This window comes from Ornithodoros turicata, unplaced genomic scaffold (genome assembly GCF_037126465.1).
Source record: "Ornithodoros turicata isolate Travis unplaced genomic scaffold, ASM3712646v1 ctg00000917.1, whole genome shotgun sequence".
Lineage (NCBI taxonomy): Eukaryota > Metazoa > Arthropoda > Arachnida > Ixodida > Argasidae > Ornithodoros > Ornithodoros turicata.
Window position 1 is genome coordinate 229,241 of NW_026999419.1, and position 71,654 is coordinate 300,894.

At 49.1% G+C, this 71,654-nt stretch overlaps 1 protein-coding gene, 3 long non-coding RNA genes and 1 pseudogene across 4 annotated transcripts; 2 read left to right on the forward strand and 3 right to left on the reverse strand.

Moving 5' to 3' along the window:
- The first annotated feature begins 11,311 nt into the window (after positions 1–11,311).
- On the forward strand, positions 11,312–11,655 carry LOC135375711 (uncharacterized). The gene is made up of 4 exons (XR_010417353.1): positions 11,312–11,359; positions 11,424–11,465; positions 11,538–11,567; positions 11,637–11,655. It is a non-coding gene; the product is annotated as an uncharacterized LOC135375711 (long non-coding RNA).
- Positions 11,656–11,751: 96 nt separating this feature from the next.
- Positions 11,752–12,261, forward strand: LOC135375743 (uncharacterized). Its single transcript, XR_010417368.1, has 5 exons — positions 11,752–11,838; positions 11,901–11,951; positions 12,052–12,084; positions 12,156–12,188; positions 12,250–12,261. It is a non-coding gene; the product is annotated as an uncharacterized LOC135375743 (long non-coding RNA).
- A 7,118-nt stretch (positions 12,262–19,379) lies between these two features.
- On the reverse strand, positions 19,380–20,241 carry LOC135375731 (putative nuclease HARBI1; annotated as a pseudogene).
- A 7,370-nt stretch (positions 20,242–27,611) lies between these two features.
- On the reverse strand, positions 27,612–39,034 carry LOC135375740 (uncharacterized). The gene is made up of 9 exons (XM_064608395.1): positions 38,941–39,034; positions 38,525–38,534; positions 33,623–33,652; positions 33,448–33,563; positions 31,351–31,380; positions 31,256–31,297; positions 28,068–28,100; positions 27,985–28,011; positions 27,612–27,765 (listed from the first exon to the last, which is right to left on the reverse strand). The coding sequence occupies exons 1-9, from the start codon at positions 38,972–38,974 to the stop codon at positions 27,692–27,694; spliced, it is 396 nt and encodes a 131-aa protein (XP_064464465.1). The 5' UTR covers positions 38,975–39,034; the 3' UTR covers positions 27,612–27,691.
- A 7,671-nt stretch (positions 39,035–46,705) lies between these two features.
- On the reverse strand, positions 46,706–53,415 carry LOC135375741 (uncharacterized). Its single transcript, XR_010417367.1, has 2 exons — positions 52,495–53,415; positions 46,706–47,530 (listed from the first exon to the last, which is right to left on the reverse strand). It is a non-coding gene; the product is annotated as an uncharacterized LOC135375741 (long non-coding RNA).
- Between the last annotated feature and the right edge of the window lie 18,239 nt (positions 53,416–71,654).

Consider the following 71,654-nt stretch of genomic DNA (forward strand, 5'->3'; position numbering starts at 1 on the left):
CTCTCAGGATTTTATCGAGCGTTCTGTACCAGGTCCGTCCGGCTTGTTTTAGCCCATATATTGCCTTTTTCAGCTTACAAACGTGGGACGTGGTGTTTGGGCTTCCTGGTGGTTGTTCCATATATACTTCCTCCTCGAGAATTCCATGCAGATACGCAGTTTTGACATCCAGCTGTCTCATGGTCATGCCTTCTTCATTTGCTAAGGCAAGCAGTGTGCGAAGGCTCGTGAGTTTTACAACTGGCGAAAAAGTTTCGTAGTAGTCGAGTCCATAGACCTGAGAACAGCCGACCGCTACGACCCTTGTCTTGAACTTGTCAATTTTGCCGGTAGGCCCTCGTTTGATCCGATACACCCACTTCGACTTTACAACTTTCATTCCTGGTTTCCTCGGTACAAGGCTCCATGTTTCCATTTCACGATGTGATTGAAGTTCGTCCTCCATAGCCGTGGTCCATTCCAACTTTTGGGGCGAGCTTGTAGCTTCGTTATAGCTATGTGGCTCCTTCAGTTCCACTTCTGCCATATCAGAGTAACTTGGTTTGGCTGGGTCCACCTGGAGGCGTTGAGGAGGGCGAGAGATCCGCGTTGACCTTCGAGGTATGGGTGGCTCACGAATCTCTTGTTCGTTCCCGTTGTCGTCCCCCTCGTCACTAGTGTTGCTCTCTGCAGCGGTTGGCCCGTGTTCGAGGGCCGTTTCGTGCTCGTGAATTTCTTCCCGGTCTGTCTGGTTACCCTGCTGGTTATCGTTAGGGCTTGTGTCCCGCAAAACGATGTATTGAACTTCATCGTGTCGTGGTGTCTGAACGAGAGACTCTTGTAATAAGTATGATCCTCTCTTCTGTTCGACAAACGTGACGTCCCGATTCACAATTACACGCTTCTCTTGAGGGTCGTAGAAACGGTAACCTTTCCTGTCGATGCAGTAGCCGAGGAATATGACAGGCTTGCTTCGATTGTCCAGCTTCGTCCTGTACCGATCGGGAATAGATATGTAGGCAAGACATCCGAAGGTTTTGAAGTTCTTCACCGTCTGAGGTCTCTTTGTATACACTTCTTCGGGGACTTTTCCATTCAGAACTGTTTTACTGCATCTATTCCGGACATACGCAGCAGTGTTCATGGCCTCAGCCCAAAATTGGGGCGGGAGCTTGGACTCTGCCAACATTGATCTTGCAGTTTCTACTAGGGTGAGATTCATCCGTTCCGCGATTCCGTTTTGAGCTGGTGAATGCGGAACAGTCTTCTCATGAATGACTCCTTTGTTCCCCAAAAAACGCTCGAGTTGTTGACCGAGAAATTCCCCTCCGTTGTCTGTTCGCAACCTCTTGACTTTTCTTCCTGTTTGTACTTCTGCTTGACGTACAAAATGTATGATTTTATCCCCTGCTTCATCCTTGTATTTGAGGAAGTAGACGAAGACTTTTCTACTATGGTCATCCACAATGATGAGGGCGTATTTACTTCCGCCAATCGATAATACTGGAAACGGACCACAAAGGTCGGCATGCAGCAATTCCAGTACGTAATCCCTTGGTTTAGCGTTTATGGACTTGAACGAAGTCCTTGGCTGCTTCGCTGTAAGGCAGTCTTCACATTGGGGATGTTCGCGTTGGATGGTGGGTAAACCCCTGATAACGTGTCGTTGACCCATCTGTATCAATGTGTCGAAGTTCAAATGACACATACGCCGGTGCCACACCATACTGTCATTCTTTTTCACGCTTCTCGCAACCTCTGGAGGATGACGTCACTTCCCCATTCAGTCTGTAAATTCCTGCTTCTTTGGCCCCTGAGAAAACGAACCGGTTTCCTTTGAAAGCAGTACATTCGTCCCCGCTGAATGTGACGATGATACCACTGTCGGTTAGTTTGGAAACGGAGATCAAATTGTCCGCCATTCCGGGTACATACAGGACTTCCTTTGCTGCCAATGTGTTGACAACACTTCCGTTTTTCACTTTGAACATGACTGTTCCAGTTCCGCAGGCGTTCATAACCTTCCCGTCCGCCAAAGTCACCTTTCTTCGCTCATCATCTTTGAAGTTGGTTAAAACTTCCTTTCTGCCTGTCATATGATTGCTGGCACCAGAATCGATAGACCACTCCAGTAGATTTTCTGCCGTCCAACATTCGCCTGCGCCAAAAGCGTAGTGATGATCTTGGCCTTCGTCCTGGTGAAACTCGTGCCTAGAAGAAGACTTGGCCATTCGGGCCCCTTGTCTTGGTCTCTCGGGTCTGGTATCCTGCTGTCCTGATTTCGAAGGATGAGCATCAGATACTTTTCTGTTGTCTTGTCGGGAGTAGCAGTCTCGAGCGAAGTGGCCAGGTTTCCCACAGTGGTAGCACTTTACTTTCTTGCTGTCCCTTGGTCTTCCTGAAGAGATCCTAACCTTGCACGCCGCCTCATCCGTTGACGTAGTTTGACGTCCTTCTTGTAGCAGTGCATATTTCACTTTCTCAGGAGTGATGTTTGCCATTGAACAGGCGTCAAAACTTCTTGCAACACCATAATACGGACGTGGCAACCCCTGAAGCGCTACCGATGCTACCTCCGCGTCGTCGAGAGAGTCTCCCAAGGTGCGTAACTCCTCAGCAACAGATTGTACACGGTGCATGTACTGGGTCGCATTCTCGCCTTTCTCCCATTTCGTTGCGTTGAGTTTCCTCCTCAAGCTAAGCCTCCTCTCTAAAGTGCGTCCCCGACTCACTTCTTCCAGCTTCTTCCACACTCCTCTTGCTGAAGTCTGGTTAATGACATATGCGGTTTGACCACTCGATAGCGTTTGGACGATCACATTGAGTGCCTCCAAATCCTCCTTGTCCCATGTAGTTCTCGCTTCTGGAGTTGTCGGAGGATCTTCATTGATGACTTTCCAGAGTTGCCGCGCCTTCAAGAACGTTGTCATCTTGAAGCTCCACGTCGGGTAATTGGTCCCGTCCAATTTTTCCATGGCGCCGCCCGGTAATGTGACAGAAGCTCCAGCCGATGCCATCTTCAGACTTTCCTGGAATGCCTTCTTGGTTTCCCAGCAAATATCCTAGTACTGTAGTACACTGCAGTCGGTTGGTAAGTTCCCTGGGCCCATAACCTATTGTTGATCCAGGAACATGGAATTGTCGCAGGTGACCTAAGACACGCGCAAGAGGCTGACAACCCAACAACTTCGTCGGCTCGCAGGAACTGAAAAAAACGGCTCCTGCAGTTCGCTTTTATTTAGCCAGCTTACGAAGAAGAGAAAAAACCAAAACTATGTACATGGTTGACAACGTGCAACCAACAGCAACGTGCCAAGGCTATGTCTATCCGCCCATGCCGACCGGTTCACCAGAGCTGGACTTGGTGAGTGAACGTCTGATCTCTCTGCGAATGCAGTTCACGTAGGTCCGGAGCCTCGATCATGCCCTCATCCACGGTGGAGGGCAATACAGCATTAAAACCACATATTTAATGATTTTTTATAACAGTAAAAAAAAAAATTATCCATGCAGTAGTACCACTGGAATAAGAACATTCGAATTTTATCAAAATCTGCGAGGTTTCCAGGCGAGGTTTAACCAAATTTCGGTAAGTATCATATACGATACATTATGCAGTACGTCCCTTTGGTGAAGCAAAAGTGCAAGGTTGCATCCCAGGACCAGGCTGAAACCAAAATACGCAGTAAAATCTGTATTTCCCATTTGTAGATCTGCCCACTACTGCTATGGTGGAAGAAAGTAATACAAGAACCGCAATACTCACAGTACAAAAACATGAAGAAAGAAAAATGAAAATAAATGAGTAAAGAAGATAAGAAGAAGAAAGAAAGGCACAGCCATAGTGGGGATAATCCGGCAAATATACCAGTTCATATTCTGCATAAGAAAATGTTGCACAAAACGTAGAAACACGTCAAAACACACATTAAAAAATCACTCCCATAACTGCATAAAGTACCATCCATGCATAGCGAAAAGTGACAGATAATATCAGAAGGAACAATGCCAAAAATAAAATTGAAGTTTTCGGTATACTCAAAAAGACATGTAAAACAACACAGAAAATTATATAACCTTTAGACATACAAATACAGAAGAAAAAGGTGTTCTTTCAAGTCCAATATCAATTCTTCCGTCTCACGTACTACTTCTTCATCTTCTTGGAATTCCTGGCTTCACAAACGGCGCAACAGATGACTGTATCTTTGCACAGTGTCGTATGACGTTATGAGGAATATGGTGCAGTTGGCGAAATTAGGACATGACACATATAGCTATATAGGGGTGGAAACTGTATGTATCATATATGTGATGTCATGAAATAGAGGGTTAAAGGGATCAGCTTCAGTAACATTCAAGAAGAGATAAGATGCAGGTTAGCTAGATGTACACGATGGAAAGGAATACGAAGACGACGATACCCAAGACAAGGAAGAAACACACACACACACACACACGCAAAATATTATTTTTTTGTATTTAACATTAAATTTGTGTGTGTATTAAAATTGATTGTGTTTCTTACTTGTCTCGGGTATCGTCGTCTTCGCAGTCATGCACCAGCTATATCAGCACCCTTATATCCCTGTCAACGGAAAGGAACTCCGAGGCAAGGAAAAGACGTTGTTGTCCTGTGTACGTCTGTTCCTTGTCTCGGAGTTCCCTTCCAGCAATTAATGACCTTTCTGCAATCATATCACCGACATTTTACAAAGGAATGCAGACCATCATGTGAAGTGTTGGGAAATTTAGTGGCACATGCCAAACGTCTTGTCAGCGTCAGCAAACGTCACTAAGAGCTGCCGCAAAAAATCCCAACACCTTCCGTGATCGTCTGAAAAATTGTGACATTTACGCAGTAATGTTGATTGTCACGAAAAGGCCGTACGTCGCGCGCTTTCCATGTATCATAACGCTATGATCCTGTCATCATTTATAATAACGCTGTCATTCTGTGCAGTGGTTGGCCTTCAGCGTGCTATGCGGTGAAGTTCTGTTTTAAGAATGAATGAACGGACAAACACACGCACGATATTGGTCAGCATTATTGTCATTCTTTATGTTGAATTCATTCATCATATTCACTGGCTTCATTCGACGCCTTCATGGAATGATGCTTGGCTCTGTCCAGGCGAGATGAAGGCGTCGTGACGTCGCCGGTGTCATATCCAGGCTCAAGATGGTCTCATTGCCCGTGGTGGACTCGTTCATGTCAAGTTGAAAGCGTTGGGGCCTGTCAGCCAGGATTTTGTTGGGCGTGGTATTTGTTGAAGCTGATGTGAGTGGTGGCGTAAACAGTGCGCCGCCGCTGAGATAAATGGGAAGGAGCAGACAAAACCAAAAACAGCACCAACATGCGGCAGAGGCAAAACAAATTGCTCCAGCACCCTTACATATCATCGAGATATCATTTGCACGGCTAGGACGTTGCACCGGTATTGCGATGACTGCCGGCTGTGCCGGCATTGGCTGCATAGGGTGAGGTTTTTGCCCCATTGGTCCCGGTTGAGCTACTGGAAACTGTTGTTGCGCTGGTACGTGTGGGGGCAACGCTTGTCCCATTGGACTCTGCTGAACGCCGGCGCCTGGTTGCCCCACTGGAAGCGGCTGTTGCATGGTTTCTTCACACCAAGGATGTCTAACTTATCTGGAGTGACTCTGATGACCCGCTGGTACAGGTTATCTTGTTGGACCAGTTACCGTTTCCAGACCTGTGGATGCGAGATGGTGCATCTGTACTACTGCTTCGCAATCGGTACTTGTTCCGCGGTCGACGCGTCTCGCTATGACATTCGCACCTATAGGGAACCGAACGTTGTAGATATCTCTTCTTCTTCTTCTTCCACCACTAAGCACAGTGGCCACAAGATATCTCGATGAAAACCAAATGGGTGTCCTTCTCTCCTTCTTCTGTTTCTTCTTCCATGGAGAATGGCCATTATCCACAAAGAAGACTGACCAGGGCTAGAAGAACTGGTGTGAGAGCGCCTTATCTAACCCATGGGGAGCGCGGAATCACGACCGTGGACAAGATGTCGGCGAATTGCACGTCGCTCGCAGCGCGCAAAGCGGGAAGGCACATTTCTGTGTGGCTCATAAACGCTCTTCTGTTTCCAGCCGACCACGTGCTTTTTCGACAGCACAAGAAGTTGAGTTGCAGAGCTTGGGACAAAAGTTTACGGAACACGGCACTGTCACATTTCTTAATCGGAGCCTGGCCCTACTGGCTTTCTGGAAGCGATCAGATATAAGAAACGGGTGACCTGCTATTCTCTATAAATCTCTTAGTACGTGTGCCCGCTTCTGTTCGCTGCTATGGTGTCGCTCGAATGGAGAAATGCCCAACTCATCATCATCGAATGTATGTGCGTGTGCGTCCCAATCTGTACAGCCCATCAGCGCCACAGTAGAATAATCCGAATCCCCTGGATGCAGCACAGTCAGATCATTACTGGACCTTCATTTTATTTTAATCGCGATTCTTTAAATCTTTAAATATTGCCCGGAAGGCTAATAAGTATAACTTCATGTTGGCGCATTCATGTCGGCAGCTTTCTTTTTTGGCACTTTTCCGCTAGAATGATTTCCACGCTCTGGACACGTCCTTGATCCAAGAACAACCGCTGTCTCCGGGAAGCTCTACTGGCCCTCCGAATCATCTCAACCAACTGTGTTCCACGATTCCCGCATGAACACCCCATCTCTACAGCCCTCTTCTAGTTCACCCAGACCCTCTAGTTCAACCTCTGCATTGAACTTTGTTCAACTGGCCACTAGTCCCTCACCGCCGCCAGAGGTGCCGCCAGGCTCGGCTGGATTCTCCACCAGGAAAAGACAGAAGCCATCTCACAAGGGTAAACGTGGTCACCACTTTGACTCAACAAGGACTCTGTGCATGCCACCAGTAATTCTTTTCTAAATGCTCGCAGAATATTAGAGAAGAAAATTAAGTTTGTCTCAAATCGTGCATGTCTAGCAGACTGTATATCACATAATGTAAGCCCTAGAGGCATGTCTCATCTTGCCCCACCATACCCTATACATCCCTGCCACCAGTGCAAGCAGCGAACGTAACCTCAGTGCGGGGCCACGTGCTTCAGAGGAGGCGGACGCCTCTTCAAGAAGCCTCAATTGACAACCTCCTATTACTGTACAACAACCTGCCGATCTTTTTTTTTTCTTCTTCTTTCTTTGTTGTGACTAATTTCAATGCCAATGCGCTTTCTGTCTTGTATGTACTGCACATTTGCGTACGTACGCATTCGATACTCGCAGCGCAGAAGGCTCAAATAAATTTTGTATTAACATGTGCATTTGTCAATTATAGAATAATGTATCGGAGCAGATGATAAGCCATTTCTAGTGAAGCTTTGCAATTTTCCCATATATTAACTGCAGCTGTTAACTGCTGCTCAAGAAATCTTCAGCAGCAATTCGAAATCACGGAGAACATCTCTGATAAGAAATCGAACATGCACCCTTCTCACTGTAAAGCACCGTTAGGAAAGTTCAGCGCATTCGAAAAACTAAAAAATAAAAATGGTAGAATACGGTCACACTTGAAATCTTCAGAAAAGCAAGCTGCCAGCAGGATGACCTCTTCACAGGTAGCCGTTAAAATGTTCTGCGTTCCAATTTGCGGACAAGTGGTACAATTTGGTGACAGCAGACATTTCAGCATTGCATTCTGTCAGGAGAACGATCTCAGTAATGGGGGTGCTGTACATGCGCATGCGCATCCACCAACTTTCAGAATTAGGTCGGGTTGTCCCTCGCAAGTCGCAACATCCGACGACTAGGGCCTGGCTGAAGATTCCACAACCGCGTCGGGCTTGCTTCGAGGTAACACCATAGTAACACTATGGGCCTCGGGTTTGGGTCGGGCCGAGCTCAGCTTTCCGAGAACCGGGTCGAGCTGGGGTCGGGTAACATTCCGCTGCCTCGGGTACAAGTCGGGCTAGGCTCAACTTTTGAGTACTCGGACGGCCTCAGGTAGGGGGTCCCTTTGCAGCCACGGGTGCGGGCCCGGGCGGAACGATAAATTTAGGCCCGTGCACTGCTCTCCCCGGTAGACGAAGGAGAAGAAGAAGAATAGCGATTTTGTTTTTACCGTGAGATATATCCACTCGGCCCTCAGGTGCAGAAAGCTAAATGTGAGGTCTGCGAACCAAACAGCCAGTACTACTGGGACAGTGAAGCCCTAGTGTTCAACAGCGGCGAACGGCGCAAGTTGGACCCATCATGCTGCCGCCCTCACCAGCTGCGTAGCTGTTTCCTGGAGGTCGACCGCAAAGTATAATGCAACAACCTAACCCTGCAACGCCATCGGTGCCAGCACAACCAGCAACCGCTGAACAAGTGTCAAAAGATGTTTCTAACTGGCAAACTGACATGTTCATGACATGTATAGGTTGTGTGTTGGCTTGTGTTTTCTGCAGCGGATGGTATTTGTGTTTGTTCTTTATCATCCCTTTTCTCCTCGGTCATGACATAATCGCGGTTAACGACAGCATACGTAACCTCCTACGCGCCGACCCCGAACCAGACCACCAGGCCCGGACTGAGCCAGGATGAACCCTGCAATGTGACAATTTCGTTCCTCCTGCTCAAGAGGGTAGATCGCACAGTTAAAAATTATTCCATGATGACATTGAATGAATTTTACATTGAGCTGGACAACATTCTGTTTGTGTTTTTGTGCTTTGTTATCAGTGTTGTTCTCGCAAAGCATCTGTCGCCATGAGTAGCGTACAGACTCTCGATTTGTCCAGATAATGAAGATAATTCTAGTTTAGAGTGCATAGCTTCGTTGAATGAAATAAAGTATACCGTGGAATTGAAGAACAATGTTTATCACCAATATGGGGATCACCAGACACACAGTCCCAGACCGAGAACATCCAGTGGCGATTTAGCGGTAAATGAAAGAGAAGTGCGTTAGTATTAAGCGCCTTTTCCGGTCCATACTTGACTTCCGGGTATCCACTTCCAAGCCAGCTCGAATTCCGGTGCAACCTGACTTCCGGTTGTCAACTTCCTGTCTATACTTGACTTCCGGTTCGACCCTTTCAATTACTATAAGTTCATTTAGGGCCGTATTCCCAAACCACCCGCAACTTTGCCCTCAGGGCGCCCGTAGCCCAGGGTCCCTTGAGGGCGAACATCCCCTGAGGGCAGCATGCGTTTCTCAAACGTAAATGTGCACGCCCTCAGCGAAGGGCTGGCCGTCGGAGGCTCGAAGGGGATTCGGCCCGATTCCTCGTAGAACGAAGCAGAAGCGCATGCGCAGGACCGCGCCTGATTTCCGCTTCCGATGGCTGTCGTCTGCTACTTTGGTATCTCTCCTGTTCTGTTCGCGTTCGACTTGCAAACTTCATGTATGGTGGGCTACTTCATGTCAGTATTCAGATGTTGTACAACTGTTGGATATTGCGGATATGATATGTACACATCTCACCATCGTCTCCTTGTGTGTGTGTGTGTGTGTTGTATTAAACGGCCAGATTGTAACAATCACTGAATGGGCGGACAAGGGAAGCCAGGATTGTCCGTGCCCCTCCTGATGTTCAGTATAGACTGTAGTGTTCATGTACACGCCCCCCCCCCCAACTTATCTTTCTTTCAATTCATATTCGTCGTACCGCACAAGGTAGTTTTCCCAGTCACGAATTCGTCGAACCGTCACTACGGCAATACCACCGTGAGGGTATAACGCTCGAGTCGCACGACGCGATCCACAAATGCACATGTCATCCATGTTTGTTTCGAGGCGAGCGTCCCTCAGGGAGCGTACAGTGAGCCCGCGAGCTCACTTGGCTGGCGCGTGCCCTTGGGGCGCCCCTTGCAGATACGGGCGCTTTGGGAAACAAAATTCGTCTCCCTCAGGGCTAGAGGTTACATAGGGAGCCCTCAGGGTTGGTTGGGAATACGGGGGTTAATTAAATTATAATTAGTCTCAGTTACTTTTAATTACCCATTAATTACCGAAGGTAACTGCAGGCTACCTGAGGTAACCTTGAATTTCATTTAATTCCCTTTAATTACGTTTGCTTTCTTTAATTACTCTGAATTTTTCTTTAATTGATGGTAACTACATTTAATTACCTCCACACTCTAAAAAAAAGGTAGTCAAAAGAGAGTATTAAGCAATTTTACACCCCGTGCTGCGGATGAACTCTCACAAACACCCTTGAAGCTCCTTGTTTGTGCGTTTCCATGTTTTGATGCTTTAATAACTCCCTTCAACCTGCGCTTTACTCCGTGGCGAGAGTTAAGCGCGACACATCTGCATATTCCTCGACAGTTTTCCTCCTTGTCATTGCGCAGTCTAGCAACACTGATAGCGAGGCCGTTGAGTTTGAGCGTTTGAGCTCTGCGGCGAGGGGTCTCTCTCTGCTTGTCGTGCGGAGACTTGTTAACGGTCTATTGGACCGCTGAATAATATTTCCTTCCAACAGGAACGTTTTTCAGCATGCTGAGGTGTAAGGAATGCGACGACTGCAAGTCATATAGCTGCGTGTCCTACCACTATGTACTCAAGGTAAGTCTGCGTCTCGTGATACGTACATACACGTATACGTCGCTTTGAAAGGAGGATCCGCTTTGGGGACACTATTAACAAAATGTTCCGGTCACCATACACGGCATGCTTAGTGCGGCACATTAAAGTTGTCCCATGAAACAATAGACCCCCCTTCCTGTTGACATCCTACTGGATGAGTGCTAAAAGCGCTGCCAGGTTTCCGGCATCCACTGTAAAAGAAAAGATTTCACTGTATAACCTATCCAGCACCACTATTTTTTTTACAAGCATGATCCTTCCACATTTCTGTGGCTGCGACTGGGAATTCCAAGACAAATAAGTTTCGTCTACTGTTCCCCGAGAAAATGAGCGTCGTTGAACAAACAATAAACAAAATTTTGGGGCTGGGCTACGCTGCCCGTGCTCGTGCTCCCGCGTCATGGTCAACGTCGGCCTCGTCGTCTTCCGGCCACGTGCAGCGGTATATCATTGGGCGCGTTAGGTTCGTGCTCCGGGAACATTCCCTCTTTCAGGGGATCACTTAACACCTCAAAAGTGACTTCCGGTGCACGTTCCCGGGTGCACCCTGCGCGCCCCTACTTCGGAGCCGGAGAACGCTGGGGACGAGCGGGGCCAGTTCCGGAACGTGACGCATGTTCCGGTGTACTGCCGTACTGCCTTTCGAAATGGCGCAACCGTTGCAACCGCCCACGCTGTTTGTGTTTCCCGAGTCATCCGATGTCGGCGATAAATAGTGATACGATTACAGAGAAGTGATATGGTTGTACTAAATTGCCAGAATGGTTTATTTCGTAGGAACATCAGGGTACGCACTAGCGTCTGTTGAGCGCGAAGGTACGTCAAGTGCGAATTGTGGGGGTTCGAGCTTCTGTTGAAGTCCAATTCGTTTTGTTGACAGATGGATCAGTGGTACTGCTCCACAACAGCAGCAGGAGTACGGGTATGTAGAAAATGCAATCGGATGTTTTCTACCTAGTCTTGCGATAACGAAATTACATTACATACACTGCAGGGGCGTCCACACCAGCAGGAACTAGCTTGCGTGAGTAGGAATGTAGGAGTCTTTCTTGTAGAGTAACCAGAGTAACACTTCATTTCTTTCGCGTGGCAGTTCGTCCCATCAGCGAAAGAATGACAGATGTAGGTGAGTGAAATTTCTTGTTGGTACATAGAGGACTCGACCAGCCGTTCCAAGTAAAAAGAAAAAATAGTATTTTTCCATACGTCATTGAACTCTGTTCCTTGACTCTTAGGTCTGCAAAACAGCTTCAGAGCCTCACAATGTGCTGGGCAAACGCTGCCTACAAGTGCATGTAAGTGCTTTGTATTGATCTTTATTTTGCTACGCAGCTACACTGCAGCATTATTGTTTTAGGTTTCTCATCAACGACGGCGTGGAGCCTCTTGGCACAGCCAGAAGCCCAAGGTACGCACTGCACATTGAATTGATTTAAACAGTATAGAATAAATACCATTGCACCATTATGATTTTCATGCATAACAGTCTACATTTATTTCTGTTGCAGTTAGCGCACGTATGGTATACGTGCCTTATTGAAGTAAGCTGAGTCGTGGTCTGACGCATTTAAAGTCACCTTTACCTCACCTTTATGTCATCTTTACTTCACAGCACACGGTGAAGAAGGAGCTAACACTAACCATGGTGAGTGGATTCATTGCTAAATGGAAGAAGCTTTGGGTAATGAGTTTAATTGGTCACATAGAGCATCTATCTGCTGAAGAAGGCCCAGGGTGGACACCGCGAAGTAGAGCCCTGCGCGGATGAGATTTTTGGCATCCGCTTCCGACCCGCATCCGCGCACACGTTATCCGCATCCGATCCGTATCCGCACCAAACACAACAGTTTACATCCGCATCCGATCCGCTGAGCAAAACGCACCATCCGCATCCGATCCGCAAAATCCGCACGTTTCAAAAGATGCGTAAAGACCGCCGGAAGCACGTTGGTATAATTTCGGTTGCGTCCACGCTGTCACGGAAGGACTCAGTCATGACGACAAGCAAAGGTAAACCTTTCAACAAGCGCGATATGGAGGGACTTCTGGAACGCGTGGAACGCTACCTCGTCGGTGCTCGCGCGGTTCGAGACGCCAGAATGCCTCCTCTCCCATCTTGGCGCCGTGCATGGACAAAGGTGAACCCGAGCATGCGCTCCCTGTCGGCTGTCGGCGCGCAATACAAATAAATTGCTGGTGGAAAAATGACAGCACGCGGTATATCCGCATCCGATCCGCTACCGATCCGCTGCCTTCGTATCCGCATCCGATCCGCATCCGACCTCACGCCATCCGCATCCGATCCGCACACCGCAGAAAGTGCTAAATTTTCATCCGAATCCGCAAGTATCTTGCGGATATCCGCGGATATCCGCTTCCATCCGCGGATGGTGCAGGGCTCTACCGCGAAGCACTCTCCTCCTAATCTCACTTTACGGAAAATTTAAAGATGATTTTGATGACAGACGTCAGAAGAAGAAGCATGTTTGGAGAAAGTTGGCTGATGCATTCAAGCAGCACGGCACTACAAAGTCAGCAGAAGAGCTGGAAGAAAAATTCAAAGGTCTAAAACGAACCTACACAAAACATAAATCAAACCGGAGAGCAACAGGAAGAGGGCGAAAGGAGTGGATTTTTTTTCAAGCCATGGACGATATTCTGCGAAATACTGCAGCATACACAGCCCCCGTGGTAGTGTCAGGGGGAACGGAGGCAGTACAACGAGAAGTTGAAACAGAGGAAGAGCCCGCCCAAAGCAGTGATGTGGAACGCCAGCAGTTCATGCCGGAGCCCAGCACATCACAACAAGAGACAGCAGCAGGTGCCTCACAAGTACGGAGACCGCGGCGTAATGCAACACTCCTGAATGACATTTTGAAAAAAATTGATGAGTGGAAGGCAGAGGATAGGGAAAGATACAGGCAACTGCTAAAGTTACAACGCCAGAAGCTTCGCCTTCTCAAAGAACTAGTTCAACATGTTCGTGCTGGTGCCACACAGTGACGTAACCTTAACGTAGGTGTAGTCAACTAGTAAGTTGCAGCAGACTCTCGTTAATACAAACTGATAATTGAAACACTTGGTTAATTGAAGTTAATCTAAATTTTTCTTTTAAATATGGCAGTCGTCCAAAAAAGCCAAACAGTGGCAGGATTTGAACCACGCATGTCTTGACTGCCAATCAAGAGGTGCATGGTTCAAATCCTGCCGCTGTCTGGCTTTTTCGATGACTTCCATATTTGAACTGTTCATGTTCTAAGGCGTTGAGGCTAGTGTTGTGTTTGTCTGTTTGTGTGTTCCAGCCTCAGAACAGTTATTTTCCACTGATTTTTTTATTTGGCCTGCTATACGGGGTGTTGACTTTACCAGGAACAGCATTTTTATTACACAGCTTTGAAAGCTACATAGATGCAGATTTCGCGGGTGGGTTATATAGTCTAGTGGGCAACTCATGAGGGATATTTTGTAATGTAGTAGTAAGTTTTTTGTGACTAATTTGCATAAGTATTCCAGATACAAGAATGAACGTTTTAGTTATGGCTGCTGTCCTTGTTACAGCACTAGTATGCCTCTGTGACATAATTTTCTCTTGTAGCATATCACGGACGAGGACACCAGCAACTTGGTGTCAGGGTACAAGTTGCTTAAACAGTGTTTTCCGCGAGGGATGTTAAATACGGGATGCCGTGTGTTGAGATTTCAGTGCACGTTAAGAACCTCCAGGACGGAAAAATTAATGAACAAACCGACCAAAGTGGCGTCGCTCCGGATCATAGTCGTCTTGCAATGCCCAAAGTCACAAAATATTGAAATCTTCTAACATATATTTGCACGAGTGTTTGAATTAGTGAGAGTCTGCTGCTTAGTTTCCTAGTTGGGACTTTTCGAAAGGGTGTAGAGCGAGAAATGAGGCGACCAGGCTCTACTGAGGTTGATGGGTTTAATGACGGTTAATGGCGATGAACCGAAAACGAAAGCTCGGGTCACGCGCAGTAACCGATGGCGGTGCTGGTGATGATTATGACGCTGCTGCTACAGGGCTCCCCCCCGTGGCGGATGACAAGGCTGGCGAGGAGGGCCGAGGTTGGCGGAAAGGTCGGGCGCCGAGGCCAAGGAGTGCAGGAGCCGGACCCGAGGCGGCGGGCGGCTCGTAGTGTGCGAGCTGCGGCGCCCAATGCACCCGACGTGGAGGGGAAGGAATGCTGGAGACAGGAGCTGAGCACGGACGTAGGTAGGGCGGGTCGGGCGATACCAGAGGTGCAGACTCCAGGAATGCGGGCTTAAGCCTGTCGATGGCCACAGTGTCAGGTCCCCGTGGAAGATCGAGGCGGAAAAACTTCGCGGCTCGCGAGATGACCCTGTAGGGGCCGTCATAGGGAGGCTGCAAGCTGGAGCGCACAGAGTCCCGGCGGACGAAGACGTGGGTGGCTTGATTAAGGTCGGGGCTCACGAACACGCGTGTTGCGGGAGCGGAGCGGGTAGGCGTGGGCTTGAGGTCCCGGAAGAGCTGGCGGAGACGGTCGATGTAGGAGGAAGGGTCGTGCACGAGCGGGGCCGAGGGGGTGAAGAATGATCCGGGAAGGCGGAGCGGGCAGCCGTAGACCATGTGGGCCGCGCTGCAGTCATCCTGGCGGATCGCGGCGCGAAGGCCAAGCAGGACGAAGGGTAGACGCTCGGGCCAGGTTGTGTCGCCGTGGTCAGTGGCGCGGAGGGAAGCCTTGAGCTGCCGATGAAGGCGCTCGACCAGGCCGTTGGCAGCCGGATGGTAGGCCGTGGTTCGGATGTGATGGGTTCCGAGGGCGCTGCACAGGTGACCGAAGAGGGCCGATTCAAACTGGCGTCCTCTGTCCGTGGTTACAGTGGACGGGACGCCGAATCGGGAAACCCAGGAGAAGAGGAATGCGTGGGCCACCGTCTCTGCCGTGATGTCAGGGATCGGCGTTACCTCCGGCCAGCGGGTAAAGCGGTCGATGCACGAGAGCAGGTAGCGGCAGCCTTTGGCCGGAGGAAGCGGGCCGACCAAGTCGATGTGGACCTGGTCGAAACGGGCATCTGGCGGAAGGAACCGCGATGGAGGCGAGATGGTGTGGCGGTAGATTTTGGACCGCTGGCAGGCCAGGCAGGCCCGCGCCCAGTCACGGACATCGGCATTCATGCGAGGCCATATGTAGCGCTCTGCGACGATCTTTTGCGTGCCGCGCACGCCAGGGTGGGACAGCGAGTGGAGGGCGTTGAAAACATGCCGGCGGAAGGCCAGGGGAACGAAAGGGCGCGAGGTACCAGTAGAGGTGTCGCACCATAGACTTGCCGTCGAACCGGGGAGCGAGATCTCCCGAAAAGTGGTGGATGAGGCGGGGGATGAACGAAGGGCGGCGAGCTCTTCATCAGCCTGTTGCGCCTGGGCGATGCCGTCCAAATCGACCGCGGGGGGCGGATGGAGAGCACTGACGTCCGGCCGCGAGAGTGCGTCGGCAGCGGCATTGTCTTCGCCTGCGACGTGTCGCACATCGGTCGTGAACTCCAAGAGGTAGCACATGTGGCGGGTTTCACGAGGCGAGTGGTTGAGGGAGGCCGATCGCAGGGCGAACATGAGAGGCTTGTGGTCGGTGTACAGCACAAACGGGCGGCCCTCGAGAAAATGGCGGTAGTGTCTGCATGCCAGGTAGGCGGCGAGGAGCTCACGCCCGAAGGTGCTGTAGCGTGTTTCGGCTGGCGAGAGGCGTTGGGAAAAGAAACCGAGAGGTTTCCAGTGGCCATCCTGACGCTGCTGCAAGACTGCGCCGACAGCAGCAGTGGAGGCGTCGACGAACAACGCTGTCTCGGCGTCAGGACGAGGATGGTGGAGCAGCACAGCATCTGCCAGGGCCTGCTTGACCTCTTCGAACGCGCGTTCTGCTGCCGGTGTCCACTCCAGAGTGGCAGCACGGGCCTCTTTCGGATGGTCAGCGCCGAGAGCTGCGTAGAGAGGCTGGAGCAAGGCAGCACAGCGAGGCACAAAACGTCGGTAGAAAGTCACGAGGCCGAGGAATGAACGAAGTCCTTTGCGAGAAGTGGGGGCAGGAAAGTCTCGGATTGCCTGGACCTTGGATGCGAGTGGCCGGATGCCTTGCGGGGTGATGGTGTGTCCCAGGAAGGTAAGGGTGGTAACGCCAAACTCGCACTTCGCGGCATTGATGGAGACTCCGTAGTCCTCCAGGCGCGAGAACAGGGCGCGCAGGTGGGCGCGATGAGCCTCCGGAGATGGACTTGCGACGAGGATGTCATCCATGTATGCGAATGCGAAGTCCAGGCCGCGGAGCACTTCGTTGATGAATCGTTGGAATGTCTGCGCAGCATTACGCAGGCCAAAGGGCATCCGCACGTATTCAAAGAGGCCAAAAGGGGTGGTTATAGCAGTCTTCGGGATGTCAGGGGGATGGACGGGAATTTGGTGATAGGCTTTGATGAGGTCTATCTTGGAGAAGATGGTCGCTCCGTCAAGATTCGCGGTGAAGTCCTGAATATGGGGAAGCGGGTATCTGTCCGGTACCGTGACGATGTTGAGTGCACGGTAGTCCCCACATGGGCGCCAATCACCAGGTGTTGCTTTGGGCACCATGTGGAGAGCGGAAGACCACGGGCTGGAGGAAGGCCGAATGATCCCCAGTTCGAGCATGTGCTCAAATTCCCTCTTGGCAATGACGAGGCGCTCCGGAGCCAGCCGTCTGGGGCGAGCGAAGACAGGGGGGCCCCGTGTCACGATGTGGTGAGTGACGCTGTGGCGAGGTGGGCAAGAGGCGTGCGATTGGCGCAGGACAGCGGGGAACTCCGTGACAATGTCGGCGAAAGCAGTGGGCAACGGTAGCCGTATGGTGGGACTAATGGCGGCTATATGCGCTGGGGCTCCATAAACGTGCAAAGAAGTAGTGTTGTCGACGAGGCGCTGGCGTCTAATATCCACAAGAAGGTCGAAATGGTGGAGGAAGTCGGCGCCAAGGATTGCGAAGGGGAGGTCGGCGATGGTAAAAACCCAACGAAATACTCTGCGCAGGCCGAGGTCAAGGGTGACGGAGCGTTGACCGTAAGTTGAGATGGTGGACTTGTTGACGGCCTGCAAAGCCAAGTCTGGTTGTCGGTGTCGTTTTTCTGCGGGGGTTGGTGGAACGACGCTCACGTCAGCCCCGGTATCCACCAGGAAGCGACAGCCGGACACGCGGTCCGTGATCCGGAAGAGCCGGCTGTTGTCGCCCCCAGCCACGCCAGCCGTTAATGGTTGGGGGGAGCGTTTCCCGGCCACGAGCAAGGGGCCTGGCAGTTCCTTGCGGCATCGCCGAATTTTCGATGATACCAGCAGAAGTGGTGCTGAGAGGGCGAAGGAGACCGTTGACGGGATGGCGAGCAGCGACGGCAAAACGGGCGCCGAGGGGAACTTGGTCGCTGCGGGGGAATGGCGTCCACCCGGTTCACCAGGGCCGCCACCGTAGTCTGGAGTTGCTGGAGCGACGTGCTGATGGCATTGATTGCAACGTCCACCGGTGGAGGGGAGGTGCGGGGGGCCAGGGCGGCAACGGCTCCTGGAGATGGAAGGCCAGCAAAATCCATAATACGGTCCGCCATCTTCGCCAAGTCATCCAGGCGGGAATTTTCGCCGGCGGCCAGGATCATGCGGACATTGTGGGGCAAACGTTGTAGGAAGAGTTCGCGTAGTAGTGAGTCGTCCGTGGTAGGGTTGCCCGCGAGGTCGCGCATGCGGCGTAGGAGCTGGGTGGGCCGTCGATCGCCGAGCTCTTCCCTGTTCAGAAGCTGCTGCAATTGCCGCTCCTCCGAAGCAGATGTACGGCGAATTAACTCGTCCCGTAAGGTGTCGTAGGGCAACTCGGGGTGAGGGTGGATTATTAGGTCACGGACTTCCGCCGCAGCTTCGGGAGGAAGGTTTGCGATGGCATAGCCAAACCTTGAGGCTTGAGAAGTGACGCGGCGTCCGTCGAAGAGAACCTCCGCCTGCGCGAACCACAGCTGAGGATCGGAGATGGAGAAAGGCGGCAGGCGGAGCGGTGCCACAGAAGCCTCAAGCGATGGAAGTGGCGGTGGCCGGCTGGGAGGCGAAGAGCTGGTGGAGTGCTGGTCACCGTTCATGATGGTGGAACGTTAAAACATCACGTTCGGGTCACCAGTTGTAGAGCGAGAAATGAGGCGACCAGGCTCTACTGAGGTTGATGGGTTTAATGACGGTTAATGGCGATGAACCGAAAACGAAAGCTCGGGTCACGCGCAGTAACCGATGGCGGTGCTGGTGATGATTATGACGCTGCTGCTACAAGGGCTTTCCTAAAGTGGTTGTTTTGTGACTGACAAAGCGTGTGAGCAACGCAGCATGAACTAGTCAGCATGTGCAAGGATAGCAGTTTATAAATATAATGACTTTATTAACTAGCACAACATGCATACACTGAGGAGAGTTGAAATGTATTCAGTCTTTACACACAGTTGTGTGTTCTCACATTGTCCGTGCTGACTTTTCTACCCATGCTTGCCATTGTTCATTTTTTTCATGTTCATTGTTCATTTTTTTCGTTGCGCTATTTTGTAACATGTTCACAACACTCCTGAGGATGTGCCTGCAGCACGGATAGAAAAGTTATTGGAGTTTTTTTTTAAAGTAAACATAAACTGCCCCATGAGAGTTGCACGTGGTTTGTGGAAGTTCCAAGCTAACGGTTGTGATATAGCTGTGATACATTCATTTAAGTATACCTGCTTTTTCTTATCTATTTTTTTATAGTGCAATGCACGTTCACAGTCACAGTGTGATGTATTTGAGTAATTGTTGGTAGCTCAAACAAAGAAATTTATTTACAGTGCCATGTTTGTCTTGCACTTTGTATTGTGACAGCTAACACCCTATCTTTCTTAACAGATCATGTCCATAATTCGCTGACGTTTTTCCTGGCCACTGCTGTCCTCGTCATTGCTATCTGAGGGGGCCTGGTGCCTGCCCTCTGGCTCATAATCCTGACTATCATTATCACATTCATTAACCAAGATGAAGTTGTGGAGAAAGCATGCTGACATCACAAACTTCAAAATGAGGTCTTGGCGGCTCATGTCCAGATGTTTTAGTACACGAAATTTACCTTTCAACCTGCCAAAAGCACGTTCAATAACGCTGCGTGCCCTGCTTAACTTTCTGTTGAAGGTCTGCTGCCTACTTGAGAGATGCCCGTTGTCTTTGAAAGGTCTCATCAAATATGTTCGCAGTGGGTAAGCAGAATCTCCAAGCACATGCATCTCTCCTGGTAGCTCTTTGAGCAATTCCTCGAGACCAGAGTTGGTGTACACTCTAGCGTCGTGCATCCTCCCAGGGGACCCAATGTACACGTGCGTGAAAATTAGGTTTGCGTCACAGCATCCTTGGAGGATCACCGAATGAAAGTCTTTCCTATTGTAGTATGCACTCTGCTCAACAACAGGGGCCTTAATGGCAATATGGCACCCATCAACGGCACCAATTGTACCGGGAAATCCCCATTTTTGTGAAATTCCGAAGAGACCAGGGCAAGGTTTGTTGGCCACGAAATCCGTTGTGTACCTAGCTTGCTCCACACTGTTACCATTTCTTGAACGATGTAGAACACCAGGCCTCTGTTGCAACCAAAGAGGTTTCCTACTTCCCTATATGACTCTTCATTCCCGAGGATCCACAGCGCCATCAAAATCATAAAATCGTAAGTGGTATTTTGTATGATGATGAGCTTTTCATTTGTGCAGCTGTTTCTTTGGAAAGCATCTGAAAATATGCTACCTTCCTAAACATCTAGTGTAAATACAAGACTTGGGACATTTTATTCCATTCAACACCACTGCTGTTTCTGGTGTAACTGCTGGCTGTTACGTACCTCAACTGTGGCTCTCGTCATACGAAAATGCTGACTGAACTGGTCGCCTGTAAAACGTGGAACTGTCATGGATACGAACGTTTCAACTCCGTTTGTTACTGGCACCTCGTACTCCGTATCCGCCCCGCCTAGAATGTTTGCAGTAACATAGGTGAGATAAATCCAAGACAGGCACGAATGCCAAAACCCCACCCGCTCTTTCACCTTTGGTGAGAATATCCTGGGCATGCTGCACCATGACAGTGAGCATGTCAATTTTTTGACGAGAGTGGCTGAAGTAATCATCGAGATCGTCGTCGTCAAGTAACATTGCAATTGCCGTTTCAATTATCCCGCCCTCCGCCATGTTTACTTAAAAGCAGACGACAGAAGAAAGCTCGATAGGTGGCGCGCGCTCAGTGGCTCTGCCGCTCGGCTTCCGGATAGCCTCACAAACACCATTAAGTAGAGACACCAAGGGTACGTTCCCCTTAAAACCCGGGTTATGGCGCTCGGGAGCCTGCTTAACGCGCCCATTTCCAGCGGTATGGTGGGACTAGAATGACTGGGTGTGTTTATCGGCGATTGCGCGTGGCCACCTCTGATGTTATCGCCGGTAGATGGTGCCAGCTGTACCTTCTCAGGCCCGTGATTGAGGCGCCCCTAAGAGATCCCAGTGGAACTATTCATCACGTGATAGCACTCGTGCTTCTAGACCCAAAGCGCGCATCTTTCTCTTCGTACGCTCGTTCTAGTGGTCATTGCACGGCAGGATGTCGCAATCGAAAGGGCCGCTCGCTGTTTTGGCAAAGCTCGCGCTCTGCACGTGGGCACGGCCGGCCGGTCGAGAAGCTATGTTATTTTTTAGTTTCTTTATTTGTGTGAATCCATATTTCGTGTTGGAGGTTTAGTTAGTTGTAAAAATACAACAAATAAATAAACGAAATTACCCTGGTGATCTACGTGTTTCTTCACAGTGTGCTCTAGTATACTTCACGGCAAGGGCTATCTGCTGTGTTACCTGACAGCCTGACAATATTTGAACGCATAAATTGTATAATGACTTACTAGCTTGCTGACCTCCCATTGGTTGTGGGTTACTCCTATTAGAGATCCTTCTAACTATTACTCGGCATATTGCAAAAAAAAAAGAGAAAGAAGTATTTTTGGCATATGATCCACAATTCTCTCCCGTTTGTGTATTGCCAACATCCAGGAAAACTACCAATGGAGACCAATCAACCTTTTGTTATACATGTTGACAATCGTACAAAGATACTTCAACAACAACTTATTCATATGGCTCAACAACACGTTTTTATGTACATGGTGTCCAGCGTAACTATGGAAATGCTTTGTCAGAAACACAGCTACAAAAGGAAAACTCTTTCCAACACGACTTGTGTTGCAAAGAGATGCTTCATTGTGAGATCTGCCTTCTTTGCAACACAAGTCTCGCGGGAAAGACGTCAGTATTTTTTTAGCTCTGAAATGAAAGGACACTTGTATAGTTATTCTGGACACCCTGTGATATGAACTCATGACTGTACTAGTGAAGTTAGTGCAAAGTAACATTTCGACATTTTTTTTAAGTTGCCGCCGCTTCTCGCGGTCCGGCTTGTTACGGTTCAAGGATTTCACAAAAAAGTGAAGCCGCGTCAGGCAATAAAATTTGACCACGCTCCTAGTCATATCTACACTGTGTTCGTTGCAGCCGACAAGCGGTAGTTGACGGTTTTTTCACGGATGCGATTACGTCAAGAATATATTCCGAATGTAACTCGCTCGTACTGAATGATTTTGTCACGGTATTTTCCAAGTTAAGTATTAAGCTGTACCTTAATTAAGGTAACCTCAATAGGTAGACCTCAATAGGTGACTCAGAAAAAGCATAGACACAAGGACGCACCGTTAAATCGGCGCTCGAGCAGCGCGCGACGGTCTAGCCAAAGCGCGTGCATGCGACCGTCCAACGTAGCACTCAGATATCTTCGGCATGATCTTTGCACACAGTGGCTCGCTCCGCGAACCTGGCCACCATATGTGTCACGTGACCTATACAGCGTGGTGGGTGAAGAATGCGGCAACAAGACTACAAGGAAACATGTCGTGCAAGACTAATGGTTGACATAAATGCAATTGCCAATAATGCATTTTATGAAATAGTTCAGCAGGAGTCCGCGTGGTGCGCTACGAGCGCAGGCCTGAGCGTCACGTGCTTCGTTTCACAGCAGGGCCCGCGCGCGCCCCATGCATTGAATGAGACGATAAACACACCCACCAGCGGTAAGATTGTTGTTGCCTGTGACGACACACTCGATGATAGATGGCAGCACTGCGCTTCCCATTCTGAAGGGACGTACTCCACGGGTGACAATACCTTACAAAAACTCGTGTGCCGAGTCAACGGCTTAACATAGATGAAATGAAAAAATGGCTAGGAAGCAAGCGAGCTGGTGAAGATGATGCATAATGTAAAAAAACCCGAGACTAGGGAACCCGAAGGGACAGACACAAACACGAAGTCTCAATGCTTCAGACTTCAGGCTTGAGACTTCGTGTTTGTGTCTGTCCCTTCGTGTTCCCTAGTCTCGGGGTTTTTTACATTATGCATAGATGAAATCTTTTTGTTGGTACTGGTTCTTGATATGTTTCTCTAGTGCGTGATCGAGCCAGATTTTCGATTTTGGGCGGCTCTATTTTGTAAGCGAGCGGAATCTCGAAATATAGCTTTTCCCAAACCTTTCGACGACGATATAAAAATTTCTGAGTCTAAAACGCAACATCTGCTTCGATCATGCACTAGATCTAAGCATCCTCTTCCATGTAAAAGCAGTTGCACGGAGATTAGCCAAATTTTCGCGGCGCTACGAGAGTTGAAAAATGTATGGGGATTCCCATAGAGCGTCGGTGCTGATGCACCGCCTTAAAAAGCTTCATTCACTGGATAGCCCATCCAATTTAGAGTCGAGCACCGGCTATCGACTGGTTCTTCCAACGGAGAATGGCCATTAGCCACAAAGGAGAGTGGCCAGGGCTATGAGGTTGACTACCTACACTATGTATGACATGACAATGACAACCTGGCCGGAGAATGTGATAGTTGAAGTGATGGAGGTGGTGAATGTGGGCTACTTAAAGGGGCAATAAACAGGTATACGAGGCGCACTTTTTTAAATACATTGTGATACGTTGTCAACGGTGAACGTTTTCAAAAAAATGTTGTCGCAAAAAAGTAAATAATGGCTCCAAACCGACTGAATATTCACGGCACTCTTTCGCCCTCATGCCCCGCCCTGCGATGTCCCTGCGATAACAAACCTCTACCCGAGAAACGTCATCATGACGTTGGTAGACAGAGCGAAACCGAAACAGCTCGGAAGGGGAGAGCTGGGTTCCACGGATTGGCAATTGTTTGCTGTCTCCTATTGAAAGAAAAGTAGGACCGAACGTCGCGTCTCTTTCAGAGACAATCGTAATCCCCTCAAGACCGTGGCTTTCGGGCGCGACCTTGTTCGCCACTAGATTTGAACGTAGTTCAACTCTACCAAACTTGCGGCGCTGTCGAACACTATGACGTCATTTGTTTACAAACAGGTAGAGGTCTATAGCGACACGTCATTTTGACGTCGCGCATCGTCAGCCATTTAGAATGCGGGACGCTTATACATTAATTTTGTTGTAATATCGAGATGTGAGGTCAACTCTAAACACGTTCCCACTTGTCCAATCCAAGGTAGCCAGTTCAAACTGTACCAAAACCCCGCAATATTCTATTTCACATGCGCGCTATGTTTTCTGTGCTGAATTGCTCCGCGAGGTCACCGCGATGTTCCCGCAACCGGTTCCCTCGCGAGCTGCAGCTTGTCTCAGTGGGGTCCGTCATTGGCTAGGAGAGCGAAATCTCCCCACCTCCAGCGCAGTGTTGCTATACGTTCGAATATAGTGACGTGACCCGGCTCCAAGGATAAGGAGAGGCTCGCTCGGATTATGCTCTTTGAATGGCATTGTTTCGTGTTAAAGACGCTCGCTAGAAGCAAAAGAATTTCATATTTGGATATCGTGAGCTACGTTCTTTCATTGGGCATAATAATTGGAGAATGTTCGTTGACCTGTTTTGTGCCCCTTTAAGGTTACGGTCCCACCATTTCCCTTCCCCATCACGTCGAATCAGCCGCTACTACGCGGCGCCACCATCCTTATCTTGTCGGTTAGCGGCCAGCAGGAACCCTGCTTTCTCTAAACAGGTTCCCTAGAAAATCCGTACTCCCAAAATAGCCCTTCGGACCTGGGCTACCCCAAGAGTATACTATCCCTTCACAAAGGCAAGAGTCAAGGGCGTTGGTAGACGGAAGGCACGTTTTACGGAAGTTTTTCCAGATCCTTCAGAGAATACTTCACACTGAGGCAGGATAACAACATATGCCTCATGTAATTTTATCAGTTTCTAAAAAAAAAAGTAAATTTCATCACGATTTGCTATCGCTTGTTTTCTCTCTCTTCCCTTTGTTTTTCTTCTTGCTATAAAAAAGAATTTGTCCGACATACTCCTTTCAATATCAGAAAGCGCGACGGTAACTTCTGAAGAAAAAAAAGGAAAAGAAAGAAGTGAGAGAGACAAATGCGTAATACGGCAAAGCTAGAAAAAACTAACCTGTCCTCTTCATATTTTTTCGATTTTTTTTATTACGTGTTAGCGGCCCGAAGCAACTGGGGCTATGAGCGGCGTTTCTTTTCTCACTGTTGTTTCAGATACCTGTTGTTTTGTTTGCTACCTTGCTTGCTTCAGCATCGAAATAATAGTGATAATTTCCTCGTTTGGCTGCTTGATATAATTTTAAGGCGAACGACAGTTTTTACACGCGCTTTCCCTACACGCGCTTTCTATTTGTGACAAAAAGAAGAGAACATATTGATTCGGCAAGTTTAGAAGTTTAGATATTGAAACCAAATTTCCTTGAAAGATGAAAGTCACTGAAAAGGTTAGCCAGCTGTAGGAGTCGAACCCACATCTTCTGGATCGCCGGTCCAGGGGTCTACCAATTGAGCTAAGCTAACACGCCTTCTCAGCGACTTCCAGGGTGCGTCATCTGAAGGGACAAACCAGCCACTCTCACTCCCTCCTTTCACTCTTGCATTTTTGCTCACTCATACACACATTCATACGACGGGATCGACGGGGGCGGCAACTGTTGAACATGCGATCGATAGATCGCACGCAAAAAAATTCAAAAATATTTCTTTGTTTTGTTTCCCCAAATTCGAGCTCATCTTTGACGCATGAGGCGATAGTTCTTTCATTCATAGGACATATTCATAAGTTAAAAAGTTCTTTCATAGGAGATATTCTTTCACCCTCTCACATTAGGGGTGAACGAAAGACGCACCTCCGAAGACGCGCAATGAACAAAATAAAGTAAAAATGGTGTTCTTCACGAATTTTTTGCGGCGATCTATCGAACGAATTTTTGTTCTGAAAACGGTAACGGTATCAGGTGACCGAAGGGACCAGATGTTCTGATTGGGGCGACCTTGTAGCTTATATAATTATAAAGTTAATCAAAGATTTTTAGCTAATTAGTCATTTGATGGTTTAGCAACAGATGACCAAGAACGTCCGCCGGCCCAGAGATGATAGATGTGAAAACAGGATGTCTAAAGCCCTTATGTAGACACCCTGTATATTCTGAGCTGTATCATTTTAACCGTGGGAAGGGACGATATGTTTCATAACATTTTATGTAATGACTCACAATTTTCTGAGAATTTTAAGTATGCGCACAATTTTCATATAACGTTATTCCGTAGCTTAATGACGACATACCCAGCGCAAAATAGATGGATCTTCAAGTACTGAATGGTGCATTTCTTTTACTGAACAGTTGCGCCGAGACGGAGCAAACTTTATTATAATGTGCCCTTCAAGGGCATCTTGGAAATCTCATTAGCGTATATAATAAATAAGAGCGGCCTGAGCACTGAGCCCTGCGGAACACTATGTAACACAATTAACTTTGAATTAAAAAATTGCCTATTTAATTCAGATATTGACATCTGTTTTCTAAATGACTTCTAAACCAATTATAAATATTTCCTCTTATTTCAACAAAGTATAGCGTACTCACGGAGGTCTATAACTTAAAGTACGGTCTTTTGCCCTTTCTTGTAAATGGGTCTTAGTACTGCTGTCTTTAAGACCTTCAGGTATCTTACCAGATTCGAAAATACCGTTGAACAAGCGGACAATGTAAAACGACATCTATGTTTTCCTTAATATCACGAGGTCTAATGCTATCATAATCGAGATGCTTTATTGTTTTTCATACGTTTCACTATGTGCACAATATCTTCCCGCGTCATATTTCAGGAAAATGTATCGAATTATTAATCGGTGTTCTGTTCGCACCTACACTCTTAAAAATGAACTTCACCGCATAGCACGTTCCTAGCCATCTATAACCTGGAATTATATCGTTATCTGCCCCGATTTGTTGAAAACGGGAGGCGTGCGCCTTTTTTGTGACAATTATGAACAGCATAAGTGTCACAAAAAAGGCGTACGCCTCCCGTTTTCAACAAATCAGGGCAGATAACGATATCATTCGCGGTTAAAGATGCACTAAAAACTCCTGAAATATGCCTGGAAATATGCATTAAAAATCTTCGAAATATGCAGTAAAGAAACTTAACATATGCAATGTGTTTCCTTGTTCTTGGTATGCAAGCAATGCTTTGATTACATAATACAATTACATGACAAAAGTTTCTAGGGGATGACACGATAAAATAAAGCTGCTTCGTTAGGAGCACAAAAGAAGGAAGACTTGCCTAACATATACAGGATATTTTATTCCTTACAGAATTTTTATCTAAAAACTAGCAGAGCAAAATAGATGCCGTTTGAGCAGGTGAGTTATACGGCCAGGCGAACATCCTGTACGACAGCGTTTACAACTACTGGACGACTATAATTAGCTAAAATTCATTAATTAACTTATTACTTAGGTTTTTTCTGAGAAATACGAGATTGCAGAATTTGAGCCAGTCATTATTCAAATCCACCGTCCTCATTAAACACCCTGTGAAGCGAGAAGTATCAGATTTCACTATGCAAATCAGCCTAATTAGGCTGAACTAGACTGGAACTAGAACTAGAACAAGAACAACGACGCGCTATGTGAGGTGTGCGCCTTTACGATAAATCACTCTTCTGATGTGCTTATGAAAGGGTTTATGAGTACGCTTTGTACACATTTGTAACATTATGCTCTGCCAACAACAGTCGAAGGTGACATCATATCACGATCAAGTGCGGAGCGCTGGCGTTCATTGGCGACAGCCCGAAGTAGCTCCAGTTCAAGGGGAAAACTGAAAGTAAAGCGTTAGGTATGACTACGTCAGGGCCCGCCCGCACGAACGTGGACGAAATTCCTCAGTTCCGCCCTCAGTAGTTTTGGCAGTACTCTAAGCACGAGCAGTGTTGAGAACAGAAGCGCGTGCACGAAGCACTACTGAATTAAGCCCACTGAGGAATATCCTCAACGGTTGTGCAAGTGGGCCCCATCAGGCGTAACATCAGTTTCTTACGTTCGAAAGGCCATTGAGCAGTAGTATCTGAAATTGTCACTGCTTATAACACTGCACTGGTGAACGAGGAAAATGGGCCATACTTATGTCCAGATCCGTATCGTTGTGTCTGACAGCTGAAGGATAAACAAGAAACATCTTTTTACAGCAGTTAAATATATAAAATGCAGTGTTATTGGAAAATCAAATAAGCAGAACAGTCCCCCTCATGTCAATCAGTATATACAGGGTGTTTCAGTTAAATCCCCGGGCTAAATAATTCGCGAACCGGTGCACCAATCGAATAACTTTCTTTTTTACAAGTATCTGTCCAATACCGCCTACAAGATGCGCACCGCGTGAATGAGCGGGAGGCGCTCATTATTTAAATAAAAATGCAAATGAGTTTCGTAAAAAAAGCGTAACTTCTAAAGCAGGGCGCTGTCGGTATTAAAATGGGTACTACCCCTTTTGGGACCTTCAGTGGACACCTTTCAGAGAAAAATCTGCCACCGAAGCGGGTCATTTGTTGCAGTAATTAATTGGTTTCGGTTTACGTATTTTTGTCGCGGCTGGTCGCGGCGAAGCGCAAAAAGACGCTCTTTCACTCCCTTATCCATCAATGAATTACGTCCTTACACCAATGAATTACACCAATGAATTACGTCCTTTTGCGCTTCGCCGCGACCAGCCGCGACAAAAATACGTAAACCGAATCCAATTAATTACTGCAACAAATGACCCGCTTCGGTGGCAGATTTTTCTCTGAAAGGTGTCCACTGAAGGTCCCAAAATGGGTAGTACCCATTTTAATACCGACAGCGCCCTGCTTTAGAAGTTACGCTTTTTTACGAAACTCATTTGCATTTTTATTTAAATAATGAGCGCCTCCCGCTCATTCACGCGGTGCGCATCTTGTAGGCGGTATTGGACAGATACTTGTAAAAAAGAAAGTTATTCGATTGGTGCACCGGTTCGCGAATTATTTAGCCCGGGGATTTAACTGAAACACCCTGTATAGAGCGCTAAAATGGCTGACTACGCTCTTAAAAATGAGCTTCACCGCATAGCACGCTCCTAGCCAATCATCATGTCAAATGATATCGTTATCTGCCCCGTTTTTTTTGAAAACGGTAGGTGTACGCCTTTTTGTGACACTTATGCTGTTCATAATTGTCACAAAAAAAGGCGTACGCCTCCCGTTTTCAACAAATCACGGCAGACAACGATATCAGTAAATGTTCTTTCTCCCTCTCCACGATGTGTTCCTTGAGATCGGGACTGGTTTCTAAAAAGGATGTCTGATGAGGTAGATGGCATAAAGAGCAACAAGGTTTAATATGGTACAACATACCGGGTGTTTCAGTTAAATCCCCGGGCTAAATAATTCGCGAACCGGTGCACCAATCGATTAATTTTCTTTTTACAGGTACCTGTCTGATACCGCCTACAAGATGCGCACCGCGTGAATGAGCGTGAGGCGCTCATTATTTAAATAAAAATTCAAATGAGTTTCGTGAAAAAAGCTAACTTCTAAAGCAGGGCTCCTGCGGCATTAAAGTGGGTACTACCCCTTTTGGGACCTTCAGTGGACACCTTCTAGAGAAAGATCTGCTACCGATGCGGGTCATTTGTTGCAGTAATTAATTGGTTTCGGTTTACGTATTTTTGTCGCGGCTGGTCGCGGCGAAGCGCAAAAGGACGTAATTCATTGGTGGACATGGGAGTGAAAGAGCGTCTTTTTGGCTCACAAAAAAGTTAATTAATGAATTTTAGCTAATTATAGTCGTCCGTCGCTGCACAAACATACTACAGTGACTCGTGCAAGTCACTTTGCACCGCGGAAACGCGCTCCTGAGGTTGGGCTAACACAAATTCGCTTTCCTGTCTCCTCCCACCCTGAAATGCACCATATCTTTCCTAACCTTCTCTGATATCGAGTATGAAGCAAAATGCTCGTCTCATAAAGTGCGCCGTTCAAAGTGCTGTTCACGAACGGTGCTATATCTCCTCTGATCATCACTGACCGGTTCTCACGGTGGCAGAGGTTCGTCCCAATCCCAGATGCCGCCGCGTTCACAGTCGCTACTGCCTTTATGCACACCTGGGTCGCCCGTTTTGGCGTCCCCACCACCATAACAATGAACTGAAGTCGTCAGTGTGAATCTGTTCTGTTCGCAGACTTCACGCGTTTGCTCGGTTCCCATCACGCACAAACCGCTACATATCATCCTTCAGCTGATGGTATTGTCGAGCGCCTGCATCGTCATCTGAAGTCTGCTCTGAAAGCCCACTCCCACTCTCCTTGGACGGAGGTCTTACGTATCTTGCTTCTCTCCATACGCACCAACGTAAAGCAAGACCTTCGCTGTTCGTCGGCGGAACTCGTGTACGGTGCCTTCGAATTCCTGATGAGTTCTTCGCCACACCCCACCAGCTGTTGAATTCGACCTGTCTTCATACGTCGACCGTCTACGCGCTCTCATGCAAGACCTGCGCCTTCGTCCTCCACGGTCTTGCACAACCCGCCCTTCATTCATGCACCCCGACATTCACACATCAAGCCATGTTTTCATTTGCGCGACATGACGGTGCGCGCAAGAGTCTGCAGCCGCCATACACCGGGCCCTCTCGCGTCCTTCAGCAGCCGACCAAACACTTCGCCGTAGACACTTTAGGTCGCCCCGACACCATTTCTTTTGACCGGCTCAAGCCTGCCTTTCTCGAAGACCCCCCAGTGCATAAATCTCAAGTTCCTCTCCTGCCATCAGGGTCTCCCGCGCAGCCTTCCTCAACTGCATCACCGCCACCAGCAACATCGTCACTTCGCGTTCATTGGGCTTCCCCAGTCCGGGCAGTCCATCATTGCGACCACTCAGCTGAGCAGGGGGGGGGGGGGGGGGGGCTCTGTAGGATATCTGCTATCAGAATCGTCACTTTTTCACGACACATCCCGCGCCCGTGCCTAACACGATCATTAAAGATTCAGTTGGGCACTTGTCTGTAATCGTCACTTTTTCACAACACACCTCACTCACGCCCGTGCCTAAAACGATCATTAAAGATACAGTTGGGCACATGACTGTCTTCCCAACACCTGTTTGTGTCGTCCATGTTTTAGCCTGCCTCGGCTAATCTCTCGTTCATATATTTTTCCGCTACAATCAAAATGCAAATGACACGTTCACTGAAATTCTTCATGAGATAATTACGTTCAGACGCTTTTGTGCTCGAACCCCTGAGCGTTTCTGTGTGGTCACACAACGAATCTCATATAAGGAAGGAGACTTACTCGTTTCTAACTCGATGTCGGCAACGTCTGTCACATTCTCCTCTGTACATGAATCACAGCATTAGATGGAGGACAAAATCAGAGGACTGCCTTACCTATTGGTTTTACTTTCTTTCCGGTGATACCTATTACAGAGGGAAAGGAAGAAGTCGTTGGAGCTACATCAACTACACCATGTACTGCACAAAAGTCATGATTATAGGTAACATGACAAACCCACGAAAATCGCCTTTCTTCGTTACTTTCCTATATTACATGTCTGCCTTTCTCTGTACACGAGTGGTGCTCTACGTCAGCACTTTTAAATATAGGAGATGCTTCAAATATTTAAAGAAACGGTAATGCTACACAAACATACTACAGTGACCCGTGCAAGTCACTTTGTACCGCGGAAACGCGCTCCTGAGGTTAGGATAACACAAATTCGCTTTCCTGTCTCCCCCCACCCTGAAATGCACCATATCTTTCCTAACCTTCTCTGATATCGAGTATGAAGCAAAATGCTCGTCTCATAAAGTGCGCCGTTCAAAGTGCTGTTCACGAACGGTGCTATATCTCCGTCGGTGGATTTCAGGAGTTGTTCGTCTGAAGTCTACAGAACTTCACTGCATGACATGCACGCTTCAAGCCAAAAACAATACGCTGCGCAAGTTCGTCTCTGCGCAGGGGAGAGGGTAAAGTTTGGAGAGGTGACGTGACGAAGTGTCTGTCCACTCACAAGGCAGCAATAAGGGGGCACTAGTAGACAAGCGTGGGTCAACCGAAGAAGCCACGTGCGCCTCACCTTGAAATGTTACCCCCTTATTTGGGAGAGGTACCAATGAGGTCGCTCACGGGCAATAGGGGAAAGAGGGAAGTGGGGAGCTGCGGAGACAGCTGACCTAGTGGCATAGCGTATGATATTGCTCTGTTTCCTGATTTGCTAAGTACACGCGATAGAGGCACTCTAGTGACACTTATGTTTAGTTCCAATGGCTGATCTGATTGGGTACACTTCCGGAGCATTGTCTGGCTGCTCTGTCTGGAGCAATAGACGATTTCAGAAAATCCCGTAGAGCTTACCGCCGCTTTGAACTATGGGAACTTGCTTATCAGAAAGGAGGAGAAGTCTTCCAAACAGTTTTGAATTCTCCTTCTCTCGGCTGATTTTCCTCGAGGAGTCAATGTCTAGCTAAGACGAAACGTGAAGGTCAGATCTCCCATCCCAATTTCAGTAAACTCCCAGGATGCAACGCGTGCGCAAGGAGCACTCGGATTTTCTGGAATCGTGTATTGCGTTCTGTTGGCAGACTGGGAGCAGAGTCTGAGTCTTCCAATGGCAGTTCTTGGCCTCGGGGACAATGTCGCTCCACGAAGCAACGCCGACTGCTCCGCCAAAATCGGCAGATTTCAGCAGAACTCTCGCGTCACACGGCATGTGCTTCCGCTTCCTGCCACTTCTCTCCCTTCGCCTTGGCTAACATGGCGGAAGTTCCCGCTGTAGGTGCCGTATCCATGCCTGCTGGTATTTCGCCTCGCATGCTAGCTTTTTTTGACGCTTAGATGAAGAGACTGGGTGGCTATTTCTTTGCCTTTTTTACTTTCTGCGGCTGCCTTATCCGGTCACAGCTGCGTCGAGTCGTGGGCGAGCGCCCCTATCACTCCCGGTCGCTCTAATGGGTACACGAGTGTTCCAAACGCAGACACAGATCGTGTGCTGTTGGCCGGAGCGGTGCGCTCCCACGTGGAGCCGGCTAACTGCTCCAAATTTGTCATTGGAATTCAACATTTGTAAAATATAGGCTGTGCGCTTCCCTCTTCAGCAATCAGCTGAGATAACAACAACATCCAGAATGTTGCTCCGCATAGAGCGTGTGGTGCAGTGAAGTTGTTTTACAGTGCACGCACTTGAAACAGTATCAGAGGGCAGAAGCGGCATCAACACTGTTACCTTGCGACGGCATCCGTTTATTCTGCATAGTATCTCATTATTAGAAAGTTGAAATGAGTACTTGCAGTTAAGTGACTGGTATAGTAAGCACACAGATTGGTCGAACGTATTATAGTATGGCGGAAAATTCGTTGCTAGATCACATGCCGCAGAATACACGCTAAATCGTCTATCGACGGCTATAGCAGAATCATTATAACATGAGATGAAATATTTGAAGCGTGTGACGCGCTAACTAAGGGAGTATCTGTTGAGCAGTAACTTCTGACGATGAGGATGACTATGCCCAACACGAAGACTGTGAAGAGGAACGCTAAGCAGAGCAGGCTGAGCGCCAGTCGCAGCACGGGGTTGTGCATCGGTTCCGAGGCATGGCTCCTGCATGTCAGCCAGATTGGAATCCTCCGCACGTAGTCTCCATGGGCAACGTTGCTCACCCACTTTCTTCTCCGGATGACTCATCGGACCTGATAATTATACGAATAAAAAGAAACGATGCCTTCACGAAAAATGGAGGACAACCGTTACCACAGAGAAGCCACGGAAGGCGGCATTAGCATCACTGTAGCAAACTCCGCATTAGGATTTTGATTGTTAAAGCCCGAATATGGATTTTGGCCTCGGGAGGAGAAGAAGGCCTGAATGGCTGCAGTATGGAAGGTAGGACAGGCGGAGATTTGGGCAAGTACATAACTACGTAAAATCAGCGCAGAGACGGGACACGAAGAAGAAACAAGTGCACACACAGAGCGCTGATTTGCAACGGAAGCTTTACTTCCCAAAGGGGGCAAAACGGAAGAGGAGAGAGGAGAACATGAAAGGAGGACAATCAACAACACTTTTGAAGATAACTAATCTCTTTGTACAATAGGTCCACTGACGGCTTGCTGACACATCTTTCACCTCTATTATGAATTTGTGCTCCTTCGTAAATTTCCCTGGCGAGCCTGTACGAATAGCTCCTAAGTACACGTGTGTCTTCCAAACGAGGTCGGCATCCGCAATCGCGACAGTGCATGGCCAGGTTGCTGCCTGTGTGGGTCTGCAGGGAGGATGAGTGTTCGCGCAGCCTGGCATTCAGACACCGTCCTGTCTGCCCCACATATGACTTTCCGCATGTCAGAGGAATGTCATAAATAACATTACACTTGCACTGGACGAAAGGCCTTACATGTTATTTGTTCCATCTGGAAGCAACGGCTTCCTCACTGTTGACGCGCCGACACAACCCGCCTAACTTGTTAGGTGCAGTGAATACAACGCTAACGCCGACACGCTGTGCAACTTTCTTTATGTTGTGGGAAACGGCGTGGATATATGGAATGGCCGCTCTCCTGGATGGGCGATCATGCCTGGGAGCCTCTTCGTGTTTCTTGTGCAACTTCCCGAGGAGAACCTCAGCTAAGGCTCTTATCAGCTGAACGGGAAAGCCCGCGGCCTCAAGCCTCAAAACTTGTGACTGGAGGCTCCGCTGAACTTGATGTGAGCATGAGCGTTACACGGCGTTTTCCATTGCCTATAGTGCAATACTGCGTTTGACCAGCTTGGAGTGGACCGACGAAGACGGCAAAAGGCCCTTCTTAGAGCGTGGGGCGTATGTCCAGCACAGGTGGTCAGTCTCGATGGCGAGTTCAAGGTCTAGGAATCTTAGTCGATGTTCCACTGGTAACTCCCTCGTGAGTGTGAAATGTGAGAGGGTGCGCTGGAAGATGCGAGTTATGTGGCCTGTGCGCTCGTCCACGGGCACGTTCTCAGTGTCAAAGACGATCAAGTAATCGTCAACGAACCGGAAAATCCTGGAGACTCCTATATCGCGGAGGGCACGTTCAAGCCGCCTGTCGTATCTTGCCAGCAGCAAGTTGCTGAGCACGGGGGCAACGCCTGGGGATGAGCCTTCACGGCGCTCTTCCTGAGCAGGGACAGGAATTCCGTCTTGTTGGGCTTTACGGGAGCACAAAACTTGGGCCCTAGCTTGAGAACTCGTCCACATTCTCGAGGCAAGTCTGCCCCGTCAAGCACAACCACCTCTTATCCTGCTGGGGGCTGAACATTCAATTTCTTTGGGAGGTTGGGGAGAATCAGAAACTTGCACGCACGCCCTGTGTTCGTTGTGAAACCGACGTTGCCACATGCCAGGGGGGCATCCCCGGGTGCACGCAGCTAGGAGAAAATCCTTGAGTAGGCGTACCTGCCGACAAGTCTCAGAGTGAAGGATGCGATAAAGTCTTGATGCATGGGACGACGACGGTGGGAAGGGCCCGACCAAGAGGCAGTGGTCCTGAGGCAACACGGAACGCTTGATGCAGTACGATAAGGTCCGAGCTCGACACATGGAGGCGACAAGAAGCTGATTACACGATGTGACATTCAGGAGAGGACATTGAAAAGAAGAACACTGAGAAGAAGAGCCCAATGTACAAGAAATTAACTGAGTTAAGGCGGAGATTTGGGCAAGTTGGGCAAGACGTTTCCGACTTCCTCCAGTGTGTAAAGCCAGGATCGCATAGCGTGTTCTCACTTGATGTCAAGGACCTGTATTATTCCCTGCCTCAAGACGAGCTCGTCGAAGATGTTAGTGAAGGAGTCGAACGTTACGGAACCGTTCGGTTTCAAAATGAAGTTGGAGTTGATGTCTCCACCTTCCTAGCAGTCCTCAGACTGTACCTTCAATCAACTGTGGTCGAGGTTTTGGGAGGAGTGTACTCACAAAGAGCCGGAGTTTGCATTGGGTCATGCGTTGCCCCCGTGCTCAGCAACTTGCTGCTGGCAAGATACGACAGGCGGCTTGAACGTGCCCTCCGCGATATGGGAGTCTCCAGGATTTTCCGGTTCGTTGACGATTACTTGATCGTCTGACACTGAGAACGTGCCCGTGGACGAGCGCACAGGCCACATATCTCGCATCTTCCAGCGCACGCTCTCACCTTTCGCACTCACGAGGGAGTTACCAGTGGAACATCGACTAAGATTCCTAGACCTTGAACTCGCCATCGAGACTGACCACCTGTGCTGGACATACGCTCCACGCTCTAAGAAGGGCCCTTTGCCGTTTTTGTCGTCCCACTCCAAGCTGGTCAAACGCAGTATTGCACTATCGGCAATGGAAAACGCAGTGAAACGCTCACGCTCACATCAAGTTCAGCGGAGCCCCCAGTCACAAGTTTTGAGGCTTGAGGCCGCGGGCTTTCCCGTTCAGCTGATAAGAGGCTTTGCTGAGGTTCTCCTCGGGAAGTTGCACAAGAAACACGAAGAGGCTCCCAGGCATGATCACCCATCCAGGATAGCGGCCATTCCATATATCCACGCCGTTTCCCACAACATAAAGAAAGCGTTGTATTCACTGCACCTAACAAGTTAGGCGGGTTGTGTCGGCGCGTCAACAGTGAGGAAGCCGTTGCTTCCGGATACAACAAAAAGCATGTAAAGCCTTTCGTCCAGTGCAAGTGTAATGTTATTTATGACATTCCTCTGACGTGCGGGAAGTCATATGTGGGGCAGACAGGACGGTGTCTGAATGTCAGGCTTCGCGAACACTCATCCTCCCTGCAGACTCACACAGGCAGCAACCTGGCCATGCACTGTCGCGATTGCGGATGCCGACCTCGATTGGAAGACACACGTGTAACTTAGGAGCTACTCCGACAGGCTCGCCAGGGAAATTTACGAAGGAGCACAAATTCATAATAGAGGTGAAAGATGTGTCAGCAAGCCGTCAGTGGACCTGTACAAAGAGATTAGTACAAAGAGATTAGTTATCTTCAAGAGTGTTCTTGATTGTCCTTTCATGGTCTCCTCTCTCCTTTTCGGTTTTGCCCCCTTCGGGAAGTAAAGCTTCAGTTGCTAGTCAGCGCTCTGTGTGTGCAATTGTTTCTTCTTCGTGTCCCGTCTCTGCGCTGTTTTTACGTAGAAGGTAGGACAATCAGTGACAAAATCAAAACAGAATGGAAATGATGCCACAGCCATCCCACCAAACGACATTACAAGTTCTGGCGTCTGAGAGCTGTTTATGCCACCCAGGTATGAGTAAATACAAAGATATCTGCGGCCATCGAAGAAGATAAATAGACACATAGGTAACTGTAGAGCTCGAAGAAGACGGGCACAGATAGCCCGTTGTACGCTATCTTTCTTGTTGTTTTGCTTTCGTCATTGATTTCCCGCTTCCATAGACCAGCCACTCAGATCTTGAAGACGAAATTCGTTCTAGGGCTTCGAGCGATGCTGTATCAGTTTTGCTCAATAGAATTTTCTTCGCAGCAAAACACTTCATTTCTCTGTGTTGCGAACTGGAAAACAGGACTCACTTTTATTACCCTGAAAAAGCTTTTGTTGGTGAAACAATGGGCTGCGTTCGCGTTCTTCCGTTCGTGTCGTTCTTGTTCGCTTGCACATTAGGGACACTTAACAACTACCCCAGCTTCATACCTTTGTTCAGTTTTATAGCGGTAAATTTTTCGCGAGACACTTTTAGAAATACTATTAAATTCGGTTTTATTAAATACTAATTAGGCAAGAGAGTGAGACTGAGAAGAATATCAAGAAGAAAAAAAACTACCTCATTAATTCCCGTTCTGTTCACATTTGAGGCATTCGGAAACGGAAGGCTGCGGAACTCTTGGGAGACACTGACATTTGTTTGAGGTTCGGTTTTGGTTTGATTTTATCTGTCGTCGGAGCTGTGTAAAAACTCACATAATACTAAAGAGCTTCCTGTGTACACATTCGTGGCTGCCCTGGGTACGAAAAACGCACCACAGGATTGTGTTGTTCTATGGGACTAGTGTTCTACATACAGACGACAGCAGTAAAGCAACTGTACAGAAGCACGCGTAGTGTCGCGATTGGTGTTTCTTCTTTCTTTTTTATGCAGCCTGTATATTCCTTCGGCCATGATATGTTGAGCGGTGCCACTGGAAGCAATTACAGCGGGGATGGCAACAGAGAAAGCGAAGAAAGCTCAGCATTGTATCTTTCATTTTCTATTCTTCCATAGTCGTCACGCTTTGGGAACCTTCCTGCTACGGTAAGGACTTCGCATACACTGCATGAACACTAGACTGGTCGAAAACAAGTGGGTCACCCCCGCAATAGTAGGAACTACACTCCAGAATGGAGGAATGCAAGCGTGTCGGCAGTCATCCATGCTGTTGAACATCCATGTGGCGCCATGAACATTTGAGTATACTGTTCGTCAAAAAGCCACAGATAAATATCGTGCCACGACTGGTGGTTCGTATCAAGTTACTTCCCTGCCGCTGTTCAAGGAGTTTTTCCCGAGGTCACACTAAGAGATCCAATATCACCTAATTTCTTTACCGTATTATGTTGTTCAGACTTACTCTTGTTCGCCTGGAAAAGTACCGCGGCAATGTTACGGCCTAGAAGAAGTGCATTGTATGTGTCAGTCATGGAGGAAGCAATGCTAAGAGCAAGAGCGGGTCCAGGATTTTTCTCAGGAGGGGATCCGGCCATGGACAGCATGCTAAATACGCGATCTAGGATCAATTAAACACTACGTGAAGGCAGAAATAAGTTGCAGGCTGCAACTTATAGTGAAGCAATACCTACTTGAGAAGACAGTCGTGGTACAGCTTCTTCTTAAGCTATGTTGTCTAGAAAATTCACTGACAACTATGCGGGAAGGTTGCAGTAGGCAATAGATTGGCTGGGATTGCAAAGGCCGCAAGTCGAAGGTTCATATCTCTATCCTCTCCTCAGCATTCCTTCCTCAATGACTTAAAGGCAGATTCTTTACCTGCATCACCACCGGAATACGTTGAACTAGCCATCTGTAGGCAGATGAATGTCTTCTGTGCAAGAACGGAATGGCAGACTTCGTAACCGGATGTATGATGATGATGATGATGATTCCACTTTGATGTCGATTACGATGGTGCTGACTGTAACATGCGTCGATCACTCCGAAAACAGCAAAAGGGTGAGTAATAGCACGGTCTCTCAATACTCTCTCTGGCAGGGAACTCCAGTGGAATACAATGGAACAACTTAATTAGGGTCGGGAGGGGTCGCTCAGGGACGCTAATCGGGGGCGCCGCCCTCCGTTAGGAGACGACGGCTCTAAACTTTTCCGATACTTTGCTTCTTTTCCGTACAGGCCCGTTTGCATTGGCATGGGGATGATCCTAGCATGTTTCCAGACGGGGAGGGGGATGTCACCTGATGTCCACACCTCGCTGTAAAGTATTACAGTCGACCCCCGTTTATCCGGACTTCATTTATCCGGATCCCCCGATATCCGGACAAAAAGCATGGGAACGGATTTTCCTCCATGTATTTTGTTCTCGTTTATCCGGACTTCAGCTTCCGGACTCGGACAAGAATTCCAGGGAACGAAAGTCGAAAATTCTTGTAATCCAGCTTCAGTTATCCGGACTACCGTGAGTAAGAGGAGACGCTGACCCCGCTTTGTCACCCTTTTTGTTGTGTTGGGGTTATTCCCGTCACACGTCAGCGACAAACATTTCTGCGAAGGGGAGAGAACCGTGCACGATGACCCCCTTTTCTATTTGTGTGCGTTGGGTCACGTTGACCAGTCGAGTCATTTGGAAATATCTCGAGCAACTGTCCTGTTCTAGAGGGGAGAAAACTGAAACCCGAGGGATGTCGCCTCTTCGCCCGCCCTGTGCGAATCAGCTTCGCTAGCAAGGCAGTGATATGCAAGAGGAAGAAGGACAACCCCCACCTGAAGTTGCCGGACATTCAACAGTGGGCAAAGTCTGAACTTGGTCTCAACATTCCGAAGTCAACGGTGGCGGATATACTCAGCCGTTCGGACAAATGGCTTAGCGCAGACAAAGAAAACGTGAACTCCGTGCGAGACCGTTCTGGACGTGAATGGAATGTGAAGGAAGCCCTTCTAACATGGTTCGGAGATCTTCGTTCTCGTGGGGCACCGGTTAACGACACGATGCTGACTGAGAAAGGAAAGATTTTTTTTTACTACGTTGACGTTGCTAAGGATGATGACACGTGTGCAGCTATGACTGATCACGGTGTGATTGCTGCTGTGGCCTCCGATGATGTGCAGCAAGACGGTGCCAATGACGCCAGTGAGAAAGAAGGCCCCGTTGTGACCGTTGAACATACGAGATCGGCATTAAGGACTGCACTGACATTTTTCGAGAAGCGCAACAACGTGGCTCTAATCTATGCAATTAACAAAAGTTTGCAGGAATTGAGTGTTTACACTACTATGAAACAGCTGTGATTGACGAGCTTTCTGTGTTTTAATTAAACCTTGCTCTGTCGGACGCTTTTATTCGGTCGTTTCATTTATCCGGAAGGCCCGGTATCCGGACGATTTCGCCGGGAACGGCACCGTCCGGATAAACGGGGGTCGACTGTATAACATGCAATAAAAAATTGAGTGTTATTTCATCCTCAGAAAGGTGTGATGTTGTGGCAGTCTTTGATCAGTCTCCTGTGACAACGTAAAAATCCACAACCACATAAGTAAGATATGGAGACAAACCTCGTGCCCCTGGAGGTGGATGTGCATTTTGATGCACTTTGGCATTACACACATTACACACGTCCCTTTAATTGCGAAAAGGGCATAATCATCCGTAGTTCGAACGAATTGCGTCAGCTCCTGGTCGTCGCAGACTGCGGTATACTTGCGGAGCCCTCGCGCGCACAAGACGAAAAAAATCTTCGCTGTAGGATACACGAATCGCGCTCTGTGCCTGTCCCATTGGGGGAGTGGTTACATCCGAGGTCTCCGTTTCCAGCAGGTGCGTCACCTGGCGCAGGTTTTACAAAGCCATAGAATGTCCCCATAGAGATGAATGCGGGTATGAAAATTCGTATCCGCAACCGCACCGGACCCGCGGAACCACGTCCCGCATCCGCAGCAATGTCATTAGTGCAACTCGCATCCGTACCCGCACATCCCAACGGGTACCCGCATACCCGCAGGTGCAGCCGCAGCCCAATGCGCACGCATGTTTCAGTTATGCCACTTGATCGTCACAGCACGAAATGATTTATTGATGCTGGGTACACTGTCCTTTAGTGAGCCACTTTTTCAACAGTCAGACGCTGTGGCGACAGTTGACGTGTTTGCCAGCTTACTAACACGAGGGGAACCAGTCGTCGTGTCAAAAGATAGCCAAAATTAGCAGGGTGTCGAACCGCAAAAAATACGGGTTCGGTTCGGGTTCGGGTTCGCATTGTTTTGATTTCGTTCCGGTTCAGTTCCGGTTCGGCCAGGCCAGAAATCGAACCGGTTCGCAAACCGGTTCGCAGCCCCGAACCGGTTCGCGAACCGGTTCAACGCTTCCGTTATATATGTTTCATAAAACTGCTTTTATCAGGAAATGCGTGGCTAATAGCTTACTGCTGTTGTCTGCATTGACGTCTCTAGCGGTGAGGTAGCCCTTTAGTGAGAGAAATGAGAAATGGATGAACACTTATTGCAACTAGAGTTCACGCTGTTGAAGCGGTGTAGTCCTGCTACTTTCTGTTCCCAAAATATCTTTTTTCACACGCACAGTGCCAGCAAGATACACTTAAAGGAAGCCTAATAAGATGGACAGCGTAACATAGACGACAGTACTTGCCGGCGCACTGCCTTCGCAGCGTGAATCGATTTGAAACCGTACTGAAGCATGTCGAAAATAAGCCTGCAAGCCTTACTCTGTCCGAGCTCACAGCAGTGTACTTGTTCATCCACAACACAACGGCAATGTGTCACGACGACACAACTGCGCTACCAATAAGCAGAACCACATTTACTTTTCAAAGCACGACCAATCAAACAGGCACCGTTCTGCGTACGCTCCTTCTCCACTTCTCATGTTTCTGACTTGTTTAATTTGTGGTGCTCACGTGTAAAGGGAAATCTTGGGCGCTTATTTGATCACATATTCGTCCTGTAGAGCTATATAACTGGCCTACTCCATTCGTGTTTCATTCGTCCGCGTGGCACCTGGTCTCTGAAGAGTAGACGCCGCACCGCGTGCGTGGGGCGCTAGCCGCGGCACTCACAAGGACAACTGCGCTTCAACATGTTAAAAAGACGCTGAAAGTATACTTACTATACGCCGTCGTCTGACTGCTAGGTGAACATTTCTGAAATTTATGATATAGGTGCGTGATGATGATACCAATGTGTCTTTGTTCGGGGATAGAGAGGAACTCTTATGCTGACTTCTTTTATGTCCGAACCGTTTTGTTGCGAACCGGTTACCGCTATTATTTTTTACGGTTCTGCTCCGGTTCGGGTTCAACAGTGTCATGAAAATTTCGGTTCGGGTTCGGGTTCGGTTCCGGCAAAAATAACGGTTCGGGTACGGTTTTCGGTTCGGGTTCGGTTCGACACCCTGAAAATTAGCCCTACATGGCAAACATGACTGACAATAACAACAAGTTTATTTTGAGATGATGAATGGGAAGTCTCAGCCCCAGGGGCGATACCCTGCCCCATTTTTTATTGCCCACACTACCAACCTTCCCGGTCTCATAATCAGCTGGACTCTCGCCCACCCTCCTGCCCTCTCTCTCGCAAAGAGTAAGCATATAGAACGTGGTGCCAGTAAATGACAAAGCTGTCATCTCGCACACCACGGAAGCACTGGATATGGAACGTCTTGGAAAATAGCTTGGGCACAATGTTCGCGGCAAATCGGGTCGTACACCAAAAGCCGATAGGCTTGTTTTGGGCCTGCGGGTATCGCGGGTATACCCGCGTAATCCGCGGAGGCAGTGCGGGTCAACCCGCGATGACACGTAAATGTGTACCCGCAAAGAGCAAACTTGGGCGGATACCCGCGGGTATACCCGCACTGCACTCATCTTTAACCATAAGCTCAGTTTTCTATCTTAGCAAAGGGTCTGGAAAGAAGACCACAACGTGGTTTTTCGAGAAGGCTGTATATTATTGGTCAGTGACGTGGACGCCGGGAGCCTGGTGACTCAACATCCAGGTCGGAGCACCATGTGTGAAGTGTAGAGAGGGTGACCCATTTCAGAATGTCGTCCATACTGAGTCGAAAGGGGAACGACGGGAAAAAAGCAACGAGTAACTTGAGGTAAGGGGGAGTAGTAATGTAACAACCCAAGATTTACACAGAAAATCCACGGCAAGTATTGCACTTTTTACTTTAAATTATTTTGAAATTTTTTAAAAATTCAAATTTTTAAAATTTTTAAATTGGGCAAAATCTGACTCAGTGCAATACTTGTCGTGGATTTTCTATGTAAAACTCGGGTTGTAGGAAATAAAAAACTAGATAGAAAGGAAGCAGACAGTGGGAAATGATTTATTTGAAAATCAACGACGCCATCTTGAAGAAATCACGCCGGTGCGGGCGACTGGAGCACGACGGTTGCAGAGGCAGGTGGCACGCTAGTTCCAAGGCGTCACACCAGATGGCGCCAGCATCGTAGCTCTATACGAGAAACACAGAGAACAAGAAAGTACTAGCAACACATAAAAATGGTAACACTGCTCGACAGGTCTAACCATGCCAGACAGAGGTGGGGAGTAATGCATTACAAAGTAGTGCATTACCGGTAATGCATTACTTTTGAGTAATGAGTAATGGTAATGAATTACATTTTGCCAGCAAGTAATGAGTAATGGTAATGCATTACATTTCGACTGAGTAATGCAGGGTGGCATTACTCATTACTTTTGTCGAATGTTCATTGCGCCACGTGAAGATTGGGAACATCCAGGTTTTTTTCAACCCACCTTTAACAATGAGCACAGGGCAACAAGGAAGGAGAAAGGCGCAGCCTGGGGAATTCTGCAAGAGTTCAACAGTCGGCGGTGTATGTCACAAATGTCTACATGATGATATCACCGATTTTCTCCTGTGCGCATTTGGAGTAAAGGATAATCAATGAAAGAGAAACATAGCCTCTATGAGGGTAACACGTAACAATTGCTGTGGTGATTCGCTGTTTTGGTATGGTACCGTGTTAGTTTCTCTTGTGCTGTCAGAGGTAGTTTTCCTGCCAGGACAGAACTGTAGGCTGGGCTTCATCCGCCGGCTCCATAATGCTAGAAAAGGCATCATCTGCAATAAATCTTATCTATAGTTTTTGCCTATCGGACTCGCTTCTGCGGGGATTTAGTGGCACGGATTTGGGGATACTCGGGTGGCTATTGCATATAGCAAAAAAAGCAAGGAAAAAACTTATGCATAGCATCTTTGAGGCTTATGCCCTAAAACGTAAATGTAATGCCAAAGTAATGACATTACTTCGTTAAAGTAATGGCATTACTAATGCATTACTAACATCCAAAAAGTAATGAGTAATGTAATGCATTAGTTTTTTATACAAGTAATGAGTAATGGTAATGCATTACAAAATAAAAGTAATTTCCCCACCTCTGATGCTAGAGCGCGGGGAAAAGGCCTAACCGCTACTGCTAAACAGCATGGAGAAAACACTACACATCGGGGGAAAAGGCTTAAGGCAATCGACAAGGCCTAACCACAGCGTCACAACACTACGCGGCTAACACATGGCGGGAACCACTAGCCACACGATGGTAAACGTGCATCAACAGGCTTGGACACCGCTAAACAAGTCTAAACATTCGCGTACGGCGAGAAAAGGCTTAACACGAGCACGTTAAAACAACGCGCAAACATCGGTAAATCACTCACCTTTTTCCCCGCTGCGACGGAGCGTCCACTCTCGTCGACAGCCAGGGATCAAGTGACGACGGAGCGTCCGGCCGCACGTCTTCTACCTACGAGAGCCAGAGCTGGACTGACTGAGGCGACGCGCCGCGGCAGCTACGCATGCGCGCGCGCTCCTAGCTCCCTCTGCCCGCGGGTGTTTTCGGTTTCGGCTCTCCGCTGCGCGCGCGCGCGCTCCTAGCGGCGACGGGTGGCTTCTGAGTTTCGGTGTCACTCTCGTTTCTTTGCGCGCGCGTTTATCTGTATAAAGGCAGCGCGCACCGCGCTCGCGTCATCATTCTGTCCGATACGTGGAAAACGCCATGTGTGGTTTATTCTCCTGCGTTTCTCGGCGTCGCAAGGAAAAGACAAAAAACGAAGAACTTCGCGAATTTATACGCGGCATCGTGGAGGAAGCCTTTCAAGTCCACCGCCTGGAATGGTTGCAAGCGCGTCAAGAAATGTGTCAGGACAAGATGAAGACGCTCGACCGCATCTTAGCGGCGGACAGACTGGCGAAAAAGAAGTCCAACTTTAGCCTGGATAATCTGTATTGGGAACGCAGTTCCGATGTAGAGGACGACGACGACAACGTGTAAATAAAAAACGATGCATTTCTCTTTTCGTTTCGAACCTTTTCGTTTCCGTCATCCTTTTCGCTGTATCTTAAGCGGCCCCTCCATGTGCGGCAAATCTACTTTCGTTGCTAACGTGCTGAGGAACCTGAACGACGTGGTGGACAAGCCTCCGTCACAAATATTCTACGTGCAGAAATATGCTTCGCCGAGCATGCAGGACGAATTCGGGGGCTCCGTAAAATTTACCAAGGAGCTACCGCGAGAGTTAGACACGTCGCGCGCTACGCTGATCGTCGTCGACGATCACATGACCGACGCCGGTTCCTTGAAGGAGGTGACCGATCTTTTCATTCGGGGTTCTCACCACGCCAACGCGTCGATCTTCTTACTCGTTCAAAACATCTTTTTCGACAGTAGCCATTTTAGAACAATATCCTACAACGCCAGTTACGTCGTCCTGTGGCGCACCGTGCGCAGCGTGCACCAGATGGAACATTTCGGCCAACAGCTATTTGGCAGGAAAAGATTGGAGCATTTTCTGGACGCATATAAACAAGCGATGTCGTCGCTCCCCGCATATTTACTTGTGGATCTTCACAACTATACGCACGAGGATCACAGGTTGCGTAGCAATATCTTTCCGGGAGAACGTCAATATATCTACGCTCCGAAATGAATCTCTGCCCTCACCTCACTTTACTCAAGGTACTCTCCACTCTACCCCCTCCACGCCGCCGCGACGTCTTGAGACGTTCGTCCTCGTCCAACATGAAACACCTCTCCGAAATTTGCCTCAATGTATTGAACGGAAAGGTGGCTCTAGCTCCAGATACGTTCGCGCGTTTGAAGAAGCACAAACGCTTTTTACGACGGCTCGCCTAAAAAAGATTCACAAGAATCCGCAACGTTTGAAGCGCTATCTGTCTCAGCAGCGAGGACAGGGCGTTCTTTCGTCGGTGGTTCCTCTCCTGCTTTCCGCCGTGTTGAACCTTTTCGCCAATGGCCAAGAGAATTGAAGTGACCACCTCCTCCTCCATCGGAAACATTCTTTCCTCGAAGGAGAGTGACGACGTCAAAGTGAAACTCATACTGCAAGCACTGTATCGCATACTCAAGCAGTACGGATTTGACCCCTACGACAATAAAAACAAGGCGTCCGACGCTACAAATGACTTTGACTATTCGCTCCTCTCTCCAGAGGTTATGGAGTTCCGCCCCCTAAATCCCACTTGGGGTAGAACCCAACCAGTCTTTTGCCCAACCGCTGCACCGGAAGACACGGACAGACGTGAAAAGCACAACTCTTTAATCAATCAACAGGGAAGCGTACACGGGGAAACATTCCTATGAACTTACATGGACTGTCTCCAAGTGAACCGGGCGGGAGCAATCCTTCGAGAACCGCGCTCCACTCAGCCAAAAGAGGCCTCCTGCCTATTCGGTCTCGAGTTAAATAATCTTCGCCGGGAGAGACAGCCAGTTTGCCCTCTCCCGGCGAGATAACGGCGCCGCCGTGTGGCCGCGTTATCCCACACCTTCCCCCACTAAGCGAAGGAGTCAAGTCACAAATCAAATGTCCGGTAGGTCCGGGAGATCAAGGAGATGATCTTCTTGTGTGCGAGGAAGCTGGTGGGAAGGGGCCAAAAGTTCCGGCTGTAGACGACGAATAACAGCTAGAGCTGCCTGGAGGTCATGCAGGTTCACCGGATTAGACGGGGCTGGTGCTCCTTGGGTGCGGCCGAGGTGGAGGGACCCACGGCGATGGGTCTCGGTGTGAATTTGGGGCACCTGGCAGATGGGGCACAGTCTCAGCACTTCCTCCGGGCTGTAGAGTGCTGGTGGTTCGGAGGGGAACCGTTCCTCAAGGGTGAACCCCCTGAAGGGTTCTGGGATCGCAGATGGGGGGTCTCCCCGCAAGGGTCGAGCTTGGTCCCGCCAGCGTCGTCGGGAGACGTAGCTGATGCTGGCTTCTCCTAGGTCATCTAGCGTGGTCCAAGTGGCAACATGGTGGAGCGGCCGGGAGGCGGAGTGGACCAGAGCCGGTTGGGTGGGCCGACTGGACAGTGGAGGTGGAGGGTACCGACGGGGGGTTCGGGACCTCGGGCGGGGCCTGCGACCAAAAAAAAGGAAAACGTCACCTCGGTTGTTTACGTGGGCGAAGGTTATAGCGGGTAATCCCGGGAACCCCGCCCTGGGCAGTAGTCTCTTGGGGGGATGGTTGACCGGCCCTAGGGGGACTTGAGGGAGAGCGGGCTTGCGATGATAGATCGTGGTCCTCCTCCCACCTGCCGCTGTCCGAGATGCGCTGGCTGAAGGTCTTGAGGTCTTGCACGTGGACGGGGCCCGTTTCTTCGTTGTCGCTGCAACGCTCGAGCCTGTAAGTGACCGGAGTTAGCTGTGCGCTTACCCGATAAGGACCGTCCCATCGATCAGCGAGAGAGGCAGCAAAGCCTTTCGCTGCATCGCTAAGGGGATGTGTTCGCCTTAGTACCAGATCTCCAACGCGGTAAATGACCTGGCGCCGACCTTTATTGTACTGGAGAGACTGCTCCAGTCTTGCGACCTCAAGACTCTCTCGTGCCAAACGAATGGCAGTCGAAATCCTATCGCGAAGATCATTAGCATACTTCGCGTACGAACGACTAGGCTGTGCGTGCCGTGTTCGCAACGTGTTTTCGAGGGGGAACACAATTTCCCGTCCGAAATTCAAATAAGCCGGGGTAAATCCTGTCGACCTATTTTCCGTAGTACGAGTGGCAAAGCCAAGCTCCGTAAGACGGGCGTCCCAATCTTTATGCCTTTCGGTAAAAGATACCAACATCATCTTGATGTTGCGATTAACCCGCGCGGTTATGTTCGCCTGAGGGTGATAAGGGGACGTCTTTACGTGACGTATGCTGAACGCAGAGCAACTATCGACAAACACCTTACTTGTAAAGTACGAGGCGTTATCCGTGATGAGCTGGTCCGGGAATCCAAACCGGGAAAAAACGTCCAGCAGTCTGTCCCAGATCCGAGCGGACACCAACTTCCGCAGCGGGTAAAGCTCAACCCACTTCGTGAAGTGATCTGTAACAACTAACAGATACTGGTTACCACGGGGACTTCTGGGATAAGGACCCATTACGTCACATGCGACTATCTGCCAAGGTTTCTGGCTAACAATCGGTTGCAGCAAGCCGGGAGGCTGCCCTCCACGCGGCTTAGACTTCTGACATATCGGACAGCTGCGTGTATACCGCAAAACATCCTGTCTCATGCCCGGCCAAGTCGCGATACGACACAACTTAGAATAAGTCTTGCTGCCGCTACCGTGACCCGACAATGCAGAATCATGGAAGTATTTGAGGAATGACTTACGTAGCTTCCTTGGAACTACGATCCGAAAGGGGCTATCACCAACCTCCTCGTCGTCCGCCTGGGGAATGTACCGGACCAGGAGACCATCCTCGCTCAGCTGGTAGGAGTCGTACCTCTCCTCAGCGTCTTCCGTGCCTTCCAGGTTTGCTGTTTCCAGCCACCTCGACACACGCTGACAAAGGCCGTCGGTCCTCTGCGCTTCCAGGATGTCGTTCCTGCTTACAATCTGTCCCCACGAGAGCTCCTCCTCCGTGACGGTCTGGTTAACCGCGGCCACAAGCTCCTGCGGAATAACGACGTCCTCAAGGGGCAACGGTGCTCGAGATAGCGCGTCTGCCACCTTATTTGAGGTTCCCTTCCGGTATTCCACCGAGAAGTCATATCGCTGCAACGTTAAACTCCAACGTGCGAGCCGTCCGGCTGGGTTTTTCAACCGCTTTAACCAGGACAGTGCCTGATGGTCAGTTTGGATAGTGAATTTCGCACCATCCAAATACATGTCGAACTTATGTAGTGCGAACATGATTGCTAGGCACTCCTTCTCCGTTACGCTATAATTGCGTTCGGGAGGCGTCAGCGTACGGCTTGCAAATGCCACGGGCTGGAGTTCACCGTGATGCTCTTGTAACAAGACTGCACCAAGGCCGTAATCGCTCGCATCTGTTTGAAGTACAAATGGGCGATTGAGGTCCGGGAGATACAAGCGGGTAGTTTCCGCAATCGCTTTAGCGAGAGAGGTAAACACCTGTTCCTGCGCTTGTCCCCACGACCATCGTGCTCCCTTCCGCAAAAGCCAAGTTAGCGATTGCGTTAGGTCTGCGCATCGCGGTATAAACTGTCTATAAAAGCCAATCATACCAAGGAAGCGCTGCAAGCTTTTCACATCCGTCGGGCGGGGATACTCAAGGATAGCTTTTAGCTTGTCCTCGTTCGGCCTGACCGTGCCGGACTCCACCTTGAACCCGAGGAGATCGATGCTGTTGGTAGCCAACTGCATCTTCCGGGGATTGACAGTCAATCCTGCAGCCTGCATGCGTTCTAACACCACTTTCAAATGAGAAAGGTGTTCCTGGAATGTACGTGAAAAAATTACTACGTCATCCATGTACGCCATAGCGAAATTGTAGTTCGCATCGCCAAGCACCTCGTCCATCACTCGCTGAAAACTAGCGGGAGAATTAGACAGTCCAAAAGGCAGTCGGACAAATTCAAATAATCCCCTGTGACAGGTAAATGCTGTTTTCTCAACATCATCCGGTGCTATCGGAATCTGCAGGAATCCTCTACTGCAGTCCAAAGTTGTAAACACGTGGGCGGATCCCAACGAATACATGATCGAGTCTATCGAGGGAAAAGGGTACGAATCTCTTACCGTCACCTCGTTCAGTCGGCGGTAATCCACGCACAACCTTGCGGTTCCATCCTTTTTCGGCGCAAGAACCACCGGAAAAGCCCAAGGGCTGCGAGAAGGTCTCACAGCACCGGTCTCGATCATTTCATCCAGCGCAGCGTCGAGGAGCTTGCGCTTATGCACACTCAAAGGCCGAGGATTACATCGCCAGGGCCTTGCGTCGCCGGTTTCTATCCGGTGCTCCAATGCATGGGTTAGACCTGGTCTCTCTGTGAACATACAGGAGAATGGCCGCAATGCTTTAGCGAGCATGCGTCGCTGGTCTGGGCTTCCTGGAAATCGTTTCAGGACGTCCTCCAAAACAGCGGGTACGACCGTCGCTGTTAGGTGTTCTGCTCCGGAAAATAGCTCAACGGACGTAGATTGTCCAGCTCCGGGATCCTGGGCCTCCTCACCAGTCCGGTTCTGCTCCGTTTCCGGCGTCGTCCACTCCATGAAGGGGTAGAAGGTAGTACCGCTTGCATGCTGGTAGCCTCCGCGACGTAAGTCCAGGACGAGTCCCATCCGGATAATGAAGTCGCGTCCCAGGATCATCAGTCCCGCCAATCCAGGCAGGTAGATGAAGCGTTGTCTGACACGTTGTCCGTCGACGGTCAAAGTGAGACGTACTGCTCCTCCGGCTGGTACCACTGCATCTGATGCGAGCCGTAGGCAGGTCCTGGTCGTCCGTACGGAAATGTTCCGCTCCCGGCACCAATCGTGGATGGTGTCACCTATCAGGGATACAGCCGCTCCAGTGTCCACCAAAGCCGCAACGTCCTTACTCAGAACGCGCGCCACGATAAACGGTCCGATGTTGCATATGTCATCCTGCGCTCGACATGCGAGCGGGACCGAGGCCACTACGTTATCAGACAAGATAGCATGGTTAGAATTCGCTTGCTTCTTATCGACATTTTCAGCAGCCGACGACAGAACTGAGTCATTCCCAATTACCGCCGCCGGCGTCCCGGGTTTCCCTGCGGGGGTTGTCTGGGGGTGGTAGTGGTCTGCTGCGGGCAATTACGACGAAAATGACCGCGTTCACCGCAACCGTAACAACGGGGTTGTGTTCCTGCGTTATTACTTGCTCTAGAGTCGCGCCTGTCCTGCCGCGGTGCATGACGTGCATCACCGACTTCGCGCTCGCGCGGCTCTGCTCGTGCCGACCTCGCTCGGTTCCTTTGCTCATATGCAAAGGGATCCAAAGAACGGTAAACTGGCCCGGCGGACGAACCGCCGTGTGTTCCAACAGTCCCACGGGGGTTTAGTTCCGCGTCTAACGACTGTCTCGGCCCGTTCCATGCGCAGCTAGGCTCCAGCGTTTGTTCCGGCCTAGGCGGTGGGCGGTACTGCAATTCCGCCAACAAATCTGCTTGGATGACACGAGCTTCTTTAGCGAGGTCATCGAGCGAAGAAAAGCTTCGCCCCCGCAAATAAGGCTTAAAACGAGGGTGACATTGGCGAATAGCGCGGGCCACCTTCTCGCTTTCCGTCGCGAGCGGTTCAGCTCTGCGGTACAGCTCTTGGATTGCCCGGGTATATTCCAACAGGCTCTCCTCCGCGTGCTGCGTTCGAGTCATGAGTTCCTCGCGCATACGCATTGCATAATCCGGGGGCAAAAATTCCTCCCGAAACAGCCGCTGAAATTCGGTCATAGACGGAAATGCGGGTTGAGACCGGCGCCACACAGCAGCTGAGCTTACCAATGCAGCGGGTAGTATCCGGCGCAGGACGGCTTCGTCGGTTGCTCCCACGGCTGTCTGGTAAGCCTTCAGGTCTGCAAGAAAATCTTCGACGGACTTGGCGTCGCTGTAGCCCGAAAATGTCGGTATCGTCAAGTTCAGGCGTAGCGGGGGTTCCGAGGACGGCTGGGCGGCGGACGTGCTACTGGGGAGCTGCTGCGACAATAAAGCGCAGAGAGCTGTCATCTGCCGAAGCAGGTCCTCCGCTACTGGCGGGTCGTCCTCGTAAACGGGCTCGAGAGGGGGCCTCTTGGGCGGCATGGCCAGCAAATGCACGCTCCCGAACTACGAACAAAACAGCAAAAGCGACAGCGAGCGAAGGGCACGGGCGACAAATGCTACAAACTACACTGCAAAATACACTAGCTGTCAGTGCCTCCCGGGCGTGCGGCGAGACTGGTCGGGCCCCACGTGTGGGCGCCACTTATGGAGTTCCGCCCCCTAAATCCCACTTGGGGTAGAACCCAACCAGTCTTTTGCCCAACCGCTGCACCGGAAGACACGGACAGACGTGAAAAGCACAACTCTTTAATCAATCAACAGGGAAGCGTACACGGGGAAACATTCCTATGAACTTACATGGACTGTCTCCAAGTGAACCGGGCGGGAGCAATCCTTCGAGAACCGCGCTCCACTCAGCCAAAAGAGGCCTCCTGCCTATTCGGTCTCGAGTTAAATAATCTTCGCCGGGAGAGACAGCCAGTTTGCCCTCTCCCGGCGAGATAACGGCGCCGCCGTGTGGCCGCGTTATCCCACAAGGTGGACGAAGAGGAAGCGGAAAGGGTCGTCTCGGAATTAAAGAAGGTTCTTTCCTGGAATCGCGAGGGTTGTGTCTCCGTGTCGGGCAAGCCCATCAGACACTCCTCCGTTTACGAACTCGTCAATTATTTGTTGCAACGTAAGACGGGAAAGAAACCTTCCTGGTTCCCCAAAGTCTCGAAACTATTGCGCCTGATTTCTCTGCCCAAATCTCGCGAGCCTCAACAGCAGCAGCAGGCCTCCATTGCGTGGACGACTTATGGAGGGATATGAGAAACCAGAGGGTGGTTTGGGGTGTGTGGAACGCTATAGAAAAGCGCATCACTTGAGCAAAAAGAAGGCTCTCGCCATTCTCAGAAAGCTGGATGCCTACACGCTACACCATCCGGTCAGAAGAAAGTTTAATAGTAGACGCATCATCGCGCTCAAGATCAACGACGTGTGGCAAATGGACCTCGCCGATTATTCAAAATACAAGAGATTCAACGGTGGCTACCGCTACATTCTCGTGGCAATCGATTCCCTCTCCCGCTTTCTGCACACCCTCCCACTAAAGACGAAGAGCCCCGCCGAAATGAAAAGGGCCATGATAAGACTTTTTCGGGGAGGTAACGTACCTACACACATCTTTTGCGACAGAGGCGGGGAATTCTACATCAAGACCGCCAAGGAGTATCTCTCACGAAAGAAGGTACACATGTATTCGACCTTCTCTCCAGAAATCAAAGCATTGCAGGCAGAACGCGTCCTACGCACTTTACGCGACAGAATATTCCGTTATTTTAGAGTAACGGGAAAATACCACTTCGTTTCCGCGCTTCCCAAGATCGTGCGCGACTACAACAACACCAAACACAGGACTTTGGGCATCAGCCCGTCCGAAGTCACGCCCGAAAATGAATTGGAGCTGTTCAATAAGATAAATGGGAAGCCTGTCGTACCCTCCGTGAAAAAGAAGCTCAAACTGGGGGATAAAGTGAGGGTCCTACTACACAGAAAAGGTTTTCATAAGAGCTCGGAAGGGAGTTGGTCGCCTCAGATTTTCACCGTCTCCCGCCTGAGAGACACCTCTCCTCCCGTCGTACACCTGGAAGATTACCGGGGTAAGGAAGTGGACGGATCTTTCTACCCGGAGGAGGTACTCGTCATAACCCGAGACGCCAATCAGCCTTGGCCAGTAACGAAAGTGCTGAGAAAGAAGCAAGTGAAGTGAACGGTCAGAGCTTCTCCTTGGTTCGCTGGTTCGGTTACGACAAAGAACACGACAGTTGGGTTCCGAGCAGCGACGTGGTCAAGATTGGAAAATGACGTCAGACATCTACGTCCACCTGCTCTCGAACGTCAGCATGGATAAGTTTCCCTCGAATAAACTCAACGCCTTCACGGTAGCTTTCGATAGTCCGCTTCAGCTCTTGAACCGCTATAAAGTCGGTCTGATGGATCTCAGCATAAGTAACGATTTTTTAAATATCGGGTGGAACACGGTGGAAGCCGGCAGAACTTTTCGTGTCACCTCGGATCTCGAGAGGGATTTGGGAAAAGTCCTTTCGGAATTTAACGCTTCTTTCGCGTACAATAAATCGCGATACGACTTCGTCTTACCCGTGCACGTGAAAGCCGTGGAATTGGATCCTCGGCTCGCACAGGCGCTCGACGCCTCGCTAGCGTCCCGCGAAGCAGGTCATGCGGTGAAACCTCCCAAATTGAGCGAACGCGAAGCCACCTCCATCTTATTGGAGCACGCCGCACCCGTCGCTTTCGGCGACGTCACTCTGAATTCGGAAACCACGTCCCTACGGAACACACTCAACAAGTATTTCCAGACGCACAAGCTGGACGCCTCGCTAGAATTCGCGGATAACGTCTACTCTCTGAAAACGCCGAAAGGGTTGCACGTACCGGAACCCCTTGTCAAGCTGCTACATCTCACAGCCGTCGAGGGACACGGAGAAACGCTACGCGTCTCTCTCCCCGTAGCGCGCCAATTTTCTTTCACGATCAAGACGAAAATTCCTCGATCTTTGCAAGTACATCTGCCTCCCGGCTATTATGCGACGCCGCAAGCACTTCTAAATGCGATTAACCAGCGCGTAGGCGAACGCGCGCGCTTCAGCTTCGACGGAACCGAACAGAAATGTAAAATTCGACTTTCCGAGGGTACCTCCACCCTAAGACTTTCCGAGTACCTGGCCGTGCTTTTGGGCTTCGAATCGCGTACCGTGTTCACGGGGGAGGAGGAGGAGGACGCCACGAGCTCCGTCGAGGTACTCCTGGAACCCCCGTTTCACAACATAATCGTGTACACGGATATCGTGGAACCCACGTACGTGGGGAGCGGGAAAAAACCGATATTAAAAATACTACCCTTTTATTACGAGAAAGATAAGCATGTCGTCACCTACACGTTAGATAACATCCAGTATTTTAACCTGTCTCAATTCGAAATTCCCTCAGTGACGATCGTTCTCGCGGACGAAACGGGAAGACGTTTGCCGTTGCGGTCCAAAGGCAGAACCAATCTAACATTGCATTTCAAATATGTACCGTAATTCACCCAAAATAATTCCCATGTACACAGGACCCCTTTTCCAACGAGGGGGCGGTGTGTTGAGCAACATATCCAAGTTTATCGTTCCCATCTGGCAGCAAATAAAACCGATCGCCAAGAGAACGTTGAAGCGCTTGGCGCGGAATTTGGCCGATGGCGAAGGAATATCGCGTGCAGTAAAAAAGACGGCCATAGCAACGGGGAGAGACGTGCTGGATTCCATGGAGGGCTCTGGAAACAACAACAATGGAAAGAAACGCCGCAAAAGACAACAAAAGGCGCCGACACACGACGCACCTGCAGATATCTTTGGTACGCCGTGAAGGTCACACATCCGCTGCGCGCGCTCCGTCATGACGTCAACCAAAGCAAAAATACAGACGCAACGGTCACCGCATTGTCTTACGAGTGACGTGATATTCGAACCCCCTTCCATTCAATACGGCGTGGAAGATACTTCGTACCAACTCTTTTATCCTGTCAACGGAGTAAATAATTCCGTAATCGAATTTTCTATTCAAAATTTCCAAAGGGCGCACTTGGATATCTACGGCAGTTTCGTGTCTTTGACCGTGCGCATTGTTCGCGACGACGGGGAAGAAATGGACGAGAAAGATGTCGTTTTCCCAATAAACCACCTGTTGAGCGGCATGTTTAAGACGGTCACCGTTTATGCGAACAACAAGCTCGTCAGTTCCAACGAGTTGTATGCCTACAGGAGTATTTTGGACGTCGTGCTTCATTCCACGCCCATGGCTCAAGAAACAGTGCACGCGGCCGGACTTTATGTCGAGGACGACGAACATTTAAAGAACGATTACGACGTCTCGTCTCGCGGTCCGAAACAACGTTACGAAGCGACGAAGGGTGGAAAATACTTTAACCTGGTCGGACAGATCAATACCGACCTGTTTCAACAGCCGCGCCTGGTGGTACCTGCCGTCGAAATTCGCGTCGTTTTCCTATTAAACAACGACGAATTTAAACTCATATCGGCCCCCAACGACAAGAAAACGTACAATTACGAGTTGGACATTAAAGAAATGACGTTACACTTGAAAAAGGTGACGCTGGCACCTTCACTGTTTTTGGAATACGAGCGGCGGCTTCAGACCACGCCAGCCATCTACGTGTTACGCGGACTGGAAACCAAGGTGCGGAGCTTGAGTGCCGGGAGCTTGGACGCTCACTTTGAAAACGTTTACCCCGAAAGGGTGCCTTCCAATTTATGCGTCGCCCTGCTCGCCACGTCCGACTTTCTCGGCGACATCCAATCGAGCCCCTACAAATCCCGCCATTACGACCTGTCTCAGTCGATGCTCTCCGTGGACAGCCAGCAAGTGCGAGCCGAGTATGACTTTCAGAACGACCTCGTCAAAATTCCCTACTTTAGCTTCTTGCAAGAACTGGGAGAGAAACATTTCAAGTATAGCTACGAGCGATTTAAAACGAACGGGTTCCTTCTCTACTTCAATTTGGACGTGGACAAGTGTTCTTCTCCTTCGCATTTGAACGAGTGACGAAGAGGAAACGTTCGCCTGCAATTACGCTTCGCTAAAGCCCTTCCACACGCGGTCACTGTCCTCTTGATTTCCGAGTGTCCCAAGCTCATGTGCGTCGACAAGGACCGTACGGTCACCTTCTCATAAGAAAAGATGTACGAGAGCGACATCTTGGAACTCGTGTCCCTGAACCCCCTCGCTTCCTCCATGCTGAGAGGCATTTGCGCTTCCGACGAAGCCTTCGTTTTACGCAAGCCCGGCTATTTAATCATCAATACCGAAGAGCGAAGAAGGCGCGGGCAGCACTGGGTGCTCTACCTGAAAAACTACGACGAGTCTGCCGTGTTTTTCGACAGCTACGGACTTCCCCCCATCGAAGCAAACCTTCGAAGGACTTTACCTGTAGTGAACGAGTATAACGACAAGTGTATTCAATCGCCTTTTTCGCCTTACTGCGGGCTTTTTTGTATCTACGTAGCCACACGCATGTCGAAACGCTACAGCTTGAAAAATTGTGTATCCATGTGTTCCTGTAACCTCGAGGAGAATGTCGAAACAATAAAACGTCTCCTCGTGAGCGAACTCGTTTCGTAAAAATAGACTATTAATTTTTTCACGACATACACAAGACCCGTCTGCACCGTGACGTCGAGGGATGTGTGGAGAAGCCAGTAGCGACGGACGATAGGTCGGTTGAAACCCGCGTTGATGAGACACGGGTCGACTGTCTCTTCTCGTCTATACTTTTCCAACAGCTCGAGCTTGTAATCTACGAAACGCTTCATTTTCTTTGCAATCTTCCCACTGACGGTGAACAGACGTAAGGGTATCGTCTTGAGAATCGAGCGAAAGTCTCCCTCGCAGCTATCGCCGTGAATATAATCGCGTAATCGCAGCAAGTCCCGATACATTCGCGTTTGCACAAAGGTTGCAAACCTCTGCTCGGGCGTCATCATAACTGAGACGGAATGAGAGTAGACAACCTTTTTTATTTCTCGTGAGAGGTTACACATGAATTAGGCTCCAGCTTTGGTTTCGTAGCCGGGAAGGCAGCCCAAATACGGACGAAGGCTCGAGTCTAACCAATGGCTGGGGTTTCTCGACCAGAGTCCACCGCAGCGACAGGTAGTCAGTTGATCGCCGATTCGCAAAAAGAAGGTCTTCGAAGGAGGTTTGAAGGTTAGGACCAGGGGTAGATCTCCCGTCAGTAGCCATTCGTAATCTGCAACGAAAGGAGTGTGAGAAACACGTGTTTTTTTTATCTCAAACACACACACGTACAATCTTCTTCAGTCACAGAGTGACACTGATGGTCCATCTTCTCCATCTTTCTTCAATAGTCGAAGTCCTTCGCAACGTACGTCGAACGGTACCGTCCGACAGCCGAGAAACGGGCGAATCAATCGGTCCGTCCAATGCTTTTGCTCTGAAAAAATGTGAACGATTATAGAACGTATTAAAAAATAACGAGGAAGCGTACCTTTGGACCACAATCCACCGCAATTGGTGCAGAAGAAGCGGGCGCTGCCAATCTCCCGAAATATGTGAGGCGGGAAAAAACCGACTTCACGCGCAGCAAAAGTGTTGTACACTGGAAACGAAACTCTTTTCATTTTCAAACTCTTTTCAAACATTTTGACGATGATGACGACATGGGTATTACTTACGAGGATCTACCAAGCTGATCATGATGGCACGAGAATGACGATCGAACGTTCGCTTCGTCATTTATAGTAAAGCTTTTCCTCTCACTCTCTATGACGTCATTGAACGTGTTTGAACATGTTAAGACGTGTTTGAACATGTTTGGACGTGTTCAGACACGGGCGGCGAACCGTCGAAGTCGCCCCTGGACACACTCGTTCCTCTCACCCTCTGTATGACGTCATTGAACGTGTCTGAACATGTTTGGACGTGTTTGAACATGTTGTGACGTCACTGAACATGTCTGAACATGTTTGGACGTGTTTGAACATGTTGTGACGTGTGTAGACACGAACCCCGCAATACGAAAAACGTCACGCAGTACAAATTAGACCGGTGGTTAGTGTGTCGCGCCCAGCGTAGAAGGATCCTGGGTTCGAATCCCACACTGGGTCTTCTCGTCGTCATATACAAGTCGGCCCAGAGTGTTAGCTAGAAATTAGTGTAATGTTTTATTCAACGTCGATGGTACCATTGTCATATGCGACATCGCAAAAAGGCGCGAAAGACGGAAGGCGGGGTGGTCAAAGTACAGACGACACCGTCGCAATGCGAGGAGGAGGAGAGCGGTGTAGCGACTATGGGCACCGTGCGCTAGAGTTTTCTATCGACGGCAGCGGCCCCTCGAGGGGAAACGCGGCGTAATGCCCTGGTACCAGCCAGCAGCGTCTAGCAGTGCTGTGCTAGTTTCGCCGTTCGAAAAGAGCGATTTGAAGCTGCCTGCATAGAAAGTCAAAGGAGAAGACAAAATGGAAATTAATTCTATGTGGTAATCTGCCACGACAACCAAGTTATTGTGAAAGAGAGGCAACTTGCCGTAAAGTTTTCGTCCTTCTCGCTGTATCGTCCCGCGGATCACGTATTTGAGAGAGCGCTTTCACGGCAATCCACCCAACGTGTCGCTCAAATCCGTTGTTTCAAACTTAGAACTCATTCCTTGCATTTAGTATAGTATTTGTCAATGACCAGTTGAGCGTCACGATGCGGACTTATAGCACAGCAACTGACGTGAAAAAGTTGTGAAATACACCAATGAATGACCAATGAACATCGTGGGGCTTGGCTAAAATTAGTGTCTGCCATATGTCGTACAGCATTTATCTGTTTTACTCGGACCCTAATTCTGCGGCGTCTCGGCGAAGACTGGATTTGGACCTCGTCTTCCTTCAATATAAAGCTTGCATGCGAACACAGGGAATTATTTGTCCTCCCAGAGCTGCGTTTCGCAAGCCGTCATCATTTTATGTAGGTGCGTTCTGTCCCTATGATATTATAATCGTTGCCAAATCTTGTGATCTCGGTTTACAAGTGGTTCTTTGCTCCTTCCTATTCGTCCGCACACACACACGCAAACACACACAAAAGTAATCATGCGTTTGTCGAACAGCAACCTCACTGTTTCTTCTTAATTATTGTCATTTTTATTTTTTAGCATAGTTTGTTTTGTGTTTCTTTTGCGTGATATTTCTAGCTGCTTCTATGTTGCAATTTGCGACAATGTGTCTGATGCGCTATGTTCTGAGGCCGCTGTGGTCGTTGTTTAGCACTAATAAAACATTATTATCATTACATATCCAGTTTCAAACAAAAACACGCCTTATTTATATCCTGAAACAATCTTGATTGGCTGATTGATTTTTATTACTATGACTGTGCATAAAATGCAGGCACATAGGGCTAAAGGGGAATCCCCCGCCTTGAGCGATGCAAGATTGGGAATTATTTGACTAAGAAACTTATCCTCACAGTGCATCATCACGTTAACGGATTATGCATAAGAAAGAAACGAGAACATTTTTTCCCGCTATCTTCGTAATGTATATTCCAATTTGTTGTTGACTGTATTATTCATGTGAATTCTTCACTGAGAGATTTCCGTCCTCATAGCGCAGGTACTGGACGTAGCTAGTCTCTGATGTGTAGTCTATAATTGGTAGTCCCTTGCGGATAAATATGCACTTAACTTCACGTAAATACGGGCCACGAATACTACACGCTTGTCTGCGCTACACACTGTGTCACACATTGTGCATAGACACATAATGTTCCACGTGCAAAAGGCTTCCCTATCGCATACATTTTACATGACAAACCACTTCCACACAAGTAGTCTCACGGGTTAATGAGTCCAAAGCCCCAAAGCCGACATATAAAATTCGGTAAAACACACGTACGCACCAAAGCTACATACGCGAAGGCGCCGATACGGCGTCAGTACCAGACCGTTACGCGCGAAATCGCCACGGGTGGCGCTGCCGATCAAGCGGCCACAGCGTCCTCTCGCTAGTGCACGGTGCCCATAAAAGGTGCGCTGGTTCTACGACGATCGATCGAAAGCCCACGAGGGGCATCCATCCACGACGCGAGGCGTTTCATGGAGCAAAATGTAAGTTGACCGTCTCTGCTGTGAGAGTGTATTCTATGTATGACATTGTTTTTCAGGAACCAATAGCCGCTGTCTCCGCATGACACTGAACACACACAGGGACTCATCCCATCCTTTCTCATCATCAATCTCAAGCGTTCCTCAACTGAAGGGAAAAGTGAGCATTGTTTCGTGAGGGGGAATCTCGTACTGATTTTGTTTGACCGCAATGCCGCGCTGTCTCGTATGTCAGTACGACCCCATCGATGCCATGCTCGTGGCCGTAGAAAGCCATGCCTTTCAAATTTTGTCTGTGCTCGAAGGCGCTCATGGTTAAGGACGGAGCCGACGGGTTGACTTCTCATCTCCTTCACGTGAACCTTCACATGAGAGTGGTTCATAACCGTCAAGAAATCGAAAGCGCGATAAATGCTGCTATCGCAGAATCCTCGCAACGCGTTGAAAACTATGCGAGAGAAGAGTCTGGTTTCACCTCGAACGACGTCCAACGTGTCGACTTAAAACTAACGCGCTTAAAACCGAAGCGGATTGGGTGCACGATCGAGCTTCCCGAGCTGCTAAAAAGAAAACGAAAGACTCTCACAAACGTCAAACTTCCACCGAATCACGAAAACGAGTGTTTCAAGTATAGCGTGCTGGCACTCTTGCATCCGTTAAAGAGGAATGCAAACCATTATGTCAGATATCACAAATATATGAATCCGCGGAACCCGGAGACGCGCGTGACGTACTGGCCCCCCTGCTTCCCAGTCACTTACGAAGACATCACCCTGTGGGAGAGAAAAAACAAAATCTCCGTGTACATCTACGTGTTCGACGAGCAGAGGAGTTCGATATCTACCGGACGGGTCCCTGTACGCTCTATAAGGATAAAGTCTATCTGCTCGAGGTTAGGGAGCATTTCTATGGCATTAAAAAATTTAGCACTTTCATGGGACGTGGTGACTATTTTTATTGTGAGAAGTGTACGAGCGGCTATGGGACAAGACAGGCGTTGGAGCAGCACGAACGTCTGTGTCGAGACGTAGAAGAAGTGATCCTCGAAATGCCAAAAGCGGGGGAGAGTGTCTCCTTCAACAAGATACAGTACACGCATCCCTACCCCTATTTCGCGGTGTTAGACACGGAGAGCGTCTTGGAAAAGGATGCACTTGTTAAGGACGCCGTGAGTGTGCACAGGATGGGTTCGTACAGCATCGTTGTAGTGCGGAGTTGTGACGGGAAAATAATGGGCGTAGATGGCTATTTGGGACCCAACGCGGCAGAAAAATGCTTGTTCGCGCTCAAGGGATTTAGCGAACAAATCCATAGGCTGAACCGTCTTCCCTCACCGTTGGTCATGAGTGTGGAAGACCACTTTCGGCACGCGAGCGCTACGCACTGCGAATTTTGTGGAATCGAATTTAACCGACACACACGGAAAGTGTCGCATCACGACCACACCCACTTCGTAGAGCCCGGTTCTTCGAATTTTGTCGCGACGCTGTGTGATACGTGTAACCTTACGTGTCGTAATACCAAAGAACTCGTCGTGTGCGTGCACAACCTGCAATACGATTTGAGCTCCCTTCTCCGATACATGCACGTTCTAAATATGGGTGACCCGTGGATCTTAGCTTCGAGTTCGGAAAAGATAAGAGGGTTCAATATTGGAGATCCCCATTTCCGCGATACCACGCAGTTTTTCAACCTGTCCTTGTCGAACCTGGTGGAAACTCCGCTCGCCAGCGGTGGCGAGAGCGCGTTACATTGTACCCGTCAAATGTTTGGTGACCGTTTCCGACGCCTCCTCAAGAAGGGAATTTACCCGTACACCTTCGTCGACAGTTTCGAAGCGTACAATTTGCCCGCACTACCGCCAAAGGAAGCTTTCAAAAGTGACCTGAACGACCAAGAGATCACGGACGAGGACTATCAGTACGCCCTCGAGATTTTCGAATTGTTCGAATGTAAGGACCTGGGCGATTACACGCGTCTCTACGTTACGCTCGACACTTGTCAGCTCTGCGACGTCGTGCTGCATTTCAGGAGAATTGCGCAAGAAACGGATAGGATAGATATCTTACGCACCGTGTCCCTTGCCAGTTACGCGTGGAGCAGCGCTCTGAAGTTCACTAAAGTCAAGCTCAAGCTCATAAGTGATAAGGAGATGTACGAAACGATCGAGAAAGGAATCAGGGGAGGCATTTGTAACAGCTTCCATAGATACTGTCGGGCTAATCACGAGGAGTGCGACGATCACGATCCACAGCAAGAAAATACTTTTATCCAGTACCTCGACGTGAATAGCTTGTACCCGTACGCGATGACTTTCCATCTCCCGACAGGTGGTTTTGAGTGGGTCGATCCTTCGAGGTGGAGCGAGATCGATTTTCTCAACATTCCTCACGATTCGGAAGTGGGTTACGTCTACGTGGTAGACTTGACATACCCCGAAGAACTGCACGCACTCACCAGGGATTTTCCCCTGGCACCCGAACACAGGTGTGTGAACGAGAACGAACTCTCCCCCCCTACCAGCGACACTTGAAAGACGCATTGGCGCTGAACGCTCCTCCCACAAAGAAACTCTTGCTGACGTGCTACGATAAAGAACGCTACGTCGTTCATTATGCATTGCTCGCACTGTATGTGAGGTTGGGCATGAAAATAAAGCGTGTTCACAGCATTCTTTCGTTCGGCCAAGACAATTTTTTGCGAGCCTTCGTGCACAGAAACGTCACGTTGGGGAATGCCGCCACCACGAAATTCGAACGACTTTTGTACAAAACCATGTCCAACAGTACGTTCGGTAAGTCGATACAAAATGTGAGACGCATGAAAAGGTACGCTATAGCCTACGACAAAGAAAGCGCGCTCCGAAAAGCTAGCTCCGTCAGCAGTCAGCATTTTCACATTCTGAGTGACAAGTGCATCTTATATGAGATGCAGAATAGGAGGGTCAAATGCACGCACCCCCTTTACGTGGGCTTTACCATTCTAGAGATATCCAAAATCCGAATGTACAGCTTCATCTACGAGTCTCTCTTTTCTCGCTTGACGTGTCCAGTGCAATTGATCTATAGCGATACGGACAGCATAATTTTTTCTCTCACGTGTGAAAGCCTGGAAGAACAGCTCATGAAGATTGAGAATGAGTTAGATCTGTCTTCCTATCCACCGGACCACCCGCTTTTCAACGACGAGCACGCGAACCAGATGGGGTACTTCAAAGACGAGACGGGAGGTGGTGTTATTCAGGAAGTCGTAGCCATCCGAGCGAAAATGTACAGCATTCTCTTGGCTGCGTCACACAAACAAATCGCGAGAGCGAACGGAGTTAAGAAAGACGTGGTGAGGAAACATTTATTGCACGAAGTGCACAGAGATTCTCTGTTCAATGAAAAGACAGTCTCTCAGAAGCAGTGCACCATCCAGAGTATAAAGCAAACAATGTACACCATTTCGAGACTCAAGAAGAGCTTGGTCCCCTACGACGACAAGCGCTATCTCGTGGATGCCGTACACTCCTTCCCTTATGGAAGCTGCGAATACGGTAAGCTGTCCTAGTGTTTTGACGCGTATAGGATTACGATAGTGCTCTCTCTTTGTGCAGCATCGGAAAACCCGGAAGAGAGCCCGAGAGCTTCGTCGTCAGGGATCGAGTAACCGCGGAACAAAGAGCTGCACGCGCATGTAATCGAGAATAAAAGTTGTAGTCGAGATATGCTTCTCTCTCTCTCTCTCTCGCAGACAGGAGAAGCAGGGGTCATCGTGGCAGTGCGGTAGCGGAATGGGTGCACGAAAAAAATGACCATACCGTCATCGTGCTGGTACAGCTTAGGACAAAAGTTTACGGAACAGCGGGATGTGACATTTCTCCACTTGAGCAGCACCCTAGCAGCAAACGGGAGCAGACACACATACTAATAGATGGAGAGAACAGCTGGTCACCTGTTTCTTATTCAAGCTATTCCTGGCAGATATGACGGGGCCGCTCCGATGTAGAAATACGCCACCGCCGTGTTCCGTAAACTTTTGTCCCAAGCTGTACCGTGACCCGCGCAATGACGACGCTGCGATGAAGATTCCCCTTTTCTGGCACGTCTGATCATCTCGTTCTGTTCGTTAGATCAGACAAGTCAGGGAGGGGGCAGGCATCTATCGTCCAACTCCTTTGTTTGTATTCAATACACATGTTTCAGCGAAAGAAAAGACAGAGTCTCGTCAACGTTATTCGGACTGTTTAATGCGTTGCATGTCAATAACTAAGCGGTATTTCAATAAATCAATGACAAAGTTGGCGATGTAAACTGCTTGCAAATGTCGCTGCTTCCGCAGGGCGTGCTTAATATGAGCGATGGCACGAGCGAGAAGGTCCACGATGTCTGCAGCGATGTAGTTGAATTCTGAGTTGGCCAGACTCACAAATTCGCTCATCAGTCCCAGGGGTCCGTCAGGAACCGTTATGCAGACGTTCTTGTAACGGGCGTAGATCCGACGCATCATCTCCTGCAGTGGCCCTGGCGAGATCTCTCCTATATTGCCAAAGCCTACCATGTCTATCACGTAGCGAAAAGCAGTGATGACGAGCTCGTTGCGGGGACTTTCGCTACTGAAACATTCCTTCTCCACTTCTTCCCAAGAAGCGTGGGTGCGGGAACAATTTTAGACTTGTTTAGCGGTGTCCAAGCCTGTTGACGCACGTTTACCATCGTGTGGCTAGTGGTTCCCGCCATGTGTTAGCCGTGTAGTGTTGTGACGCTGTGGTTAGGCCTTGTCGATTGCCTTAAGCCTTTTCCCCCGATGTGTAGTGTTTTCTCCGTGCTGTTTAGCAGTAGCGGTTAGGCCTTTTCCCCGCGCTCTGGCATGGTTAGACCTGTCGAGCAGTGTTGCCATTTTTATGTGTCGCTAGCACTTTCTTCTTCTCTGTGTTTCTCGTATAGTGCTACGATGCTGGCGCCATCTGGTGTGACGCCTTGGAACTAGCGTGCCTCCTGTCTCTGCAACCGTCGTGCTCCAGTCGCCCGCACCGGCGTGATTTCTTCAAGATGGCGTCGTTGATTTTCAAATAAATCATTTCCCACTGTCTGCTTCCTTTCTATCTAGTTTTTTATTCCCTACAACCCAAGATTTACACAGAAAATCCACGGCAAGTATTGCACTTTTTACTTTAAATTATTTTAAAATTACTTTAAAATTTTTTTAAAAATTTAAATTTTAAAAATTTTTAAATTGGGCAAAATCTGACTCAGTGCAATACTTGCCGGGGACTTTCTGTGTAAATCTTGGGTTGTTACATTACTACTACGGGGTACCAAGTTTTGTAACGACGTACCACGGTCGTCTTCCAGACTGATGTCCACCATCACAAACATTTCAATTGTCGTGACCAGAGCCGTAGCGAGGCGGGTTTGCACCCAGGGCAGGGCAAATCGGGCGCCTCCCCCCCCCCCCCCCTCTCGTTGCCGTCAGAAACCCTGTAAACAACGAAAAGAAAACGCTTAATTGCACTGCCGAGATCGTGAATTCAAATTCTATTCATCCCTGCTTTATGCTGTCCATCCAACCTGCCAGGGCCTGCCGTTCGGCGCCCTCTCTGGTGAGAGCGCCTGGGCCGGCTGCCCCTCTCGCACCCCCGTCGCTACGGCTCAGGGGCCGGATTCATAAACAGTTCGCACGACAAAAATTGTCGCAAGTCCGTCGTAAGACAACGTTGCGGTAAAGTGCGGATTCACGAAGCGCGGGCGTCGTAAGATCGTCATAAGTTACGGCGAAATCCTAAGAGAGCCCCCGAGCTGTCGTAAGTCAATCAACAGCAAACATGGCTGCCTACTTTGGCCGGTGTGGATTTCGAACAGTTGGAACCGCGACGAGGTTTGCGACGTGAGAGGGCTTGTTGGAAATGTGTGACCTTGTTTGACGTCTCCGAGAGCCACTTGCTACGCTATCATAGGATGTCAAGTGCTGGGATTCGTATAGCCTGTGCGACGTACGTGTTGGCTCCCTCCTTGAGGTGACCAACTGATCGGTGCCACGCTATTCGCGGGGACGTGCAGGTGATGGTTGCGTTTCGTTTTTATTCAAGTGGAAGCTTCCAGTTGGTGATTGGAGATTTGGCGGCCGTGAAACAAAGCAGTTGTTCCCGCATCGTCGTTGGTGTGACAAGTGCAGTGTGGACGCTCAAATGAAGTTCATTCGCACACCGAGTGAACTTCTAAAAAACACCCTGGGTAAATTATGTTTGGTCATGTCCAGGCAGTTGTCATGCAATGTAGCGTAAGCAAGGTCCTTCTCTATGAACATTCCGTATACGTGTGCATATTCTGAAATTGTGCAGGAGGAGTGCCCGGGGGATGGAATGTGTGGTTGTTTTAGAAAACACGTTTATGTCAGAATACGCTGAAGTCAACTAAATAAATGAAGATTCCACATTCTTATGTACGCAGTCTATTCACTGTTGCCATGGTTTAAGCTGCCACCTGGCAATGTGTTCACCCCATACTTATGCTGCTCTATATGGCAAGCATTCGCATTGCAGGACAAGCAGGCCTGCTAAATGTTTCTCAGTTTTCTTGTGAGTCTCCAAAACTTCCTCTGCCCCAGTGCGGCTGTCATCTTGACGCCTTCATGAAATGCCATGCACACACTAATCTGAGAAGACAGGCATATAATTATTGACTCAATTGACTGTACACTGTGAATGCACGTGACAAAGCATGAGGAGGTACAGTATGCTTGTGGTTCTGTGCGTGGTTCTACTCTGAATGCCCCTGCTCAAACATGAGTCCTTGCTTGACCATGAGGCGGATGCCTGAGGCTGCTGAGCAGGCTCTACATAGATATCATTCGCAGTCGCTTTTTCTGAAGGTAAGTACACATGGGAGAAAACGTAGCCCCTGAAAGAGGCGTCGTTGGAAATGGTCGATGGGATGTGCCTGGATTGGTGAGTTCTTGTGCTGAGTCAGAGCTGAGCACAGCATTCTCAGCGAATTAATTAACACAAGTTTGTGGTGAGGGTGTTTGGTGCACTCATCCCCCCTCACACACATACCAATATCGAAACTGCCAGGAATATCATGGACAGCAGTTCGGTCAATGGCCCCAACCACTCTTTCCTCCAGTATCGTCACCGGTACTAGCCGCGCTGCGGTCTACACTTGCTCCTGACGTTTGAAATTAATATACTTGTGAATGTTATGAAATTTCATAGCCGTCCTTTCCTTTCCTCTCTGTAATATCCACCCTAACAACTATTGTAATTCCCAATGAACCCTCCCATTGTGTTGTTCCTGCGAACGTCCACATCGTATACCTCTCTTTTGCTTGAACTTTTAAAGTCTGTCCACTTCTACTTCTGCAAAGTTCCGTGTAATTCCCGAAACCGCGAAGAGGGCTGCAGTGATGTGCCTAGGGACCTTTTGCTTGTCTTTAGCTCCTGCTGCTCCATCTCCACTGGCGTCGATAGCGTTTTTGTTTGTTTTGTACCATTCCACGAGGGTCTCTATCTCGCTCTCCGTAAAATTCGGCCGGTGGACACGCTTTGAGGCCCGATAAGTGACTTCTATATCAACTTCAGAACACACTTCTGAAAGTACCGAGCGATTTTGTTGACAAACACCGTGGCATGTGGCATAGGATACAACGGGCCCCATTGGTTGAGCTGACGTCGTTGCTATAACAATAACATAACCTCGGGCCCAATCGCTCATTAATCCCACGGTCACATTTCAGGAAGCACGTCAGCTGCTCTTTCTTGCTCGTTCTGCCCATCGTGAAACTCCCTCTCCTTTACGATCCTTTCGTGAATACTGAACCCCGCGATTTGCGACGATGTCTTACGACGGTTGTAGACTACGACATCGTAGCGAATCTTACGAACTTGTTTGCGAATCCGACCCCTGGTCGTGACGCTGCCCCTTTTTTATTTTTGAATAACCCTCGATGATGGTGTTGAGTGAGATAAGAATATTACACACACACACACACACATACAAAGGAAGCGCAAATGGACACTTTATCAATTATTACGTATTTACGGAACTACGTCCATTAAAAACGTGCAAATGACCGTGGTGGTTAGAATTAATTTTTGCCGGCTTACTATTTCATATTGGACAAGTTTCCGTACTACCTTCACCTTACATTATGACCTCATCTAGCCAAGTGTGTTTCAATGTTGGCTGGTGTGGACAAGGAACGTCGCTTGCGCGAAGAAGAAGAATGTGATCAGTGACTGAGGTGGAAGAAGAAGAAGAAGTCACCAGAAACGACGACGTTTATTTGCGCCCGTTCAGATTCTACTGATTTTGCGGTTCCCGTGTCCTGCACCGTCAACATGAGCGAGGACGCGTTATCAGTCGGGTACCTGACCGCCGATGAATTCTTAGAGAGCATCGGGGTCAGGCCGCTATCGCCTGACCCATACTACGACAGCATAACAGCAGGCCTCCAAGATATGAACAACCTTCGCCTTGGACGCCCCGACGTTGTGAGGCATATGTCAATAGAACAACTCTTCGGAACGGCGACGCAGACCAAAGAACATACCACCAGCAGGTTGCCATCACTGACGAAGATCTGTAACGGTCGCTACAACGTTCTCCTAGCCGTTGTCTTCGTAGCAGCGTTTACCTTTGGATCCGTTGTTTATTTCAGTGACGGCTCCAACGTAGCAAACTATAGTCTTGCGCTACAACGCCAAAGGCCTGCACCGGCAGACAACAACACCATCGCTGACACGCCGGATTTACAAGACGACACTACGTTGGGACTAGACGCGGCCAATACGGAACAACAGTACACAAGAACTACTAATTATTCGACAGTAAGATACAAAGACGACTGGAATGCTGAACAACTACAGTCAACGAAACGTCATCGTAGAAGGAACATAAGATCAACGACCACAACGCTAACCAAGGAGAAGGGCATTACCGAACAGTCCACCTCAAGTACCTCTGCAGACGGTGAGAAGACATATGACTACATGTCACGATACAAGACAACTCCCAGCATTTCTCCAAACACGCAGCGGACGCCACGTTCGAAACTTGATACGACGTACAGAAAATATTCATCGACTTTTGTAACGAAGTATGTAAGCAAGAAAGGGCATACCAGGACATTCTCAAGCGGTGCGTAACCCCATGCTATGACTACGACTACGCCTTCGACTGACGCTACGACTTCGACCGCTTGGAATTTTCTTTAATCTTGGACGTGGATAACCCGCTAATTGAAAAACGGAATAAAATGCCTCAAAAACACTTTCCTTGTGAGGTTATAGTTCATTGACCACTTCCTTCAGGCTGATAAGTATCTCCATTCTGATGGCTACCATTCAGGTTTTGCGTCCTGTGGCCATTTCATTGACCGACCAAGATCGCCCTTGCGTCGTACTGAGCATTTCCTTTCCTTGCCCTTCTAAATTTCATTTCGTTCCTACCATAGCTTGGCGTTTCGGGCCTTTGAAACTCACGATCACAATCATCTGATAAAGCGTGAGTTTTGCCCCTGCTATACGCACTCACGCCGAGGTCGAGATGGCATATCGGTGATCTCAATCATGTCGGATGTTAGCGCTCTCGGGCGAGAGCGCTATGCACTCAAAGTCGAGTGCAGCTCAATGTACCCAGCAGCACAATGTACTCAAAGTCGAGTGCAGTAGGGGTGGACGGGTAGGTGGAAGGCCTTGAAAAGACTCGTGAAGCTAAAGAACATTGATAAGACACCGCCCACCCCTATTGCACTCGACTTTCAGTACATTGTGTTGCTTGGGGATATGCGCCATGTCGACCTTCACGTGAGTTCGTCGTAGCAGGGCCCGAACTCGCACCTTATCAGATGATTGTGATCGTGATGACCGTGTATTCACACGAGCGCCTTTTCTGACTGCGCAGCGACTGAAGGAGGAGGAGGAGGTATCAACATAATCATTTGGTCGCGGGCGGAGCTTATCGCGCAGCAGAATCTATGAAGCGCGCACGTTTTTATTGTATTTTTGGCGAGATATCCAAGAGCCTTGTGCAACATCACTGCTCTGATGGGGTAACTTCGCCAATAATCCTGGCGGTTACACTCTTAAAAATGAACTTCACCGCATAGCACGCTCCTAGCCAACCATAATCTCGAATGATATCGTTATCTGCCCTGATTTGTTGAAAACGGGAGGCGTACGCCTTTTTTGTGACAATTATGAACAGCATAAGTGTCACAAAAAGGCGTACGCCTCCCGTTTTGAACAAATCAGTGTAGATAACGATATCATTCGAGATTATGGTTGGCTAGGAGCGTGCTATGCGGTGAAGTTCATTTTTAAGAGTGTACCGTGGTACAGGGAGCTTCCCTATGAAGACTTCTGAGGGATGCTCGCATGTTTTCTGTGGTGGTTTTCACAAATCCCAGAGCAAGAGGGTTAGCACGCCTCTCCCTCTCCTGTGCCACCATCATCTCTTCCCTCCCTCTTTCACCCTCCCCCTTCTCCCTCCCCTGGGTGCACCGAGCCGCCACTTCAGAGCAGGCTGACCGCACCTTCCCCCTACATCACCTCCCCCCCCCCCCCATCACTGCGCTCAGCAGCTCCGTCCGTCAGAAAGAACCACACGGATAGTTTGTTCGCGCGGCACAGAATCTGACGACTGACGCGCAGAAGGAAGACAGGGCGAAAAAGAAAAGCCACCCTCTGTTGCCAATGTTACAAGCTCTATTATTTTTGATCTAATACACCAGGTACACTCTTAAAAATGAACTTCAACGCATAGCACGCTCCTAGCCAACCATAATCTCAAATGATATCGTTATCTGCCTTGATTTGTTGAAATCGGGAGGCGTACGCCTTTTTTGTGACACTTGTGTCATA

What these genes read in the sequence shown, in the direction of transcription:
- LOC135375740 (XM_064608395.1), bottom strand. Translation starts at nt 38,974, where the DNA reads ATGGCTAGTTCAACGTATTCCGGTGGTGATGCAG. An exon ending in CGATACGGATCTGGACATAA is followed by an intron (nt 28,012 to 28,067) that starts GTATGGCCCATT and finishes TGACAATTTCAG; the next exon opens with ATACTACTGCTCAATGGCCT. An exon ending in TGCTCAATGGCCTTTCGAAC is followed by an intron (nt 27,766 to 27,984) that starts GTAAGAAACTGA and finishes CTTTACTTTCAG; the next exon opens with TTTTCCCCTTGAACTGGAGC.